This window comes from Tursiops truncatus, chromosome 15, assembly GCF_011762595.2.
Source record: "Tursiops truncatus isolate mTurTru1 chromosome 15, mTurTru1.mat.Y, whole genome shotgun sequence".
Lineage (NCBI taxonomy): Eukaryota > Metazoa > Chordata > Mammalia > Artiodactyla > Delphinidae > Tursiops > Tursiops truncatus.
Window position 1 is genome coordinate 22,288,436 of NC_047048.1, and position 70,584 is coordinate 22,359,019.

Here is a 70,584-nt window from a genome sequence, read left to right on the forward strand (position 1 = left end):
AGTACACATACCTAATTCCACTTATGTTTACATATGTACATTCAAATATACATTCATACGGGCATTTTCAACATCAGTAAAGATTCATTCCAAACTGTTAAGAGTCACTTTCTCAGGGGTGGTGTTATGGGAGAAATTTTTATTTTTTACTTAACATTTTTTTATTGTATTGCTTGGAATTTTTACAAGTGTGCATTATAGTGATTACTTTTTTTTTTTTGTGGTACGCGGGCCTCCCACCATTGTGGCCTCTCCCGTTGCGGAGCACAGGCTCCGGACGCGCAGGCTCAGCGGCCATGGCTCACGGGCCCAGCCGCTCCGCGGCATGTGGGATCTTCCCGGACCGGGGCACGAACCCGCATCCCTTGCCTTGGCAGGTGGACTCTCAACCACTGCGCCACCAGGGAAGCCCCTATGGTGATTACTTTTAAAAGAAATATTTACACTTGAGAAAATTTGCTCAAAAATCCAATGGGGTACACTGTCAAGTAGTGAGCTGCCCATCAAAAGAGGTATTCAAGCAGGAGCTGGAGGAGCATGAAGCAGAGGCTGTGATAGGGATTGGACCAGTCATCTCTGAGACCCAGAGGCTCACCCTGGGATTCTGGACTGGGTTTCATATCCGAAAAATTCTCACTTAGTGTCCGGGGAGCCAGTGGGCTTGAGTGGCTGGCATGTGATTTGGCTTTCTGCTGCTGCAAGTGGGACCGTGCTCCTCTGAACTAACCCTGCGCCGTTTCCGTGGGCCCTGAGGTTAACCTGACGCTTTGCCTCTCCTTTGCCAGCTTGCTTTGCTGAGCTGTGGGCACTGCTAGCAGGGGCAGTGGGACATGCTCAGGCTATGTTCTCCACATCAGGACTGACCTGGCAGGGAAGGAGATGGGGAGGGAGTGATGACATGGGGCCCCACCACCTGTGTTGATAAGGGTTCTTGTTCTTGTTCCTGTCGCTGCAGGACAGCAATGGAGCTGCTCTGGATGTCTCTGCTGCTGGTGGCCTCTTGTGTCGGCCCTGTCCAGGGCTCACCAGAGGTGGACGTCAAGGAAGCCAGCATCAACATGTCCCAGCCCTTGCACATCCTGGTGGAGAAAAACCTGATGGTGCTAACACCTGCCGGCCTGACCCAGATGCTGAATGAGACCCGCTTCTTGATGGTGCTCTTCCGTGAGTGTCCCTCACTCCTGGGCAGTGGGTGATGGGTGGGCTGAGACCTGCCCCCTTTCTCCTGGCAGCAAGAGGAGTTTTATTTATTTATTTATTTTTGGCTGCACTAGGTCTTCGTTGCTGTGCGCGGACTTTAGTTGCGGCAAGCAGGGGTTACTCTTCGTTGTGGTGCGCGGGCTTCTCGTTGTGGTGGCTTCTCGTTGCAGAGCACGGGCTCTAGGCGCGCGGGCTTCAGTCATCGTGGCATGTGGACTCAGTAGTAGTGGCTCGGGGGCTCTAGAGCACAGTCTCAGTAGTTGTGGCGTATGGGCTTAGTTGCTCCATGGCAGGTGGGATCTTCCCGGACCAGGGCTTGAACCCGTGTCCCCTGCACTGGCAGGCGGATTCTTAACCACTGTGCCACCAGGGAAGTCCCCAGAGGAGTTTTAAATATTGCTAAACACATGAGAACACGTTTTAATAATAATTTTAAAAATAATATATATAATGTCATCCTCAATTTACAGATGAGAATACTGAGGTCCAGGGAAATTAAGCAATTTGCAAGATACTATGTTGCCACTCTTGTCTTGATTTGTATCTGGCTCCTCTGTCCCACTGAAGGCAAGAAGCCAGGATTTACCCTCAGGTGTCTTTACTATTCCGAACCTCAGTTTTCTCCTCTGTAAAATGGGCGTGAACATAAGGGCCACACTGGATGATTGTGAAGACTAAATAAGATCGCGTGTTAAGTTGCTGGGACACAGTTATGGGCACGCTCTTGAGAAAGACTTTTAGATCATCACCTCTACTGTCTGAAGTTTGCATGCCCACGCTTATTCGTTAGGCTTTGCATCAGCCCGCATTTTGATAGAGAGAACAGACTTCTTTTTCCTGAGACGTTGGCACAGACCTGTCTGTGCCTTGGGACAGGGTAGAAGGGGTTTTCCTAACAGTCACATAGTGAGCACTTACTGTGGGCCAGGCACTGTCCTTATAGCCCAGTAAATGTCATATAATCCTCACAGTGACCCAGCGTGGCGCCACTATTTGTCTCCCTATTTTGGGACATTTCACAATTGAAATTGAATTTACATCTGCTCTTGAAAAAACAAAAGTTCTGGAAGCACTGGCTTACATTCCTGCAATGTGACAGTTGGCTGGAGCTGAATAACGATTTCCCATTTTGATCAGAAAACATACTTGTCAGTTTACCACATCTTGGCTGGATAAGCCAATCCCACACAGTCACACCCCTGCCTCACTCCTCTGGTATCTGAGTTTGTGTCCCCTGCCTGAAATTCAGGCCTCCCAGCTCCTTGCTCAATCTTTGTCTCTTCTCATTTGATACATTCTCTCCGAGTGACGCCCCTTCAGTGGGGGAGTCGGGTAAGTGACAGTATCAGCAGTTACCATGGATCCCAGTGCTTCCTCAGCTGGCTTGTGCAGCTACTTCATAGCAACATAGAACAAAAACATTCTTGTTGTGCCCTGAACCTTGGTAGTTCACAGAAGGGAAAATCTAATTGGGTCATTTTGCCTCCATCCAATGTGGAGCATGGCTGTCGTGTAAAGTTCCATCAAAATAGTTCCAAGCCTCTGACTTCCATCCAGCTCAGGCTGTTAATGGTTTGTTTCCTTCAAAGTGTCAGGATGCATGCCTAATTTTACTTCAAGCCCACGGAGCAAGACCTAGGGGAGATCCAGTTTGGGCCACTTTCTTTACACGAGCCTGTGAGCAGGACATGATTTCCACTTTGCTGAACTACTCCTCCAGCTGGTTCCCTGCATCCCTCATCCACACCAAGGCTTGGGCCACTACTTGAACGTTTGTTTTATGGTTGCTTTCTCAGAAGAACTGAGAACTCTGCAGCTGCTCTACCTGCTGTGGATTACGAGTTAATGGTTTGCACAGGTCAGACATCTAAGCCATCTTCTCCTTTTTGCTGCAGCCTTAAACCCTGAATGCTAGACCCTCAGACCCTCAGAAGGATTTAGAGCCACATACTTTGCACGACACAACACACATCGCGACACTCATTTACCTTCCAGAATGGCACAGCAGGTCGCCAAGCCTGGGTAACCTACCCTGTCCGTGTGAGAATGCAAGCTCTGCCCGTGACTACTCTGTTTATTTTTAATGAACTTATTTATTTGTTTTTATTTTTGGCTGTGTTGGGTTTTCATTGCTGAACGTGGGCTTTTTCTAGTTGCGGTGAGCGGGGGCTACTCTTCATTGCAGGGCGCGGGCTTCTCTTGTTGCGGAGCACGGGCTCTAGGTGAGGGGCTTCGGTAGTTGTGGCTCACAGGCTCTAGAGCGCAGCCTCAGTAGCCGTGGCACATGGGCTTAGCTGTTCCGTGGCATGTGGGATCTTCCCGGACCAGGGATCGAACCCATGTCTGCTGCATTGGCAGGCAGATTCTTAACCACTGTGCCACCAGGGAAGTCCTGACTACTGTGTTTTAATCAGGGCAGCAGGGCAAGTTCATGGCTCTTTGGGGTGTTAACTGTTGTCTTGTAACTTAGGGACTGGATTGACATCGAACCTGGGGCTACAAAGGAAGTTAATCCATTTTATATACTTTAATTGCACTTGATCACACCCAATTTGAATAGTTTAAATTTAAAGCCTTCCCACCAGCAGGTATTTCAAAGCGGTGACCACCAGCAGAGATGCTATCTAAAAGACACTCCAACTCATTTCATTTGAGTATTTGATGCCTTCAAATACACAGTTTAAATCAAAATGAATTCTCAAAAGCTGGCAGACCCTTTCAAGTCACCTCTGGAAAAATGAATGACTTGGGGCAAGCATTATAAAAGCTTTTTTTCCAGGAGTAAATGGCTTTTTACAAATAGGTCTTTCCAATATTGTCTCCAGGGAAATACTGCCCTGGTAACTCTCAAATCCTTAGCTGCTGCCCACTTTCTCATCTCTCCAAGGACCCCAGGCTCAAGAGCCAACACCCAGGGTGATCTTTGCTCTTGGATATCCCTCGCACATCTCAATGCCACGTGTGTCCAAAATAGACCTCAGCATCTTTGATTTGCTCCAACGACAAGCTTCTGCTCACGTCCTGTCTTGACTGACAGCACTGTTATCCACATGTCAAAGTCAGAAATCCAAGATCATTCTTAACTCCTTTCTACTCTCGTCTCTAATCGTCACCAAATCCTGTTGAAACCACTTCCTGAAGCCCTCTGCAATCACTATTTCTCCCCATCCCCCTGCCATGGCCTTAGTTCTGGCCTCACCATTCCCCGCCACGAACCACTGAAGCATCTTCTAGATGGTCTCCCTTCCCCCTCCAGTGCCGTCTCTACAGTGTACCCAGAGACATTTTGTTTTCTAAAATGCAAATCTGATTGGGTCACTCCCTGATTAAAAACCCCCAAAGATTCTCTAAGTCCCCAAACTCCTTAACATGGCTAAAATGTCCTCTGCTTGACCTAACCAGGCCTCCTTCTCCACTCCACTTGAACTCTGTGCTCTGCACTCTGAGTGTGGCCACCAGGTAGGTCACCCTGGCATTGGCCTCCTGGCCTTTACACTTGCAGTTTCCTCCACTTGTAGTGTTCTTCCTGAACTTCTTCACCTGGATTGTGAGGTTTAAGTTCATGGAATTGCTCTGTCAAGAGGCTGTGTCCACCTTACTCCCACCTAGGCCCTCCCACACTCACTCAGCCCTCTGCACACTCCTTTTCATAGCATTTGCCACACTGTATTGAAAATGCTTTTTTTTTTTTCTTTGCGGTATGCGGGCCTCTCACTGCCGTGGCCTCTCCCGTTGCAGAGCACAGTCTCCGGGTGCGCAGGCTCAGCGGCCATGGCTCACGGGCCCAGCCGCTCCGCAGCATGTGGGATCCTCCCAGACCGGGGCACGAACCCGTGTCCCCTGCATCGGCAGGCGGACTCTCAACCACTGCGCCACCAGGGAAGCCCTTATTCATCTCTTCACTGCTAACATCTGGGATTGTGCTTGGAGCGTGGCAGGCCTGAGGAGATGCTGAATGAATAAATGAGCTTTCCTTTGGCCCACGATGTTCCCCATGAATGAGACAGGAGAAAAGGGAAGGCTACGTTTAGCAGAGAGAGGTCAAAATGAGACTTAAAAAGAGCTGCTTCTGGGTTCATTAATTAGTAATTAGTAATCATCCCTAAAGCAGAGGTGGCAAGATTGTGCCCTGGGAGCAGGTTAGATGATGATGTAGATGGTGAATGAGAATGATAATGAGGACCACAGTGGTGATGATGGGGACGACCATTTACTGAGACCTGTATTCCAGGCACAGGGCTTGGTCTCATTGTCCCTGTCTTACATTTCAGAGCAGGTCTAACACTCAATCCATCTTAAACTGTGCTGATAATTGAGACATTCATTCATGCACTCAACATTTATTGAATACTTATTACATACCAGATATATTCTAGGCACTGAGCGGTGAACAAAGCAGACAGACATCCTTGCTTTATGGAACTTTTATCCCAGAGAGGGGAGACTCAAGATAAACTGGTAAAGAAGTAAAAGAGGTAGCATATCTTCAGGGTAAAAGTACTATGGAGAAAAAGCAGAACTCTTAGGGAGTGCAAGGAGTGGGTGGAGGTACGGCTGTTGTTGTGGCCAGGGTGGCCAGGGAAGGCTTTCCTGAGAAGGTGACAACTGAACAAAGACCTGAAGGCAGTAAAGCAGCAACCTCCAGGAGAGCATTTCAGGCAGAGGGAGTAGCAAGTGCAAAGGCCCTGAGGTGGGAATCTGCAGGGTGGCTAAGCTGAGTTGTTGAAAAGTAGTGGGAAATAAGATCAGAAGAGTGAGGAGCAGAGTCTTTAGGGGCTTGTAGGTCACTGCAATGGTCAGAGAAATTTGTTGGCTGGCCCTTGAGGAACTAGAAGGGGTTGGAGACCACCCTGAAGTCCTTATCACTTGTGAGCACATCTGTACACTATAAATCACCCTATGGAATGGAGAGAGGGTTATTCTCAGAATCCTTTTCCATGCTTGATCTTGAACTTGTTCTAAAGTGGGGTTTCTCGTCCTCAGCACTATTGATATTTTGGCTGGCTAATGCCCCCCCTTTTTTTAAACATCTTTATTGACGTATAATTGCTTTACAATGTTGTGTTAGTTTCTGCTGTATAACAAAGTGAATCAGCTATACGTATACATATGTCCTCATATCCCCTGCCTCTTGCGTCTCCCTCCCACCCTCCCTATCCCACCCCTCTAGGTGGTCACAAAACACCGAGCTGATCTCTCTATGCTATGCAGCTGCTTCCCACTAGCTATCTGTTTTACATTTGGTAGTGCATATATGTCAATGCTACTCTCTCACTTCGACCCAGCTTACCCTTCCCCCTCCCTGTGTCCTCGAGTCCATTCTCTACATCTGCGTCTTTATTCCTTTCCTGCCCCTACGTTCATCAGAACCATTTTTTTTTTTTATAGATTCCATATGTATGTGTTAGCATACAGTATTTGTTTTTCTCTTTCTGACTTACTTCACTCAGTTTGACAGACTCTAGGTCCATCCACCTCACTACAAATAGCTCAATTTCGTTTCTTTTTATGGCTGAGTAATATTCCATTGTATATATGTGCCACATCTCCTTTATCCATTCATCTGTTGATGGACACTTAGGTTGCTTCCAGGTCTACTGTAAATAGTGCTGCAATAAACACTGTGGTACATGTCTCTTTTTGACTTATGGTTTTCTCAGGGTATATGCCCAGTAGTGGATTGCTGGGTCGTATGGTAGTTCTCTTTTTAGCTTTTTTAAGGAACCTCCATACTGTTCTCCATAGTGGCTGTATCAATTTACATTCCCATCAACAGTGCAAGAGGGTTCCCTTTTCTCCACACCCTCTCTAGCATTTATTGTTTGTAGATTTTTTGAAGATGGCTATTCTGACCAGTGTGAGGTGATACCTCATTGTGGTTTTGATTTGCATTTCTCTAATGATTAATGATGTTGAGCATCCTTCCATGTGTTTGTTGGCAATCTGTATATCTTCTTTGGAGAAATGTCTATTTAGGTTGTCCGCCCATTTTTGGATTGGGTTTTTGTTTTTTTTTTATATTGAGCTGCATGAGCTGCTTGTATATTTTAGAGATTAATCCTTTGTCAGTTGCTTCATTTGCAAATATTTTCTCCCACTGTGAGGGTTGTCTTTTCGTCTTGTTTATGGTTTCCTTTGCTGTGCAAAAGCTTTTAAGTTTCATTAGGTCCCATTTGTTTATTTTGGTTTTTATTTCCATTTCTCTAGGAGGTGGGTCAAAAAGGATCTTGCTGTGATTTATGTCATAGAGTGTTCTGCCTATGTTTTCCTCTAAGAGTTTTATAGTGTCTGGCCTTACATTTAGGCCTTTAATCCATTTTGAGTTTATTTCTGTGTATGGTGTTAGGGAGTGTTCTAATTTCATTCTTTTATATGTAGCTGTCCTGTTTTCCCAGCACCACTTATTGAAGAGGCTGTCTTTTCTCCGTTGTATATTCTTGCCTCCTTTGTCAAAGATAAGGTGACCATATGTGCGTGGGTTTATCTGTATAGGAATGCAAGAGATTTCTGAGTATTAATTTTGTATCCTGCTACCTTACCTAATTCATTGATTACCTCTAGTGGTTTTCTGTAATCCTAAAGTAGCATCTTTAGGATTCTCTATGTATAGTATCATGTCATCTGCAAACAGTGACAGTTTTACTTCTTCTTTTCTGATTTGGATTCCTTTTACTTCTTTTTCTTCTCTGATTGCCGTGGCTAGAACTTCCAAAACTATGTTGAATAATAGTGGTGAGGGTGGGCAACCTTGTCTTGTTCCCCATCTTACAGGAAATGGTTTCAGTTTTTCACCACTGAGAACCGATGTTGGCTGTAGGTTTGTCGTATATGACCTTTATTATGTTGAGGTAGGTTCCCTCTGTGCCTACTTTCTGGAGAGTTTTTATCATAAATCGGTGTTGAATTTTGTTGAAAGCTTTTTTTGCATCTATTGAGATGATCATAGGTTTTTTTTAAAATTTTTTATTTATTTATTTTTATATTTATTTTAGGCTGTGTTGGGTCTTCGTTTCTGTGCGAGGGCTTTCTCTAGTTGCGGCAAGCGGGGGCCGCTCTTCATCGTGGTGCACGGGCCTCTCACTCTCGCGGCCTCTCTTGTTGTGGAGCACAGGCTCCAGACGCGCAGGCTCAGTAGTTGTGGCTCACGGGCCTAGTTGCTCTGTGGCATGTGGGATCTTCCCAGACCAGGGCTCGAACCCGTGTCCCCTGCATTGGCAGGCGGATTCTCAACCACTCTGCCACCAGGGAAGCCCCTGATCATAGGTTTTTATCCTTCAGTTTGTTAATATGGTGTATCTCATTGATTGATTTGCATATATTGAAGAATTCTTGCATTCATCACAGTTTCACTTTCAGTGCTTGTGACTGGTCTGTTCATATTTTCTATTTCTTCCTGGTTCAGTCTTGGAAGGTTGTACTTTTCTAAGAATTTGTCCATTTCTTCCAAGTTGTCCATTTTATTGGCATATAGTTGCTTGTTGTAATCTCTTATGATCCTTTGTATTTCTGCAGTGTCAGTTGTTACTTCTCCTTTTTCATTTCTAATTCTGTTGATCTGAGTCTTCTCCCTTTTTTTCTGGCTAATGGTTTATCAATTTTGTTTATCTTCTCAAAGAACCAGCTTTTAGTTTTATTGATCTTTACTATTATTTTCTTCATTTCTTTTTCATTTCTTTCTGATCTGATCTTTATGATTTCTTTCCTTCTGCTAACTTTGGGGATTTTTTGTTCTTCTTTCTGTAATTGCTTTAGGTGTAAGGTTAGGCTGTTTATTTGAGATTTTTCTTGTTTCTTGAGGTAGGATTGTATTGCTATAAACTTCCTCTTAGAACTGCTTTTGCTACATCCCATAGGTTTTGGGATGTTGTGTTTTCATTGTCATTTATTTATAGGTATTTTAAAATTTCTTCTTTGATTTCTTCAGTGATCTCTTGGTTATTTAGTAGCATATTGTTTAGCCTCTAAGTCTTTGTATCTTTTACAGTTTTTTCCCTGTAATTGATATCTAGTCTCACAGTGTTGTTGGAAAAGATACTTGATACGATTTCAATTTTCTTAAATTTACCGAGGCTTGATTTGTGACCCAAGATATGGTCTATCCTGGAGAATGTTCCATGAGCACTTGAGAAGAAAGTGTATTCTGTTGTTTTTGGATGGAATGTCCTATAAATATCAATGAAGTCCATCTTGTTTAATGTATCATTTAAAGCTTGTGTTTCCTTATTTATTTTCATTTTGGGTGATCTGTCCATTGGTGAAGGTGGGGTGTTAAAGACCCCTATGATTACTGTGTTACTGTCGATTTCCCCTTTTATGGCTCTTAGCATTTGCCTTATGTATTGAGGTGCTCCTATGTTGGGTGCATAAATATTTACAATTGTTATATCTTCTTCTTGGATCGATCCCTTGATCATTATGTAGTGTCCTTCTTTGTCTCTTGCAATAGTCTTTATTTTAAAGTCTATTTTGTCTGATATGAGTATCGCTACTCCAGCTTTCTTTTGATTTCCATTTGCATGGAATATCTTTTTCCATCCCCTCACTTTCAGTCTGTATGTGTCCCTAGGTCTGAAGTGGGTCTCTTCCAGACAGCATGTATATGGGTCTTGTTTTTGTATCCATTCAGCTAGTCTGTGTCTTTTGGTTGGAGCATTTAATCCATTTACATTTAAGGTAATTATTGATATGTATGTTCCTATCACCATTTTCTTAATTATTTTTTGGTTTTTTTTTTTTTTTGTAGATCTTTTCTTTCTCTTGTGTTTCCTGCCAAGAGAAATTTCTTTAGCATTTGTTGTAAAGCTGGTTTGGTGGTGCTGAATTCTCTTAACTTTTGATGTCTGTAAAGGTTTTAATTTCTGCGTCGAATCTGAATGAGATCCTTGCTGGGTAGAGTAATCTTGGTTGTAGGTCTTTCCCTTTCATCACTTTAAATATGTCCTGCCACTCCCTTTTGGCTTGAAGAGTTTCTGTTGAAAGATCAGCTGTTAACCTTATGGTGATTCCCTTGTATGTTATTTGTTACTTTTCCCTTGCTTCTTTTAATATTTTTTCTTTGTATTTAATTTTTGATAGTTTGATTAATATGTGTCTTTGTGTGTTTCTCTTTGGATTTATCCTGTATGGGACTCTCTGCTTCCTGGACTTGATTGACTATTTCCTTTCCCATGTTAGGGAATTTTTCAACTATAGTTTCTTCAAATATTTTCTCAGAGCCTTTCTTTTTCTCTTCTTCTTCTGGGACCCCTATTATATGAATGTTGGTGTGTTTAATGTTGTCCCAGATGTCCCTGAGACTGTCCTCAATTCTTTTCATTATTTTCTCTTTATTCTGCTCTGTGGTAGTTATTTCCACTATTTTATCTTCCAGATCACTTATCCATTCTTCTGCCTCAGTTTTTCTGCTATTGATTCCTTCTAGTGAATTTTAAATTTCATTTATTGTGTTGTTCATCATTGTTCGTTTGCTCTTTAGTTCTTCTAGGTCCTTGTTAAACGTTTCTTGTATTTTCTCCATTCTATTTCCAGGATTTTGGATCATCTTTACTATCATTATTCTGAATTCTTTTTCAGGTAGACTGTCTTTCCTCTTCATTTGTCTGGTCTGGTGGGGTTTTACCTTGCTCCTTCATCTGCTGCATGTTTCTCTGTCTTCTCATTTTGTTTAACTTACTGTGTTTAGGGTCTCCTTTTCACAGGCTGCAGCTTCGTAGTTCCCATTGTTTTTGGTGTCTGCCCCCAGTGGGTGAGGTTGGTTCAGTGGCTTGTGTAGGCTTCCTGGTAGAGGGGACTTGTGCCTGTGTTCTGGTGGCTGGGGCTAGATCTTGTCCTTCTGGTGGGCAGGGCGACACCTGGTGCTGTGTTTTGGGGTGTCTGTGAACTTAGTATGACTTTAGGCAGCTCTCTGCTAATGGGTGGGGTTGTGTTCCCATCTTGCTAGTTGTTTGTCATGGGGCGTCCAGCACCGGAGCTTGCTGGCTGTTGGGTGGAGCTGGGTCTTAGTGTTAAGACAGAGATCTCTGACAGAGCTCTCGCCGATTGATATTACATGAGGCTGTGAGGTCTCTGGTGGCCCAGTGTCCTGGACTCGGCTCTCCCACCTCAGAGGCTCAGGCTTGACACCCGGCCGGAGCACCAAGACCCTGCCTGGCTGGCTAATTCTTTGCTGTGTGTGTGTGTGTGTGTGTGTGTGTGTGTGTGTGTGTGATGTGAGGAGGGTGTCCCTGCACTGTAGGGTATTTAGTAGCATCCCTTGCCTTTACTCACTAGATGCCAGTAGAATTCCAGATGTGACAACAAGTAATGTCTCCAGATATGGCCAAAGATGCCCTGTTGAGAACCACAGTCTAAAGAAATGCAGACTCCAGCTCCCTGTGCTGGGAGCTAATCTCCAGTCCCTACACTCACAGCTCTCCCATCCATCAGTCCCTACCGTGACCCACATTGGCTGCTCAGAAAAGGGAGACTGGGGTCATCTACTAAAGACCCAGGCAAACATTGATCTAGGTCCGTTAGCCATTAACACATTTGCACACCAAGCAGACAGTCAGAGAGCCACTGACAACTCTAATGCGACCCTGGGTCCCATTTGTTTACCCCAAAACCCACGGGAGAGCCACACAATAGGCCTCAGCCTTGTGTTGGATGACTTGGTGCTGGTCACCATTGTCTTCCTTCCCCCAGAACCAGAAGATCTGCTGAAGATCCTGATATCTCCATAGGACTCTCCCTCCCCAGAGAGCATCTGGTCAGAGCAAGACCAAGGATTTCCCCCATGTCATCATAATAGTTAAAGTTTATTGGGCACTTCTGTGCCCGAGCTTTGCTTACCTTGTCTTACTATGTAGGCTCATTCTAAGGTATGGGAGCTATGACCACCCCCATTCTATAGATGAGGAAACTGAAGTGCAGAGGTGTTTAAAAAACACCTTGCCTGGACCACCGGTGCTGTAAGCCACCATAACTGTCTCTGTTTTATGAGACAACCTAAGGAATTCATGTTAATTGAGTACCCACTATATGCCAGAAGATGAACCTTAGGTGGAGTTAGAACCTGAGGAGGGCTATACCTATAGGAGCTCTCAGCCTCCCAGCGAAAGGCTCCCTGCCTGTCCACTGTCCACTGGGCACTGCTTTGCCCAGGTTCCAATGAATGTACAGCTGAGTTGTGTCTCCATGCCTCATGATACAGGCACCAAGACCTGAGGGGTGTATGCATCCATTTCACCTTTACACACTCAGGATTCAAGGCTCCAACGCCCTAAAGGCAAATTTTAAAAAGACAGAAACTAGTAGATAGGACTGTAAATTGTAAAGAGTGGATTTGGCTCTCCAGAGTCTATCTGCTTTGATGAGAACCACTCAGAGCAGGGGAGATGGGAAACCCACCCCTCCAGGAAAAAAGGAACATTTTTCAGACCAGCTTACCTATGAGGTCAGTTAGAGCGTGGATCTCGGAGTCAGTCAGCCATGGAGCTGCCCTCAGCCTAATGCTTACTAGCTGTGAAACCTCTGGGCTTCCGTTTCCTTGTCTAACATTCCTCACCTGTAACAGCAGATGACTCATAGGGTTGTTCTGAGGATTCACCAAGATAATGCGTGTAACACTTAGCAAAGCACTTGGCATAGTAAGTGTTCAATAAACATTGTTATCTTGTTATCATTACTACCATCATCATCACCATCATCATCCTTCTGGTTGCTCAGGTCAAAAGGTCAGAGTCGTCCTTGATTTCTTTCATTTACACTCCACCTCCAATCCATCAGTAAATCCTGTCAACTCTTCCAAGATCCCTCTAGGCTCTGACCATTTCTCACCGCTCGCCTGGTTCAAGCCATTATCTCTCACCTGGATTATTCCAGTGGCTCCAGCTAGTCTCCTTTTTTCTCTTTGGTCTAATCTCCATATAACGTTCAGAACAATCCAGTAAGTCATCACATCTAACTCAGCTCCAAACCCTCCAGTAATTTCCACAACCCTTGGAGGAAAGGCCAAAGTTTATTCTACACGGCCTGTGTCACCTGACCTCACCCCAGCTCACTCTGTTCCAGACCCAATGGATTTCTCGTCATCCCTCAAACATGTTGCACGTGCTCCCACCTCAGGGCCTTTGCACGTATGGCTCCTTTGTCTGGAACTCTGTCCCTCCTGTAAGCAAGCACACAGCTTGCTCCCTTAGCTTCTTCAGTCTTTATTAAACGTTCCTTCTCAGTGAGGCCTCCTTTCGCCTCTCTACTTAAACTCCATTCCCCTGACACTCCCAACTTCCACCTCTGCTTCTTTTTTCTCCATAGCACTTAGCATCTAACATAGAATATAGTCTGCTTCTTTATTTTGTTTATTTTCTGCCTTCTCCAATGAGAGCAGTCATTTTTATCAATCTGTTTGTTGTTAAGTCCCCGATACCTAAAACATTTCCTGGCACATGGAAGGTTCTAAAAAAGATTTGTCAGATGAATGAGTGAATGAATCCCATTACTGTTAGGTCCCATCCATCCAGCTCTCAGATCCCAGCTGTCACAACCTCTATCTCTCACTTCCATTTTGGACACTGAAGACCACTGGGCTGTGTGTGGAACCTCAAAAACTCCACTGTTTAGACAAGTGTTTCCCTTGCCCCAAGCTCGTACCCTTAGAAACTCTGACTTGGATGCTCTGTCAATTAGCAGCCCTGAGCCAGGCACTGCCGAGTCCACGAGGGAGGCAGAGGAGAAGCCTGCAGGCCGGAGTGGCTGGCAACAGGCCAGCACCTGCTGGTGGTGATTGATGGGGGTATCGAAGGCGATGATGGTGACAAAGCAGGCAGTGGAAAGGCATCGATCTACAAGAGAGGCAAAAATTCCCACTTCCTGTCCCTTGATTGGGAGTTTAATGAAAACGATCTTTCACTTTCGGGATCCATCACTGGAGCAGGTGTGCTGACTGGCAATAGGGCGTATGCCAGCTGTCCCAGGCCTAGCCTTCTGGGTTTTGCTTTACAAAAGCCCTCTCTGTTGGACTTGGAACTTGCCCATAGCATTGGAAGTGATTTGCACTTTTTCCAAATGCTCCAGATGGACAAGGGAGTTTGAAAAAGATAAACTGTTCTGGCTTGAAAGGGAATTAATGACCCCCTGCCCTGGCTCGGCCCACCTGCTGCAGACACCAGTCGGTGAGGGACCAGCGAGGGGCCTGCAGTTTCACAATCCTCTCAGGAGGAAGGGAGGCAAAACTGCCTGCCTTTTAGCCCCTACCCCACCGCCCCCATTTAGGCCAGGAAGACCTCTCCTGCTGCTGGGATCACATGTCAGGCCCCTGAGGCTCTTTCCAGAAAAGGGCTCCTCACTCCAAATGCCACCCCGCTGCCCAGCAATATGATAGTGTCAGGTCTCTTCAACACCCCAGACCAAGGGGATGGGCTGAGTGCGTAGGAGATCATCATAGCCTTCCTCCATCCTTACCCTTCCCACATCTGGCCTTCTTTCCACCAGAGAGTCCCCTGCTGTATTACATGCAGATACAGGGCAACTGGAGGGGCCCAAACTGGCCTGTTAGGTCCAGGAATTTCCACTAGATGGCTCTCTCTCTCTCTCTCTCTCTCTCCCCCCCTTCCTCCTTCCCTCCCTCCCTCTCCCTCCCTCCCTCTCTCTCCCTCTCCCCCTTCTCTCTCTCCCCTCTTCTCCCTCCCTCCCTCCCTCATTCCCTCCCTCTCTCTCTCTTTCTCTCCCCCTCACTATAATTTCTGATAGAAATTTTACAATAATAATGGTGCTAGTAAGAATGCATTATGTACTGACCAAGTTCTAGGCATTGTGCTAAGGGTTGGACATGTCCAGTGGAGGTTAGAGAGCAAGCACTCCGGAGCCAGAGCGGGTGGGTCCCATCCTGCTATACCTCCTGCTGCCATGGGGCCTTGGGCAAGTAGGTGTCATTTCAATTGTGCAACAGTTTCCTCATCTATAACACTGAGATAATAATAGCAGTACCTATCCCATATGGTACTAGGAGGATTAAATGGCTTAATCCATGTAAAACTCTTAGAAAGTAATAAGCACAATACAACTGATTGTAAAATAAATCTTTTGACAACTTCACAAGGTAGCCACTATTTCCCCACTTTATCTATGAGGAAATTGGAGCTTCAATAGATTAAGTTGCCCAAGGTTGTATTGTTTCCAGTGTTACCCAACCCAAAGAAACCTGATGTGTGTCTCCCAAACTGACCAATTTCCTGAACCGTGTGTCTCACATCTTGTCACATTTCTGAATCTACCCATTAGCAGTGGGGCACCAGAAAAGCCCCGGAGCTAAGCAGGCCAGACAAAACCTCCTCCTTGGGAGACAGGGATGCAGGAAAAGCTCTAGTGAGTTCTGTCTTCATACTGCCTCTTTCAGACAACCCATCCTCAGAGCAATCCAGGGACTTAGCTGAGGAGCTGGGCAAAGCCGTGGAGATCATGGGCAAAGGCAAGAACGGGATTGGCTTTGGCAAAGTGGACATCACGGTTGAGAAGGAACTTCAGAAGGAGTTTGATGTCAAGAAGGCCCCAGAGTTGAAGCTGTTTTTTGAGGGCAATAGATCGGAGCCCATCAGCTGCAAAGGTAATGGTACTTCTGTGTCAATCAAGGTAACGCTAACTATGGAAACACAAACATCTGCATTTCAGTGGCTTAGCAGAATTACAAGTTTATTTCTTGCTTGCACGGAGCCCAGTTAGCAGCCAGAGGGTGGAGATGAGGGGACTCTGTTCCCCACAGTCTTTCAAGGACCCAGCTCCCTTCCAGCCTGTGACGTTGTCCTCCCCTAGGACCCCCGAGCTTCCTGCCCTTCCCTCTGTATCTGGCCAGCTATTGGTGCCGAGAGGCAAAGGGGCGCCACCAGTGGTGTCCGTGGCCCAGGCCTGGAGATGGCGAATATCGCTCCACCCAACAGAAAGGCTGGGAAATACGGCCCTGCTCTATGTCTAAAGGAAGTAAAAGATTTCGGTGCACGTGTAGCTGCCTCCACCACAGCTTGCATCTCAGCTGGTGGGCTCTGGAGGCACCATGAGGTGGGATAGGGATGCACATGGCTTATAAACTATAGAGACCAGAGAGTGAGGTCCCCACTCACCTATCTCCCCACTCCCACTGCACTCTTCCACTTTAGAATGATTTTGACAGGGTCCCAGGCCGAGGAAGCACTGGTTGCTCGAAACGGAGACTGGGAGTTGCTAGAACAAGACGGGCTTGAGACAGGGTGACTACCAAACCCTCCCGCCTCTATCGCCCTCCGTTCAGTTAACTCACTCATCTACTTGTTCTACATTCTTTTATTTAGAACCTACCGTGTGTCATATCCTGATGTTGTGGAAATTTGAAGAGTTTTGTGCTTCCGTGTGACACATAGCAGGTCCTAAGTTTAAAGAGTGTCAAATATATGGTTGCATGAACGTATGCACAGTGGATGGATAGATGGATGGAGGGAATAAAACTAATGAACACAGAAGTGCCCAGCACAGCCCTTACTATGTTAGTAGAATGTTCCCATCGTGTATGTTGCATGATTGAATCTCAGAACACTGAGTTTGTATTTTTCAGGGCCTGGCGTTTAGCAGGTTTGCAATAAGCCTGTTGGAGAGTTGTTACAAGAGCCAAAGGGACGGGGGGAGAGGGCCACCGTGTGCAGGGGCTGCAGGATGCCTTGCAGTTCTCAGAATGGACACAAAGGGGGTGTGAGACACACAGGCCAGACTCGCTGAAGAGCCAGCCTCAGGGCAGGTTGCATAAAAGACTTGGAGCCTTGAGGCTCCCAGCTGGTTTCTATGAGGCTGGTGTGTGCAAGGGGAAGAGAAAGAGATGGGGAGAGAGGGCAGGGGTGAGAGAAGGGACAAAAACTGCTGCTTCCTATGCACTGAGTGACAACCCTCAATGGCCACCCACTGACCCTAAGCGAGGAGCCCTTTGTGATGTGTTGGTTTGGGGGAGGGCTGTGAAGAAACCAGAAGCCCCAAGTTACTTTGTCAAAGTCCATATCTCCTCATGGAGTGGCTCAGGCTCTGGGATGCCTTCGCCTCCTGAAGGACAGGTGAGGTCCAACTCCACTTAGAGGTAAGAAGGTGACAGCATAGCGACTTCCAGACTGTCTGAGCTCCCTTTGTGCTGGGAGCCAGGCCTGGAACCTCCTCTGCCATTCAGGAAGCTTCACTATCACCTCCTCCAGGAAGTCTCCCCTGACTGCCTGGGTCGGGGTGCCTGCACCGTTTCTGTGGTCCCACGGCGCCTGTGCTTCCCCCTCAAAGATCTCATCTCACAGAATTGTATCTCTTCCTCACTGTCTACTCAACTGACAGCACAGGGCAGAGGCCAATCTCACCTCATTTCCTGGGGTCTCCTAAAAGGCTGCCAGAGCTGGTGGACACCTCAGCTTCAAATCCTCACTACATACCTGAGGAACAATCACTTCCTCCTGTTGAATTCTGATTTTCTCATCTGTAAAGTAGGGATGGTAAAGGCATCTACCTCCAAGGGTTCCTAGGAAGAAAGAATAAGTCTGCACATGTCTGAAGCATTTACTGTGTTCCAGGCACTGTTCTAGTCCCTTCTCAGATGTCATAACACAGTACAGGAGGTGCTTTTACAGATGGGGAAACTGAGGTGCAGAGAGTGGAATAACTCTCAAGGCTCCCCAGCTAAGTAGCAGTGGGATCCACAAATATTTTCTCTAAAGGACCAGAAAGTAAATATTTTAGGCCTGACAAACCAATCTCTGTTGAAACTATTTAACTCTGCTGATGCCGTGAGAAAGGAGCCATACACAAACAAATGGGCGAGGCTGTGTCCCTATAAAACTTTATTTATAAAATCAGTTGGCAGATCAGGTTTGGTCCACGGGCTACAGTTGACTGATCCCTGCTGTACACTGTACTGTCCTCTAAGTAAACGGCAGATGTGGTTATTATTATCCTCAAACTATTAGTTTCCTGACCCTAGTCTAGTGCCTGGAACACTTAGGTTTTTAATGCATATGTTGAGTTTGAATGGGGTGGAATTGCAAGGGCCCCACAATTAAGGAGCCAGCCCATATTTGTACTGGGCTTGACCATCCCCTTCTTCCTCAGTATTACCCCCAGCCATGGAAAGAGGCAGTGGGATGCCGGGACGGAGCCAGAGCCCAGAGTTTAGGACGAGCGCTAGCTGTGAGAGCTTGAAGCAGCCTCTATTTCTCACTTCCTAAAAAGAATGACTAATGCCAGTTCTGCCACTTGACAGGACTTCCTGAGCTAAGGGAGCGGCAGTACTTCACTGGCCTCTTGCACTGTGACTTTTATGAAAACTTCCCTCAGGGGCAGGTGGGGTTTAGTCGTTGTTGTTTCAAGTCCAGGTTCTCCTCTGGTCTCCAAGGACTGATGGTGGGAGACTTGACCTTGGCCATCTCCCTGGAGGGAGGGGGACTCAGGCTGCCTCCAGGCCTTCAATTAATGCTGCATTCACAGCTTGTGCCTGGAAATATGCAGCGGAGCTCTGGCCCCAGTCAATCATTGACACGGCATTCATACCTCGGTTGTCGCTGTGTCCTCAGGCTCAGAGCCGAGCACCAGGAGAGGGACCTGCCTAGTGGGGACAGTGCCCGATTGGCAGGAACTCAGAAACAAGCTGTTTGCCAAGTTCAGAGCTATCTCGGTCCTATGGGGTCCAGAAGGGCAAATGGAGCTCATCCATCCCAGAGAAGAGGGTCCAAGATCAAGTCCCCTCAAACCGAGTTATCTAATGATTCATTCCCCTCATCCATTCATCCCATAACTATTTCCTGAGCACCTACTGTGAGCCAGACACTACAGGATGTAGGGGAGGAAAATGTTTCCTTTCTTCCCTTCTAGGTTCTTTGGCTGGTCTAATAATTAAATTGACATAAGAAAGAGTAAAAGAAGAAAAACAAATTTAATTTGATAACGTACAGGAGTCCCAAAGATACGAGGCTCAAAAAAGTGACCAAAACAGGCAACTTTTAGACAAAGAAACAATAAAGTTGTGAAGAATTGACAAGGCAAAGGTGTTTGGGCTTGGGGTAGCAAATTAGTGAGGAAGTAACAAGGTTTTTTTATACAACCTTCTTGACCTTAAATCCCTATGTCTGGTGATAAGGATGTAGTCTACCGTCCTGGTATAGGGAGGGTACCTCTACATGGGAGATTTATTTCCTGCTTTCGAAGGGACAATGGAGGGTCAGACATCCTTCTTGCACAGGCTATTTCTCAAGTAACTTTAATTCAAAATAATATGCCAAAGTAGTAGAATTTGAGGTGGCATATTCTGTTCCCCCTCAGGAGCTACTGAGAAAGTTAGGAAAAAAATCATAGCTTCAGAAACAGACTCAGTGAAGAAAATACAACAGGTCATAAAATAGAGAATGATTGAGGGGAGAGTAAGAAAAGACCAAACTGAGAATTAAATAAGCAGGGTGAGATGCCCTTGAGAGCTGAGAGGAAAGGACAGCCCGGGCAGAGGGACTGGTGGATACCAAGCCCAGTGTGCTGGATGAAAAGGATATGGCTGGAGTGCGGACAGAGGGAGAGAGTAGCACAAAGGGAAATCAGAGCAGTGGTTCTGAGGACCTGTAATTCAAACCCATTTGGAAGGGTTTTATTCACCTTTTTTTGGTATTTTCAGAATTTCTAAACCAATTCCTTTCAGGTCATTTAAGACATAACTTTTTCAGGCAAAGCCTTTAAGAGAAAGTTTGTTTTCATGATATGTGTCTCTTTCTTCCTAAAAGATGGCTTGGACGACTGTGAAAATAGAAACTCAGCCTTGGGGCTGGTGTCCAGGAGGAGGGAGTGACTGCAGTGGGTGGAGAGCCATGGTCTGAGGGTGGCATGAAGCCTCCCCCGCCCCCTCTGTCCCTTGAGACCACCACATCATCCTCTTACCAACTTTTAGAGGCCTGATTCACTGTGGCTTTTTAAATGGTCTAGTCTGTATCTACTAAAGCTGGACACAGCGTCCCCATGACTAGAAATTCTTCTCCTGGGCATGTACCCAACAGAAGTGCATACAATGTGCCCCTAGAGACATGCACAAGAATTAATTCTTAATAGCCCCGAACTATAAACAAACCAAATGCCCATTAACAGGGAATGGATAAATAAGTTGTGGAATATTCACACAATGGAATGCTACACAGCAGGGGGAACGAATCTACAGGTGCAACATGGAGGAATCTCACACGTATAGTGAAGCCCGATCCTAAACACGTACTGTATGACTCAATAGAAAGTTCAAGAGCAGGTTAGAAGTTAGGATAATGGTTTCCTCTAGGTGAGGGTTGGGTAGTGGCTGGGAGGGGGCACCATGGAGATTTCCGAGGGGCTGATAACGTTCAATTTCTTTATCTGGGTGATATTTATACATGTGTGTTCATTTTATGAAAATTCATCAAACTATACATTATAATTTGTATACCTTTATGCATGTAAACATACTGCATTATAAATTTTTAAAAGGCCTAATGTTCTTAGGAAAAGTAAGCAAACATACTGAAAATAGTGTCCTTTCCAGTCGATTTAGCAACTCAGTGTGCATTCCTCAAGCCCCAGGCAGCAATTTGTCTGGGCCCCAGCAAGGGCCTTTGCACAGGCTGTTTTCTCCGCCTTTCCTTTTCCAGTTGCTTCCTGTTAACTCCTATGTATCCTTCAGTTTTCAGCTCATAAGTGATTTCCTCCAGGAAGCTCTCCTTGACTTCACAGTCTAGGTCGTGTATCTTTTATATAGGTTCATACAACTTTGCTTTTGAATACTTACTTTGGGTGTGATTTTACCCTTGTTTGTGCAGTTATTGGATAGTTGTCCTCCTCAACAGAATGAGAGCTGCATAGTCTCGTTTCTGCTCACCATTTTATCCCCAGGACCAAGCACAGCATTCAGTAACGTAATAGGCACCCAATGCATATTTATCAAATGAATGAACGAGTGAAGGAGTGAAGAATAAAGGCCTTTGTATTGGCTTTTTTGGCCAACCCAATATGTTGTCCAAAGCTACTCACAACAAACATTGCTTTAGCTCATAAACTCATTTTAAATGATCCATTATATTCTATAGCAGGCCTTGACAGAAAATAATATTTTACATTACCTGCCACCATATGAAACTGATGATCCTAGCAAACACAAGTCCATTTGTAGCCTTGAGTACATTCTGGCACACCATTATGTCTTCCCAGATATGGTACATGTGTCCCGATTTTAGATGCCTTTTGTGTGCTTGGCACTTCCCATATGATAGCTGAGAAATGGAAGTCAGGGTGTATGACCTCATGGACATCTAGGTCTCAGCTAAGGAACTGGAGACACAGGGAGATAATGGAATTCTCCCAAGGGTGCAGAGCTAGCTGGCCTTTTTAATTACATTTTAAAACTATATGTTTTAAAAAAATAAATCCATCCTCCTGTCACTTTGAAGGGTGAATAAGAAAACACAGCTGGGCATGCTTCCTCCCGGGTTTGATTCCCAGCTTCACTAGCGGAGTGGCCAATGGCAAAGTTGAACCTCAATTTCCTCATCTGCAAGATTGGGAGAATATGTATCCCATAGGGTTATTGTGGGGATGTAAGACATGCAAAATGCTCAGCCCGGTGCCCGGTCCTTGGTAGGTGCTCAGTCAAGTTTAGCTGCTGTTGTTAATGTTCACGTTTTGGGGCTCAGGTGGGGAGGAGAGGAGAAACTGACCTTGGACTTCAAGGGGTGGGAATCCAAGACAAGAGGTTTCTACTCATTTAACTTGGGGAAGACAGGACTTGCTCCAGTTCAAGAGGAAACTTCTGTGGGATCCATTTAATTGTATGTCTCTCTCCAGGAGTGGTTGAATCTACTGCCTTGGTTGTTTGGTTGAGAAGACAAATTAGCCAGAAAGCATTTTTGTTCTCTGACACCAGTGAGATAGCAGAGTTTGTGAATTCCAGGCCCTTGGTCATCATCGGCTTCTTCCAGGTACTGCATTCAAGAGGTGGGAGGTGGCTTCTCAACTGATGGGGAGTCCTGTGTCTGAGAGGGTGGGTAGGGTGAGGAGAGGGTGGGTAGGGTGAGGAGAGGTCTCTCATTTAGGTTAATTCCATGCCCATTCTTCCTTTTTCAATGAACTGGTTTTCTGGGGGAACTGCAGGATAAAAAATAAAGAAGAAACGGAAGCTGAAATGGTAAGAGAAGCTAACTACAAAGGTGGACAGTAATGGGAAGAGAGGAGAGGAGATTGACATATATTGAAGTGGTTTTGATAGTAAAACTGATCTTTTTTGGGGTTCATTTAGAATATCACTGAATGATAAATGATTTGCAAATTGCTCTTGCTTTTGGAGAATGAGTTTCTTATACATCTTAACTCATTTCCTATAACTTTGATGACTCCTCCCCTTCTCTGAGTAGAAGTCAGAACTTTGGGATTATATTTATACAAGGGGAGAGTTTGTACCTTTTTCTCTCCCATCCTACATTTTGACATCGTTTTTGGCCCCAATTTTCTTTCAAGCTAAAGAAGAAGGCTGAAACTACAACCGTATTGTGATATCAAGTTCATATTTGGTACCACATGTGGTCAAATCAATAGCCTCTTCTGAAAGCAATTAAGGAATAAATGTTAAAAAGTCTTAACACCTGTGTTAGAACAGCCTTCACTCTAATACTTGGGAAAGGTCAAGTTTATCGATTCTCTCCATTCATCTCTGTGGATTTGCCTATTTTGGGCTTAGTCATAGCCATAGAAGTATTCTGGGTATGAAACATCCATGAAAGTGGATTTAGGTGGCCCAGCAAAACCACAGAACTTGGAAAGGTGAAGAGATGAATTAGTCACTATTTTCACCCTGTCCTTAAAAAATCCAGGCATTTTGCTTCCGACCAAAGCCTCATCAGACATCTCTCCCCAAACAGGATTTAGAGGAAGAAGTAGCAGAGTTGTTCTATGATGTGATCAAAGACTTCCCAGAACTAACGTTTGGAGTGATTTTGATTAGAAATGCCATTGGGCGTTTCCACGTCACCCTTGACAGTGTTCTGGTGTTCAGAAAGGTAGGACTTTGGTCTTATTGCTAGTGAGGGGGCTCTAGTTCAAAATAATGAACTATGTGTGTATGTATGGGTTTTGGGTATAAATTCTGGTTCTGCACTTGTGAACTAAGGGGCATTGGACTAGTCAGTTTCTGGGAAGTCAGAGTCTCCTGTTGTCTCTCTGGCCTTTCTAGCCATTTTCCATTGGGAGTTCCTCCTTTCCTTAACCAGTAAATGACATTAATTAAGGCTCAATCTTCTGCCTCGAGTTTTCCTCTGGTCCATCTCCCTTTCCCCATCACCCATGACGTCTCCAGCCAGACTTCTCTGATCTCCAGACCTTTATATCCATCACTAGATGTCTCAACATGGCCATGCCTAAGTCATAATCTCCCCTCCAGATCCTCTTCTAGTGTTTTTTCTCTATTAATGAATGGTGTCACCATCTCTCCCAGCTCCTCTGTAAGCAAAGCCACAACACCTAGGCATCATTCTAACACCTCCCTCAAAACCAATCCATCAGCCCAATCCCATTGATTTCTAAATCCAAAATATCCTGTGAATCTATCCATTTCTTTCTACTGCTACCATCCTAGATCAAGTGACCATTCATATTCCATAGCCTAATACAACGTACATCCAACTGGTCTACCACATTTTATCTTGTCCTCTAAAGAAAAATCTTTCCGAAATTAAAATCTGATGGTCGCTTTCCTCCTTCCAACTGAAAGCCCTTTAACTGATTCCTATAATTTTTAGGATAAAGATAAGTCCCTGATGAGGCCCACGAAGCCTTCCACAGTCTAACCTCTATTACAAACCTTCCTCCTCTTTCCCTCTGGGATCTAGATCTGAGCTGTCCAATATGGCAGCCACTACTCACATGTGACTGTTTACATTAAAATTAAATTAAAATTTTAGTTCTTCAATCAAGCTAGCTATTACCGGGTGGATTGTGGCTACTGTATTCAATAGCATTTCCAGATTTACAGAGCATTTCCATCATCACAGAAAATTCTATTGAACGGTGTTACTCTAGACACTGTGGTCTGGTTCCTGGAACATGCATTACTCCCTCGCCACGCAAAGCTAAATCCTTACAATAACCACATTGCTTATAGACATGGCTCAGAGAGGTTAGGTTACTTGCCTAAGGCCACACAGGAAGTAGGTGGAGTGATATCCAGATGCTGGTTGACTCTCAGAGAGGTCTTCTCATAGAGAAGACTGTGAGCCATTGTGTTTTACTTAGGCCCATGGAAGTCATTGAAAGATTCTAAGTTGGAGAATAAAATAAGGTGATTTGTGCTTTGAATGAACATAGAGTCCAGAAATAGATCCAAATGCATATGGAAATTTAGTATATGATAAAGATGATATTTTAGACCAGTAAGGAAAATAGTATACAATATGCTAGTCATGTTATTCAATGACTAGCATTGGGTAGCCATTTGAAAGAAGAAAACTAAAGCTAAATCTATATATCACTCCTTCCACCAAATTAAATTCCAGATTGATCCCTGATTTAAAAATATAACAATAAAACTGTGGAAAGACCAGAAGATGCCATGGGAGAGACTGCTTTCTAACCTTGGAGGGAGGGGGAAAGCCCCTTTATAAAGCATGACAGAAACCCCAGAAAGTACGAAAAGAAATACTGATAACTTTGGATCATACAAAAATTTTAAAATTCTGCAGAATAAACCCAATCACAAAATCAAAAACCAAATAGCAAACTTGGAAATGCATTTAGGAGAGATTTGGTCTCTGTTAATGGTCAAGAACATGGGCACTAGATTCAGATTGCCTGGCTTGGAATCTTGGCTTCACCTCTTACTACCTTAGCAACCCTGGGCAAGTCACTTCACTTCTCTGTGCCTCAATTTCCTCAACTGTAAAATGGGCAAAATAATAGTATATAGCACAATGAGATGTTATGAAGATTAAATGAGTTAATACGTATAACATATTTAGAACCGTGGCTGGTATAACATGAGCTCTCCATAAGTCTAATTAGGATTATTAAACTCTTGTTACGGCCAGGAAAGAGTATAGGCTTTATCCAGGGGACAATAGGGCCTATGAAGTGTTTAAGCAAGAGTTGCATTTTAACAACATCACTCTGGCTGAAGTGTAGGAGATAGATGGAAGGGAAGCAGGGGGAGAAATTGGAAGACCATTAGGAGACGTTTGCAGGAGTCTGAGGATTAGGTTTGGACTAGAGGGTGGGATTGGCATAGATGAAGAGAAGGAGATGGAGGAGAGAGAAATAAGGAGATAGCTGCTGCTTTCTCCTTCCCCCACAGACTTTGATCCTGGGCTACAGAGAATTATGTCATTTCCTGTGCTAATCCAGGTCCTTCTGAGAAGCAGTCATCAGGCAGGATTAATCATGCAAAAGACTAGGGGAAAGGCCTTTGAAGGAAAATAGAGAGGGAGCTGGGGGAAACTTATCAGACCATGAGGTACCAATAGATCTGACCCTTTGGAAGGAAGGAAGGTGGGATGGAAGAGTCCTTGACTGCAGCGTACTTCTAAGAAAGTTCATCAAAGTCCCCTATAAGAGAAGCCCTGTATCTCCCAGAAATGGGCTTGCCTTAGTATCCCTGACAAATTCATTGGTTAGGAGCAGCGTGTGAGAAACTGCTCAGCAACGGCACAAATACGTTGATGGATTTCAGAGCAAGACCGCTGGTGCCGTCCGTCAAGTATCCTCCCTGTGTCTGTAGGCTGGAGGATTTCATGGCTTCCACATACCCGTATTCCACCCTCAGGCTAATCTCCCAGCCATCCATATTTATTAAGCATCTAGATTATGTATTACACCTGTTACCATGGTGTTTTCCTTTTATCCAAGGGGAAGATTGTGCTATTACATTTGTTAAGTGCCTACATCATGGATGCTACTGCCCTCTAATGGTTTTCTTCGTTTGTCCAAGGGAAAAATCGTGAACCGCCAGGAGCTTATCGATGACAATGCCAACAAACATATCCTCAATCAACTTATAAAACAGCACCTCACAGATTTTGTTATTGAATACAACACTGAGGTCAGTGAGCAAAGGGTCCCGGGAGAAGGGTAGCAGGGGCAGCTGTGTGCAAGGAATGACCTGTTTTCCTTTTAATTTCAGAATAAGGATCTGATTTATGAATTGCACATCCTGAATCACATGTTGCTCTTCGTCTCCAAAAGCTCCAAGTCATTTCGTATGACAATGCAGCATTATAAATTGGCATCGAAGGAATTCCAAAACAAGGTTTGCGGAAGTTGCCACTGCTCCTTGGGGCTCTTTATTTAGGAATCCAAGACCTGTAGACCCTAATGCGATCCATCTGCCTTACCGATTATAAATTAATCCAGGGAGGATTGGTGTATTCATTTGCATACCAATCCCCTGATTTGCATTCTTCTTCCTGCCCAGTGTCTCTTTCTTTCTCACCAAACCTTTGCTCCTTCTTCCCTCATCATTTTGAGAAGTCTACTATGGGAACATGACTGGTCTGGCTGCTTTTTCAATGGACCATGCTCCACTAAGAGTGGGTGACTGCAGTGTGGCTAGCATTTGGCTTGGAGGTGAGGGGAAGGAAAGACCACTCCTGCCTGAGGTCAAGGAGTGTGAAAAGCCTGAAGGTGAGAAGCAGCACAGACAAGCAGTTGCTGAAGTTCAGGCTTCAGCATCAACAGACCTGGGTTCAAATTCTCTTCCTCTTATAAGTGATTTTGTCTTAGATGAGTTTAACCTCTCAGTCTCAGTCACCTCCCGTGTAAAATGGGGAGTTATAGCAAGAATTAGAAGTGCTATATGTAAAGCAATGAGCAAATGTACAATAAACAGTGCTTATTTTTTTGGTTATTATTATCATTAGAAACACTTCAGGGGTCTTCCCTGGGGGTCCAGTGGTTAAGACTTCGCCTTCCAGTGCAGGAGGTGCGGGTTTGATCCCTGGTCGGGGAGCTAAGATCCCACATGCCTCTGGGCCAAAAAACCAAAACATAAAACAGAAGCAATATTGTAACAAATTCAATAAAGACTTTAAAAATGGTCCACATCAAAAAAAATCTTCAAAAAAAAGAAACACATCAGTTTTTCCTAAGTATTATACCTATATTTATAGAGTTAGCACCATCTGGACTCTGGGGGCTATTTACTTCACTTTTCTCTTTATTTTTATAAGAAGTAAGGTAATGGTAGGTTCTCTTTCTCTTGAAGAAAATTCTTCTGAAATTTAAGCAAAACAATTAAAAACTGTGAAACCCCAAATAAATACAGAATAAAGCCACTAGGCACGAGCATATTTAACGTCTGCTACATCCCACCTCATTTTTCTCCAGGAAAGTTATTCTAATTACAGAAACACCTCTTGTAAATACGTTTCCTGGTTTATTCAATTTTAAACTTTAAGAATTTTGATGTAATTAAATTGATTACAATCTGATTGCTTCCACGCTATTTCTATTATAATAGTCAATGCTTAGCCATAATTCTTCTAGATTATTTTTTTAAATTTAACTCTTTAATCTAGATGGAACTTATTTTGGCATATATCATGGGTTTAGGTTGTAGATTGCCTTTACCCCAGTTAGCAAACTTCTAGAATGCCATTTATTGATCGTGCTCCATTTTCGTGCCAAAGATAAACAGTTGGATGAATATTATTCCAACAGGTCATACCCCCATATCTTATCTTGTTCACCTCTAACAAATGTTTATTGAAAGTATACGTGGTTGGTTTTAATATGTCTGCTTTGTTTTTCACAATCTCCCTAGCACCTGGAAGAGTGTCTGGCACATAGTAGGGCTCTTAATATTTTGACAGATGAATGACCTGAGAGTATCCAAATCCAGGGTCTGCAGGAGACTCTGACTGGTCTCCTTCTTCCATGCTTGTTTCTTCTCTACAACCAGAGTGGTCTTTTAAAAATTATCACCATGTCACACTCTGGCTTTTATCCTCAGTGACCTCCCGTCTCATTCAGATTAATGCCTGGCTCCTTACTGGAGCTCTGAGCTCATCTCTCACCATCTTCCATGACTCTCTCTGGCACTGCAGCCACACTGGCCTTGTCTCTCTATTCTATAACGTTCTATGTGTCTCCCCTCCCCACACCCAGGCCTTTTCAGTGGCAGTTTCCACTGCCTAAATAAATGTTCCCCTGACTTGTTACTCATCACCCAGGTCCCAGCTCAAATGTCACCTCCTCAGATACTCCTCCTGGCCTTCCTACCTAATACTGAGCCTGTATCTCACCCCATCTGTACAGCCACTCTCTCACAGTGCCCTGTTCCATCATCTGGTTGGCACTCACTCATTGCTATCTGATTCACTAATTTCTTTACTCATTTCTTGCCTGTCTTCTCCACTAGAACATGAGTTCCATGAGGGCATGGATTTTGTCTGCCTTATATCCCCAGTGCTTAGCAAAATGCCTAGTAGCCACTCCACAAATAGGTGTTGAATGCATGATTGAATGAGGTCGTGGGTTTCCTAGATAGAAGAATAATTTAGAATAATAATGAGGTGAAACGTTCCGAGCATTTTATACCGCCCAGTCACTGAACTAAGCCTTTTATACACAGCGTCCTGTTTCATTCTCACAGCAACCCTATAATGTGGGTACTATTACAATCACCACTTTACAGAAAACGTAACTGAGGCACAGAGAGGGGAAGTTACTGTTTTGCCCAAGGAACTGGGATGAAAGCTCAGGACCTCCTGACTTCCTGCGGTTGTGTGAATGGTGTCCTGCACAAGGATGGTGAAACCAGGACGACAGCTGATGCCTGTCTGTGCAGCGAGACACAGGGCTGCACCTGCCTGATGAAAAGGAGCTTTTGTCCTGGCTTTCAGAAGTGCTCCATAGACTGTGCTATTTGCTTTCCATTAGTGCCCCCCCCCCCCCAACAAACAGATTCCCAACAGTTTCTCTCCCTCGGTAAGGGGGTCGTTACCTTTTTCATGCCTCCGATCCAGAGAGACACAGGTTTCGTTTGGTTTGGCAGATCCTTTTCATCCTTGTGGATGCAGACGAGCCCAGAAATGGACGTGTCTTGGAATACTTCCGGATCGCAGAGGCTGATATCCCATGTGTCCAAATCCTAAACTTAAGCTCTGATGCAAGGTACAAAATGCCTTTCGAGGAAATAACCTATGAAAACCTCAAGAAATTCGGCCAGAGCTTCCTGAATAGGAAGGCCAAGGTAAGCTCACCCTCGGACAAGGTTTATCCAGAGCCTCAAAATAATTCTTCTTCTGTAGTTCTGATGGCTTTAGTCATCTGAATGGGGAGGCAGAAGAAAGGTCAACCTCATGGTTCTTGTGAGGAAATACCCCCATCTCCCCACCTCGAATCAATTTAACCTTTGATCTGTCCTGACCTTATAATTCCACCATTAATTCTTTATTCTTAAAGTAAAGGCATTTTCTTTGTAGGAATCTCCAAATGAAATGCAGGCACTCCCAGGGCTGGCATCCTCTGAAAGTAGGTTCTTCTCCTTCTTTCAGACTCTAATGTGAAAGATTTACTTGGCCCCAGGGTAGATGCTTGCTTGGGGGAGAAGATGGGGTGGAAGACTGCTTCATGTATGAAGCAGTCAGGGTTTAACCTCAAAGGCTTTAGGGACCAGGGAGGAGCGGCTGCAAAAGGATGGCTACATAACACTATGTAGCCCCATGACATAACCACCTGCTGTTTATTTAGCTCTTGCTATATCCTCAACCACCCTGCTGAGTTATGTCCTTCTGAGTTAGGTGACCATATTATTTATTTTCCAAATGGGGACACTTTTGAGAGTAATGGAAGCAATTTTAAAAAGTGTTCTGAAATGGCAGGAATAAATTGGGACTCTCCAGGCAAACCAGAATGTATGGTCACCTTACCTTGGAGGGCTCCCACTACCTTCTGTCCATCCCCCCACAGACACTGCTTCCCCTCAGCCTTCTCTGATGAAAGCTGGTTTTTGTCTAACGGACAACATTATCACAGGCCAGTTGGTAAGGTTGGTGTCCTCCATGCCACTTCCAAACCATTTCTCCTCCTCTGCCTTCAGAAAGTCCAGATTCTTTGGATTCCACGCCTTTGGACTTTAGGCCACCTGCTCCTGATTCCCGTTGCTGTTCTGATCGCTTCCCTTTCGCTCTCTGAGGACTTAAGCTCCTCGTCCCAGACCTGCCCTCGACCCCTACTCTGCCCTCATTTACAGAGATGTCAGTATCCAAAGCCCTGGTCTTCTCTCCGGTAATGGTGTGTCCATGCCCTCTCAGCCACCTGCTCTTATGGCCATACTCTAGAGGTGGCAGCCCCTCTGCAAGCCTGATTTCACACTTCCCGTCCTCTTAGTTCCTTTCTCTAGTAGCCACATTGCTACAATCCCTAACCCTTTTCATGGCCTCCAGTCTCCTGATCCTGTTTCACCATCCCTTTATTGCCCTCCTTCATGAACTTGGATTCCACGGTTCACCGCTCTGATGATGATTCCCTTAACTCTTCAATCCCTTCCACCTTCCACCTCCTCTACACCCTGTAGTATTTACCAGGCAAAATCACCACTCCTGTTGAACCCAAACTTAACTTCCCTACTGCTTCCAGACCAATCCTGGAGAAAAAGGACCTCACCACGAGGCAGCCTGGCTTCCTGGAATCACAAACCAAATATCCTGTTGGCTCTTAGAAATGCCCTGACATTTCTATATAAATTTCTCTTTGTTCATTCTCTTAATCTCGGAGTCTGTTTCTCCTCCAACCCCATTCCTACTTGCAGTCTGAACTGAGTACTGTAATCATATATCATTAAGAAAACAGAAGGCTTCAGACAGGAGCCCCTCATTTTCTATCACCACATCTACAAACCTCCCTGGAGCTCTGCCTATCCTCTTTCTCTCCCTCTGGTTATATCTCAGGAGGCGTCTATCTTCCTCTCAAGGGCCAGCACATCCTCTTGTGTTCTTGGAATGAGGACGGGCATCCTTCGCATGACCTATAATATGTCACGTGCCTGATCTGGCCCATTTCTAATTCTCCATTCCCCGTCTCTCATATCCAGTCCCCACACTTTTTACGCTCCCTCACAAAGAATTTTCAGGTCCTTTCCAGAGATTGGGGTGGGGATGAGGGAAGCTATAGTGGGAGACGAGGCTGGTGAGCTGGGCAAAGGCCAGACAGCAAGGACTTGTAAGCATATTAAGGATTTGGTAGCCTAAGAGCAGTGGGAAGCCAGATTTGTCTGGTGAAGGTAGAATCCACTTGTAGGAGAATAAAGGTGTGGTGAGGGTTAGGAGGAAATGCAGAGAGAACAGCAGGAGGCTATCACAGTGACCTAGACGAGAGATGCAAGCTACCTGGCCAAGGGTAGCAGCAGTGCAGGCAGAGATGAGGGTGTGAATTCAAGAGATATTCAGAAAATAATGGTTGCAGAGAAAAATATATGTTCTGAGATTTTCACCACTTTCTTCAAAGAGAAGCAAGAGCTGGGTTCATTCTTTCATTCATTCACAGAACATTGACTGAGGTCTCATGGTGTGCTGGTACTCAATTGTACTTAATGATGGGGGAAGAAAAAGTCCCTTGTGACTTTCCATTCATTGAGATAGTGATACATTAATCAAATAACCAGAAAAATAAATGTAAATGATAAATAAGTGATGCAGGAAAAGTACCAAGTATTATGAGAATTTATGAAAGCAGGGCCTGACCTTGTCTGGGGTAGAGTCAGGGAAGTCCTCCTCTGAGATCATTCTGCAAGATAAATCTGAGTTAGAGATAAATCTGATAGAGAAGGGAGTGTGGGTATGAGGAAGTGGGTGGAAGGCTAGCCCTTTGGGTGAACAAACCAGCATGGCTGAAGAAAGCAAGCAAGGGAAGAATGGCAATGAGCTTGGAGAAGGTGTCAAGAAACGAAGTGTGACAAATATTTTATAGGTCACATAAAATGATCTTAGTGTGATTCTTGGGGTAGCTGGGGGTGGCTATATTTTTGGGAGAAGGGACACAAACTAGTTTAGTTGTTAATGATGTGAAACGCACCCTCATCTAAGAATTCTAACAATCATGTATTTGAAATGCTAGAATCCACCCCGGTTTGGAGCCCTGCCGCCTCATCAGCCCTCTGATTCCAGTGCCCCGGACAATCTAGGCTGCACATCTAGCTCATGATCTATCTCAGCATTTCCAACTCTTTCCCAAGGCAGTTGTAAGAACAGGAGAAAGTCTACCATTGTTTCCAGTCAGGGTGGGGAGCCCCAAATGCCAATCCCTTTCTGGAGACCGTTAAAATCTCTCAAATTTGCTTTCTAGAAACATCAAGCCAGTGAAGAAATTCCAAAATATTGGGACCAGGGGCCGGTTAAGCAGCTTGTTGGGAAGAACTTCAATGTCATTGTCTTTGACAAGGAAAGGGACGTATTTGTGATGTTCTGTAAGTATCTCTGCAGAGGCCATTGGAGGCAGTGGCTTCAACATTACTTTTCAGTATAGCTCCTGAATTCTTGGGTACCAGAATCTCCAAAACCTATCAAAGCACCATGCCAAGAATGATCTTCAGACATCCAAAGAGTTTGGATCAAGATGCTATCAGTGTCTTTATTCCTGTCCTGCCCCTAGGTTCTTCAGAACCATTTTTTTTTTTTTTTTTAAATTCCATGGGAAGCAGCTACGTAAGCACAGGGAGATCAGCTCGGTGCTTTGGGTCCCCCTAGAGTGCTGGGATAGGGAGGGTGGGAGGGAGACCCAAGAGGGAGGAGATATGGGGATATATGTGTATGTATAGCTGATTCACTGTGTTATAAAGCAGAAACTAACACACCATTGTAAAGCAATTATACTCCAATAAAGATGTTAAAAAAAAAAAGATGCTATCAGCTACAAAGCAACTCTCCCCCCAAATCAAATTCTTGGAATGTGTGGAATACCTTCTCATAATCAGGCCTGCTCCTGTTTGTAACAACAGTAATGCTGATGGCTGATTGAATGCTAGATAAACCAGGCCTGTGTATCTCATTTAACCCTCACACCTTACTTTTGAAAGTGGCTACTTTATTGCTCCCACCTTACAGATGAGTAAACAGAGTCCCAGGGAAGTAAAGAAACTTTACTAGAGTCAGGCAGCTAGTATGTGAACTTCAAAGTAAGGGATTGGAACCTAGTCAGCCTGAATCCAGTGCCTACTCTAGTAACTGCTGTACCAGTGACCAGTGTAAGTTAAGTAACTTCTCAGATGGCCCACACTTAACATACCTGAGTTGGTGCAGCCAAACTGAAAACCCACATCATGCATGTAAAAGACTTGCAACAGTGTCTGGCATCTTGTATGCATTTGATAAAGGACAGGTATTATTGCTATTATTTTCCCTGTTGTTATAATTATTTCCAGTGCTCAGCCAGGAACTACTGCCCTTCCCTCACTGTTTCTGATTTGCATGTGAGAGCCAAAGCCAGGGACCTTCTCTTCCACCCTGAGACACAGAGAAGGGTGGTAATGCAGTGACTTCAGACATCTCTTTTACTTAACAGGAGGAGCTACCATCTATTGTGCACTTATGAGTTTGCAGTTTATACACCTGCTCTCATTTCCTCCTCTAAACAAGCCTCTTAGGAAGGTCCAGTGGATTTCCCCATGATACAGATCAGGGAACCAAGCCTCAGGGAAGTTAATTACCTTACCCCAGGTCACATAGCAAGTAAATGGCAAGGCAAAAAGTTCAAATCCGGCTCCGATGCCATCATTGCCTGGAGGGTGAAACAAGGGCTGGATTACATCACGCAGGCCTTTCAAAATCTCATTAAAATGGACGTTCATCCACAGAGCCAGGTGTTTAAAGTCTGCATGGCTGAATTACCATGACCTGCTGCCTTTAAGTGAGAGGCTAGGGAGGACTCTCTGTACTCACGGACACTGGGAGTCGTGAGAATGCCCACTTAGTTCTGGTAAAAAGCAAAAGCAGCTTCATTTTCTTGGAAGCAGGGCTGTCAGATTGGCTCCCTGGGACCGCCGCCATTAGGCCCCCTCGTGTTCCAACCTAGGGCCCATTGGGCTCCCAGGGAGATTCGGGGATTCAGCTGGGAGAGCAGATGGTCACAGAAGCCCTTGGTGTGTAAATGGGCTGAGCATCCAAATGTAATAACCGGGGCCTTTGACGCCACGCCTCCCACAGAGCCAGCAATTTTAATGGAACAGGCAGGCAAGGTTGTTTCCCTTCCACGTTGGAGCTGGTCCCAGATTTTTCTCCATAGGTCCCCGTGACTGGGCCACACACAAGAGCTCAAGGGGGAAGTCCAGTGTCCCCTTCCCGGGGGTAGTTGTACCTGTCACAACCTCATGTTCACTTCCTGGGTGCGTTCTCCTCCACCGGACTGAAAGGCAGTGTGATACCATGGTCACAGCTCAAAACAACCTGTCTGCAAACCCCACTTCCTCTGCTTAATTAGCTAAGTGACCTTGAGCTGTGAGCTTAACCTCTGTTGGAAAACTCTCATGCTATCTCAGACACACACACACACACACACACACACACACACACACACACACACACACACACACACACACACACACACACACACACACACACCCCTTCTGGCAGAACATGAGGAATCATCTATCATAAATGTTTTTCTTGGTTTTCCTCTTCAGCTGGAGTGGAAAGGAAAATTTTCAGAGAACAGTAGAAAATGTCCCAACATGTGAAAAGTTTTAGTGTCTGAATGGAAGGGGGCTAGGTTATTATGTTTTTCTAATTTAGTTCATGATGATAAGGTACTATGGTTGAAATGTAAAGTAACCTAACATACTATTAGAAGAGAGGGGGCTGCAATTTGCATGGCAACAGACCATTAGTGGAACGCAGTGACCGTGTCTACGTGGGAGTGTGGCTTTCAGGGTCTTTATTAGTGTGAGCCTGAGTGACGGCCCTTCTCTTCCAGATGCACCCTGGTCCCCAAAGTGCAGAGCGCTGTTCCCAGTGTTAGAAGAGCTGGGTAGAAAGTATCAAAACCACTCCACAGTCACCATCGCCAAGATCGACATCACAGCAAATGACGTTCAGCTGACGCACCTGGACCGGTACCCCATCTTCAGGCTCTTCCCCGCTGACTCTCAACAAGTGAGGGGCTCTTGGGAGTCACATAACTGGAAATGTTACATTATTGTCGTGGACTCAGTCTCCGCCTGTCTCCAGCTCTGCCTTGTACCAAATCAGCTTCATTCTCAGCTCCAGCCCTTACTATCTTCTCATATTCAAGTTAGAGAGTGTTTTCCATTAGCTTTCACAAAAGTCCCAAGACTCAGTCTGATTGGGTCCCCCCTGACCCAGTCATTGTGGTCAAGGCGATGTGGGTGTTTTGATGGTCAGGCCTAGGTCAAGTGGTTCCCTATGGTATTAGGGCTGAGCCTGATTCAGACTATATGGAATAGGTCGGGGGAGTCACCGTGTGAGTATTGGGGGTGGAGTGCTATCCGAAGAAGAAAGAATGCATAATAGAGACAATTAAGTATTTTACACTTTGGTATTAGAGTCATCGAACATCACCAGTGTTCATGCGACACATTCTTCATGCTGCTTTGGCATGTGGGGAAGACTGTCAATCAAAGAATCACAAGCCAAAGTCCCTGCTCCTAAGAAGAGTATAACTGAGTGTGGAGGAAAAGTCAGGATATGGGCTCATCTCCAAATGCAACTGGAATTGGATAGGGCACATACTGGAGGACAGATGTGGCTGGAAGTCTTCATGCAGCCATGAGACTTTGAAGAACGGTGGGGGTTTAAATCAGAAGGGTGTGAAGTATAGGTAGGAAGTATAACATGAACAAGGGCATAGGCAGAAGGCCGGCCGCAGAAAGGTGAAAGAGATGTCATCCTCCTGCTGCAAAAGATGTACGTGCCTAGATTGAAAGGGTGGACCTGGCACAGATCTTCAGTTATCTGAAAAGGAGTTTGGACAGCCAGAGGGCAGTAAGCAGTTTCCTAATCTTCTTAAAGACTGCAAGAGGAAAGGAAGCTAGTGATGGCTAAGCAAGAACAGAGGCCAGACACTTCGTAAAATAACTCTCCTCATTCTTTAGTAATAATAATAATAGCAAATATATATAGTGCAGGCTATAAGTCGGGCATTGTTTTAAGGGCTTTTCGTATAGTAACTCATTAAATCCTTATAACAGCACCATGAGGTAGGGACTGTTATTATCTTCATATTACAGTTAAGGAAACTGAGTCATAGAGAGGTGAAGCCACCAGACTACACTGCTAAGTGATGAAGCCAGGGGTTGAGCCCCAATAGCGTGGCTCCAAAATTCTTGCTCTGAACCACTGCATCGCAGCCCTGTGATGGAGGACGTTTCATTATGCTTATGTTAGAACCACGGTCATGGAGGCTCAGAGCAGTTAAGGAACTTGCTTACTGCACTTAGGTTGTTAGGAATTTGACTCTGGATTTCCCTGTGCAGCAATCCCTGAGTATTTTGCAAGAAGGGGCTACCATTTCGACCCTGCTCCATTTTCTTCCTAGGCTGTACTATATAAGGGCGAACATACCCTGAAGGGCTTTTCTGACTTCCTGGAAAGTCAAATCGAGATCCAGACAGAGGACGAAGATGAGGTAAGGCGAAACAGCAGTACCCTAGATTATTGTGTCCCACACAGAACCATCAGGAACTCAATGGACTAGGAAAGAGGGTACCAAGATTTCCATAATCTTGTGCACTTTGGAGAGAATGGAGGATGACTTTATTTCAAGGACACCTACTACCAGAAAGGTGGAGTTGAGAAACACTGAGAAGGGCAAACTCTCTGAAGTCTCACACAGCTCCTAAGGCTGCTTCCCTGGGTCCACTGTTCCTGACTGGGTAACCTCATGTCTTGGCGGGCTCTTGCCCTCCGCCATCATTCTACAATCTCCATTCTCTCCTAATTCTGTTCATGCCTCAGTGAGGCCATCTGCTGGAAGGTGTCATCTGTATTAGTTAGGACCCTTTCAGTTGCAGATGTCAGAAACCACAGTACTCTTTGGCGTAAGCAGCAATGGGAATTTATCCCCTGTAACTGGGAGAACGTCAGATGTGGGTGGACCCTGAAGCTCAGAGTTGTTTTCTGTCTCCCCATCTCTGTTTTCCTCTGTGTTGGCTTCATTCCCAAGTAGGCATTTCCCCACAGAGGGGCAATGACTGCTCCACAGTTCTCAGCTAACACCCTCTCAGCTTGGAAAGAAAGTACCTACTCTTTAGTCCTAGCAAATGTCCGGGAATGGATCTCAGTAGCCAGGCCTGGGACAGCCGCCACTGTGGGCACAGAGCAGAGAAAGGCAGCTTGGCAATTACAATAATTATCACATAATTCTTGCCTCTTGTTTCTTTTTCCACCTTCTTCCCTCTGTCCCTCCCACTCTTCTTTTCTTGAATAGCTACTGTCTGTTGAGCAAAGTGAAGTGACAGAAAAGGAGGTATTAGTTGAGGAAAAGGAGGTACCTTTTACGAAGAAAGAGCTACCAGAACAGAAGTTGCCTGAGCTGGAGAACTTGACCAAGCGGGAAGGGCCAGCTGGGCAGAAAGAAATGGCTGAGGAGGAGGAAAAGGTAGCTGAGCCAGAGGGACCTCCAGGACAGGAGAAGAAGCCAAGAGTGAAGGAAGAACTGTAGCCTCTCCAAAACCAGGAGAGAGCGTGCCCATTTCCCAGGTCCTGGCATCATTTTGTGAGTGGATCTACTCCAAATAAAATTATATATAATTGTGGTAGGTGGGTGGAGGCTGGATAATAAAAGCCCCTCAATGTCTTTGGCCCTGTTTTATTCATTACCTCTTTTTCCTGGCTGGTGCTGCCTTAGAAGAGTTGTTTGGCCTGGAGTTCACATAGGGCTGCAAGGGAAGCCATAAGAGCAACATTTAATGAGTGTTTACAACATGGTGGGCATTTGCTTCGTTCTCACAACCTCACTGGGAGCTAGGTTTCATCATCCCCATTTTACGGATGAGGAAACCGAGGCAAAGACACGTTAAGCAACCAGGCAGGATCACACAGCTAGTAAGCCCTTGAAATACGACCCTAGGCAATTTCACTCCACAGACCGTGCATTTAACCACTATGCGCACACCACCACCATCAGTTGGGGTCCCCAGAGGGTGGCTGATGCTTTCAAAGAGGTGGACTGATGTTTTTACGTTTCATTTTAGCACAGTAAGAAAGAGATTCAACTCCAGATCTGTCCCCAGTCTTTCACATCTCAAAAATGACCCACTCACTTAAACAGTCATATCCTGGGCCAACCCTCAAGGTCCCTCTTTCCTTTTATTACCATAAAGGTAACTCTACCTAAACACATGACTCCTCCCACTGCCCTCCATCTCCACCCACCAGTCTCAGCCACAGAAGTCTTCTAATTGGTCCCTCTACTGCCACTCTGCACCTCCATGCCCCACACACGTTAGACAAAATCCATATTCCCTAAAGATGCTAAAGTGATCTTTTAAAAAGCCATAGCCGTGAGGCTCACAGTACTGCCTTGTTTTTCTAGCTTCTAGTGGCTGCCTGCATTCATGGTTCCTTCTTCAAAGAACTCTGACCTTTTGCTTCCATCTTCACGTCTCCTACTTCCTCCAATTCTTCTTGCATCTCTCTCATAAGTGCCACTGAGATAGCACTGGGCTTGCCCAGGTAACCTCATCTCAAGATACTGAACTTAATCATGCCCACAAAGTCCTTTTTGCCACGTAAGGTAACATTCACAGGTTCTGGGGATTAGGACGTAGACATGTTAGGAGGTCATTCAGACTCATGCCGCTGGTGTGTAACATTCATTTCAGTCAGGTGATAATAAACCTTCTCTTGGGAAAAGGAGGGCATAATATTTTAGGGACCAAGGTCTGCACACGCCATCTGGGCCTCTCCACGCTCTACCCCGTCATGTAACACAAAGGCTGATTGTGCCTCCGGAGCCGGTGTCCCTGTCTCTCTTCCCCCAAACCCAGCGTGTCCACAACCAGACCAAGCAGGGAACAGCCTGGGGCCCTGGAACTCACCTGAACCAGTTGCCCCGACAGGGGCAGGTATTAGTATTCAGGACACGATGCGAGGCTCACCTGCTTCAGTCTTAAAGCCACGTGGCTGCCAGTGGCTTTAAGCAGGAGGGGTCCACGGGGGCTGCTCGAACTAAATTACATGGAACAGAGCCCCTGACTGGCCACAAGCCAGAAAACGGGTGTGCTACCTGCAGGCTCCCCAGATGCAACTGGGACCTTAGGAAGTAGGGGCTCAGATTGGGGTAAACAGTATGGGTAGGTGGTGCAGGTGATGACCCTCTGTTGGGAGGTCATCAGAGCATACAGGGAGAGAAAGGCCTTTTGCAGAAAGATATTGTCTCCATCATGACAGGAGAGGGGATGTGGGAGATGAGTCCAGAGGCAGGTAGATGGAGAAGATGTAGGAGGCATGGCTTAGTTACTCCAATGAAGTATGCCATGATGTCATTAAGTGTGTGGGACTGGGGAGAGGGTAGGAAGAAGAAAGAGTGGAAAAATAGCCAATTAGATAAAACTCACAAGATGATCCAGCTGTGTTGAGTGAGGATGATGCTTATTGTTTTAAAATGTAGGTTTGATTATCATTCAGGTGTGGCAAGGCCAACAGATGAGATAACTGTCATCGAAAAGACAGTTTATTATACTCACAGATCCCAAGAGTAGGGTACACACCACGCCATGGGTGGGGCACACAGGGAAGTACCGGCTTGGTCAGGAGGCAGAGAAAGCAAGGGGAAATTTTAGCTATAATTTGAAACTGTAGCCTTCATTGTGGTTTCCATAGGAAGGAACAGAAGAGGCAAGGTAAGCAGGTTTAGGATTGGCTAGTTTGAATAGTTTCAGCAGCCTCTGGGACTTGGGAGTTGTCCCTAGTTGTCTGGCACCTGGCCCTGGGATGATTAGGGCAGGGAAAATGTGGCCCTGAGTGTGAGCCTGATAGAGGAGGGGTTGGGGGATGGGCTCTGGACTGGCAGTTGTGCACAGGAAAGTCATGCTCTCAGGGATATGATATTCCTAGAGATGGCAAGGGTACACATCGTGAGATATTCCTTGCTATCTCTAGCCGTTAGTTTGCCTGCTGTGGGGTAGTCCCTCCAAAGTCAGCAAAGTCTCAAGGTGTAAAAGCATCAAATACAGAAACTAGAATTATGTGGTTATTAGACTTATGAATAGTCTCCAGCCCAAACTCCCCATGTTCCTGTCCAGGATCTCTGCTCAAACAACTCCAAGAGCCACCTGGAGCGCCATCTTTAATCCTTGAGAGACACCCAAACTCGGATTTTGACAGAGCCTCATGTGCACCAACCAGAAATGCTATTCACCATCCAGGATGGAGAAAAAGAATATTAAGAACTTTTATTTTCTTCTTAAGCTATAGAAAAGAGAGGGAAAAAAAGACATATTCTTATGGGGGAAAAAAAGGAAAAGGATACAAACAGCCAGTTCAGAAAAGAATAATAGTAAACAAATGAAAAGATAATAACGTCCCTTTTCATCGAAGAACTGCCAAAGTAAATAACAATGAGATATTTCTCACTTTTCGACAAAGATGAAAGTTAGTGCTCAGGGTGGGTGAGTACTGTGGTGGGATTGTAAACTCATTTTTAAAGATCTCTCTGGGGTGTTTTTGGGGAAGAGGTATCAAAATTCTTAAAACTGTGCCACCTCTTTGACCCAGTAATGTCACACCTATGAAATTCCCCTGAGGAGGTGAGTGTGACGCTGCCGATGGTCGCCCAACCACTAAACCAGGCGGAAGAAGAAAGCCCTGAAAAAGTAAGTGCTGTGGGCCATTGTCATATTTCCTGCGCAGCCTGAGTTCACACACATCTGATTTTTCTCAGTATGGGATTTCGGTCGGCATGGAATTAGGTCAGGAGACACAGGGTTGGACCCAGCCAGGCTCTGTCATTTTCTAGCCCGTGTCTGTACGTCAGCAAAGCAGCATCGGCAGTGACTTCCACAGATGGCATCATTGCTACGTGCCTTTACTTGCATCATCTCCTTTAATCACCATAACAACTCTAGGAGAGGGGTATTGTCATTTTATAGATGACGAAAATGACCTCAGGAAGGAAAGAAATGAGCCTACTGGCACACAGCAATGGCTGATGAGGATTCAGATGGACTGACTCCAAAGTTAGTTTGTTCAATCACAAAGTTATCCACCTCCCAAGGAACCTTCCTTTGTGGGAATTCAGATTTCTTCATTCATAAAGTGAGTCTGGTCCAACGATGTCTGAGTTATCTTCTGGCTCTGACCTTCAGCCATTCTCAGCTCCTTTCCTGCCCCCATCTGGACCCCCGGGGAGCTGGCTTAGCCCACGAGGATGCAGTGTGCTTTGGAACCCGAGTGACCACAGGTACGTGTCCCAGTATGGGCAATGAACACCCTTTTCTCCTGGCGCAGCCTGGCTTCAGATTCTGACCTCTGCCTGGCTCCACCTCGTCCTTTTGAGTGACCAAGAACAAGCCCAGTAACCTGGCACTGTTTTCCCAGTTAATTTCTAACTAAGGAATCTCTTGATTCCAAAAGGTGCAAAACAGAGGGCTTGTAACTGTGGGCACAAGTGTGACCCCCAATGTCAATCATTTGGGGTCTCTACCAATTAGGAAAAAGAATAACAACCACCTCACAGCCTAGGAAAGGAAAACACTGTGCCAAAGGGAGAAAGTATTCCACCCCCCAGGAAAACAATCAAGAAATAGAACCAGAGAATAACTGGTGGAGAGAGTGCCAGTCGGGGGCAAATGTGTGTGTATATATATATATATATATATATATATATATATATATATAGGAGGCACACACTTGTAAACGGATTAATTCTACCTTTCTGGCTTCAGGTAAGGCTATCTGCAGCTCTCACTTCTCCTAGCCACCTCTCCCCATCTGGTCTTCTGCTGATTTCCATTCTGTTTGAGGGAGGGGGGAGCAGAAATGAGGAGATTGGACACTTGGGTCAGACCTAGGTTGAGTCCTCACTCTGCTGACCATTGGCTTCGTGAGCTTTGGTAAGTCAATCCCCCTCTCTTTCAGCCTGTGCTTCCCTAATAACAATTTTTTCATTCATTCAATTCCTATTAGTGAAGTGGCTACTATGTGCCAGGCAGTGGGGTATACAGCAGTGAACAAGAGTATCTGCTCTGAGCCTGCTTTGCACATCTCATCTCAGTTAATCCCTGGACCACAATAGGCAGGCGGTTATTAGCCAAACTATAGGTCACAACCTATTAGTGGATCATGAAACCATTTGTGGATTACATTCAGAATTTTATTTTAATTAAATACAATAGAATATGTCATCAAGGAATGCACACCGTAATGGTAAGAATTGTTTTATAAAACATTCGTTTCACATGTGCATGTGCGTGTGTGTGTGTGTGTGTGTGTGTGTGTGTGTGTGTGTGTGTACAAGGAGCTGTACTGGGTCATGGCATAAACTAATTTCCTTATAGCAGATCATTGTCTCAAAGGCTTGCAAAACACTTTTCTAGGTCACAGGTTCTTTGACGACAGGGGACTTCTTCACAGTGAGCCCGATGCAGTGTCGTCACTCAATTTGTGCAAGCACTGATCTCTATTTCATAGATGAGGAAACTAAGTCTTAGCGAATTGAAATACATCGCCCAGTGTTACACTATGAGTTTACCAATCATAGTGATTGGTAAAATAGGGATTTGAATCCTGGTTGCAGGCTCCAGATCCCACATATTTAACCACCATGCTACGCTATTTTGCGGCTGTAAAAATTGGGGTAATAGTAGATTATTTTGCCAGGTGGGTGAAATAATAAGTGAGCACTCTGGAAACATTAAAATACATTACGAAGGTTAATCACCTCTCAAGTTGCTTATCTCAAGCCACTTCTTTACAATATGTGAGCTGCATGAAGTCAGGGACTTTGTCTGTCACCTTGGTGCATAGTTCCCTGTTTGGCACATAGTAACTACTCAATAAATGTTTGTTGAATGAATAAACGTATCTGGGCAAGTTCAAAGTTTCCCATCAGGGGATTAGGAATTGGCTGTTAAGACCCAAAGCTGCCTCCAGTAAGATGGTGAGTCCAGAACACTCCCCCGTCTTGCTGGTTCCTGCTCCAGATGAGAGATTTGGTTCTTCCAAATGCGCTGAAACTGGGGAAGCTGATGCTGGGATGTGAGTGGGAGTTAAGAGTAGAGCCACAGAGAGGAAAACCCCACCAAAGCAAGGGCCACAGCAATACACACTTTTTGTGGTTCACATAAATGGCATCTCCTGGACTTACGCAGTGCACAACCAAAGTACTCCTCCCAACTGTGGGGCTGGAAGTTAAATCATGTGTTTATCCCATCCGTCTCTGTTCACAGGACTTCAGGTGTCAAGGACAAGTTGGAAACCCCAAGAGGCCAAACTTTCCTTGCCTTTGGGAAAGTCTCCCCAGACCAGAAGTAGCTGAGAAGAGCAGAAAAGATGAAGTGGCTCTTCTCTTCGACCTTAATGTGGATGGTAGTGGTGGTGACCTCTTGGGTCGTCATAGCTGCAGTCTCTGACACCTCGGCAGCGAGTAAGTGCTGTGTGCGTACAGTGAGCAGTGCCCATGTTAGCAGAGGCGGTTTCGATCCCTCTCCTATTATGCTTGGGATCTGTACAGTCTTTATTCTAAATTCATTTCTTACTCTATAATGTACATAGGACTCACCCAGGAATTTTACTAAAATGCAGATTCTGATTCAGTAAGTCCAGAGTGGGGCCTGAGACTCTGCATTCTAACAAGCTCCCAGATAATGCTGCTGCTGTGGTCCTTGGATCACATATTGAGAGACTAAAGTCTAGAACATCACTAAGGCCCCCGGCACTTCACTGGAAGGTCAAGAACATATTCAACCACACAGGAGATGTGAACACACCCAGGTGGCTCCCAAATACCTCCCGTTTAACACTTAAGTGACCATTCCATTGGGTTGCACATTGCTCCAGCTTTTCCTTGGAGAAGGGAGCTGGCCACCACCCCACAATCCCCAGCTGGGGTACTTTGGGACAGAGAGGAAATACCATCGTGTTGTCGTGGTTAAGAGCCCACACTCTATGGTCCTGCCACCTCGGTTTGTGTCCTAACTCTGCTGCTCACCAGTGGAGCAAGTGGCTTAAAACTTCTGAATCTTGTTTGCTCACCTTTAAAATAAGGGCAAATACAAAAGTCATTCCCCAGGGCCATTGGAGAGGATTCAATGAGCTAATGAATAGAAAGTGCCTATCCCGGCGTCTGGCATATACTAGGTGCTTAATAAACAACGGCTCACTATCTTTACTGTTACCGCGTTGGCCAGAAGGTTCGTTTGGATTTCTCCATATGATCTTATTATTATTGTCACAGAGGAACAAAGTGTGACTGCCACTGCCAGATAGAGAGAGGAAGCAGGGAAGGAGATCTGAGCAAAAGGCATAGAATGTACCAAGTCGGGGAAGGGGTGACAGGGTCACCTAAGTGCTACCAAAGGTCAAGAACTCTGCATTATTCCTCTGGAGGTGGAAAGGTGGACATTTGAAAAGAAGACACAGCTTGAAGGCAATGCTTAGACACCATCAGGGGAGTTTGGTTTGTTTCTTTCGAAGGTGGTCGGCTATGAGCTAAGTCTTAAAGAACGTGGGTACCCTAAGGGCCACGGGAAGGGTCTCTGGGTGACCAGTGGCCTAGCGGCCTCCACTCTGAGTCTGGTCTCTTCTGTCCGCAGGAAGCTGCTCTGAATGTCACAGCAATGCCACCTGCTCGGAGGGTGGGGCTGCCACTACGTGCTCCTGCCAGGCGGGCTTCACTGGCGACGGCCTCGAGTGCGAGGACCTGGACGAATGCGCCACTCCTGGGACACACAACTGCTCCGCCCCCAGCAGCTGCGTGAACGCCCCAGGTTCCTACACGTGCGTCTGCCCCGAAGGCTTCCGCCTGAGCTCCGAGCTCGGCTGCACGGACGTGGATGAGTGTGCAGAGCCAGGGCTCAGCCACTGCCACACCCTGGCCTCCTGCGTCAACAGCGAGGGCAACTACTCGTGCGTGTGCCCCGCGGGCTACTGGGGGGACGGGAGGCACTGTGAGTGCTCCCCGGGCTCCTGCGGGCCTGGCCTGGACTGCGTGAACGAGGGCGACACGCTCGTGTGCGCCGACCCGTGCCAGGCCCACCGTATCCTGGACGAGTACTGGCGCAGCGCCCAGTACGGCGCGGGCTACGCCTGTGACTCCGACGTGGCCGGCTGGTACCGCTTCGTGGGCCAGGGCGGCGTGCGCCTGGCCGAGACCTGCGTGCCCGTCCTGCGCTGCAACACGGCCGCCCCCATGTGGCTCAATGGCACGCACCCGTCGAGCAGCGAGGGCATCGTGAGCCGCAGGGCCTGCGCGCACTGGAGCGGCCACTGCTGCCTGTGGGACACGCTCGTCCAGGTGAAGGCCTGTGCCGGCGGCTACTATGTCTACAACCTGACGGCGCCCCCCGAGTGCCATCTGGCTTACTGCACAGGTGAGTGGGTGACTCCCTGCCACCGCCACCGGGCCGCGTGGGCGCCCCGAGGGACTGGAGCGCATCTTTGTTGATTGTCTGTCTATAACCCTGCAGACCCCGGCTCCGTGGAGGGGACGTGTGAGGAGTGCAGTGTAGACGAGGACTGCAAATCGGATAATGGCAGATGGCACTGCCAGTGCAAACAGGACCTCAGCATCACTGGTGAGGCCAGCGGGGAGGAGGGGAGGTGCTGAGAAATGTCAGCGACCAGGGGAGGGACACATTCCTGTGTGGGAATTGGGGGCCTGTGGGGATGATCCAGGGAATGCTTATTATCCAATCTGAGTGGAAAGCCGGTCCGGTAACATCCATTTAATCCAGCAAGAAGTTCTCTGGGCTCCCAGAGCTTGGGGAACAACCTCACCCCCAGCCTTCTTTCTGAGGCCCCCTGCACCACAGTGGATACGCAGGTGGCTGCCACCTGTTCGCCCGAGGCTACCTGAACCATATTCCTGCAGCACAAGAATGCAGGCATGGCCCGCAGTCTGCAGTTTCTTGGGCCCAGCCCTCCACTGACCAGCTGAGGACCCTGAGCTGGGCCCTGGCCATCTCTAAACCTGTTTCCCCATATGTATAATGCCTGAAGCAGGCTAGTATTTCCCAAATTCCAGTCCTGATTTTAGTCACATCCTTCTTTTAAGTAAACTTGGGACATTGAAGTTCACTGCTGTGTCTGTCTGTGGGAAGTAACACTTACCCCTACGTAGACGGTAACAGTAAAAATGAATACGATGAAAGGAAGTTATTCAATTTCAGCAGCTGTGTAAATGCTTCAATTTAAAAAGTCCAACCGTATTTTGTTATGTGCTGCAAATACTTAGCCAGAGGTCTGCGCTCTGTTGTTTCAAAGGAAAATTACCAAGTGTAGGGCACTGAAAACATTAGCAGCTATTGAGGACTGTCTCCTTGATGTAGAAAGGATGGAAAGAAATTGCAGTTAACTTATTAGCTTTTTTTGTTTGCTTGTTGTGTTGTTTTGTTTTCTTTTCCTGGGATTCAATGTTATTTAATGCCTGGGCAGTGAACGACCCAAAGATAATACTGTTCTTTGTATACAACCTACTCTTAGGGTAACATGGTCTGGTCGTTGGTCGCGTGGCTCCATCCAGTGAGCTGGGAATCCAGTCTCATGTCTCCATCTCTCTCAGAAGGGAGACCACAGCGGCAGACCGAAGCGAGTCTGAGTACCCCCAGCTGGTGGCCAACCTGGCTAGCTGGGCCTGGGCCCTGGGGATGTACCGTACCCTGAATTGTGGTCCCAGACCTCCCTCCAATCCTGCCTTCTCTAATCATTTCAGATCTCTCCCTCCTGGAGCGCAGGCTGGAATGTGGGGTCAATGACATTAAGCTGTCCCTGGGCAAGTGCCAGGTCCAGAGCCTGGGCTTTGAGAAGGTCTTCATGTACCTGCGGGACAGCCAGTGCTCGGGCTTCACTGAGAGGGGCGACCGGGACTGGATGTCCGTGGTGACCCCAGCCAGGGATGGGCCCTGTGGGACGGTGATGACGGTACGTTCTGGCCAACGTGGGACAGGGTCAGAGCACTGCCTGGTTCAAGCCTAGCCCTACCACTTGCTAGCTGTGTGAGTTTGGGTGACTTAGTTAACCTAGCTGTGCCTCAGCTTCCTCAGCTGTAACATGGAGTAATAATAGTACCTTCTGCATAGGGTTAAGAGGGTTAAAGGAGTTAATGTGTGTGAAATGATTAGGACGGTGACTGGCACATAATAAGTGCTCGGTAAATGTTAGCTGCAAATAAGAGGATGATCCATAGTGATAGGTCCCCATTTTGCAGATGGGAAAGGTAAGGCCCAGACAGTGCAATGACTATTCTAAGCCAGTAGGTATCAGCGCTGAGTTCAGAAGCAGATCTGTTTGTCTCTGGCCATCCTGGGAGGCAGGGTCTGCATCACTGATGTTTGTAGACCCAGGACCTCAGCTATAGAAGCATCCTCCAAAGGGACCCAGAGGTAAACACTTGTGTGAGTGGGCTCTGCTTCCTCCCCTCTCCCTCTTCCCCCAAAAGAAAAAGAAAGAGGACAAAAGAAACAAGGAAAAAATTGTCATTTGCCAGATATGGTTTTTTGAAGTTCCACCATTAATGATGACTCGGTACGTGGTTTTCAGTCTTTGTAGTGTTTGCGAGAGGAAGCATGGGGTGATGGGAAGAGTCCAGGCTTGTTAGAGCCCCTGGACCAGGGGCAAGTCATGCAGTTCCCATGAACTTCTGTCTCCTTTCAAGAGGCAGGGAGGTGCTTGCCTTGCCTCTTAGGGTCATTGCATGGTCAGTGCAATGATGCAATATGAGCGTTTAGCTGGGGCGAGGGAGGGGGCTAGCACATGAGTCGTGCTCACGGAAACTGGGAGGGCAGTTTCAACACCTTTGGCTCTGAATCTTACTCAGATTCTATGCCCCTTTTCCACCCTCCCTCCCCCCACCTCCCCACCCTAACACAGAGGAATGAAACTCATGCCACATACAGCAACACTCTCTACCTGGCAGATGAGCTCATCATCCGTGACCGCAACATCAAAATCAACTTCGCGTGCTCCTATCCCCTGGACATGAAAGTCAGCCTGAAGACCTCCCTGCAGCCAATGGTCAGGTGCGGCCAGAGAGGGTCCCCAACGTCCCTGGCCGGCTCCACCCCACAACCCCTTAGGCACCAGGCCCTTAGCTTCCCTGTCAACTGCCGCCCATAAGAAGCTGGGTGGAGGGAGGTGGCTGGGAGGTAGTGTTGGACTCCATAAGGAGCCCCTAAGGAGCCCAGCTAGGAAGTCTGGGGGCTGCTTTCAAATCCTGGCTCCATCCCACAGATGGCTTTGGGAAGTTGATGGCCCACTCCGAGTGTCAGTCTTCTCATATGTGAAATGGGTTTGGCAATGCTCGACTTTCTTAGAAGCACAAAAGTGCTCTGCAGAGGTGAAACCGATGTTAGGGTCCCTGGCTTATCAGAGGGGTAGGGTGGTTGGACCAGAGGAAAGGAGGGAGAGGTCTCAGTTCAGACCTGCTATGGGACTGGGCAAATTGTACCCCATATCTGGACCTCAGTTTCTTTCTCTGTAAATGGAAGGAGTTTGAATAAAGAGGGGTTTACAATTTATGCTTCTTGGAGTGTGAGGGTCTTTAACGAGGTGATTTAGGGGTGGGAACCAGAAAACTTCCACCCACGTTGAGGGCCACATGAGGTTTTATTTTTTTCCTATTTTTTAAATTGAAGTATAGTTGATTTACAATGTTGTGTCCATTATGTTTATCATAGGATATTGAATACAGTTCCCTGTGCTCTACCGTAGGACCTTGTTGTTTATCCATTCTGTATATAAAGCTTACATCTGCTAACCCCAGCCTCCCACTCCATCCCTCCCCAACCCCCTCACAAGTCTGTTCTCTATGTCCGTGAGTCTTGGCAACCACAAGTCTGTACTCTATGTCCGTGAGTCTGTTTCTGTTTCATAGATAGGTTCATTTGTGTCATATTTTAGATTCCACATATAAGTGATATCATATGGTATTTGTCTTTCTCCTTCTGACTTACTTCACTTAGTATGATAATCTGTAGTTGCATCCATATTGCTGCAAATGGCATTATTTCCTCCTTTTTTATAGCTGAGTAGTATTCCTTTGTATATATATGTACCACATCTTTATCAGTTTTATTATTTAAAAAAATAAAAGGATCCTGTTGCTGAATAAACTTGAAAATCTCTGAATAGGATGAATCACAAGCCAATGAAGCTGATACTGGAAAAAAATAATAGTTGTAATAATAACAAGTGTTTACTGAGAGCTGACCATATGTCAGGCATTGTGCTAAGTGCTCCACATGGAACATCTCATTGAAAGCTTAGCGCACCCCAGGAGGTGTAAGTATTATTATTATTCCCATTATACAGATATGGAAATTGAAGGTCAAAGAAGGTTTAGTAAATTGTCCAAAGTTGTAGAGGCTAGTAAATGACAGAGCTGGGATTCAAACCCAGGCCGTCAGGCATAGAGTCCCCACTCTACCATGACCTTTTCTTTGAAGCTTGCCCACGGTCACATGTTCCCTGGGCCAACCAGACTTGGGGAAGGACACTGGGCACTGATGAGGGTGCTTGGCTGACTTGAAGGAAGACAGTTACTCATTGTCTGCCTTTGTGTGGAGCATCACCTGGCCAAGCAGTGCCCTGGAGCAACGTGGCCATGTCCCAGGCCTGGTAGGTTGCAGGGAACAACACATCTGTATGCAGATCTCTCTCTGGCTTGAGCTAGAAATCTCATTCCAGTCTAACCAAGTCCAAACCAATAACCCCATTCTCACCTCTGAAATGGACTTCCACATGACTATTCCTCATGTACCCCATTTCCTCGGGCATCAGTCTTTCAGTGTCCTTTGTAGGATAATCCCATGGAGTCTACGTCAGTGTGGCTGTTTTTAATGTGATTTAAAATAACCCATTTTACAACCCCCAATCTTCTGCTGTAGGTGGAGCCAGAACTCTGACTAAGGCCTGTAGGACTCATAGCCCATCTTTTTAAACTGTTCTGGATTAAGACCAAAAACGGAATCTCGGTGATTCCCTAGAGAAAGTGCTCGCGGCCCTTCTTGAACGCAGGGGCCACACCTGAGGGGGTGGACATGTTACAGAAAATACGGTCTATGGATCAGAAGCGGCAGCATCACCCGGGAGCTCATTAGAAAAGCAGAACCCTGAGCCCCACCCCAAACCTACAGAACCAGAACCGGCATTTCACCAAGATCCCTAAGTGACCTGTGTGTAGTTTACAGAGCAATGGTTGGTGGGTTCCAGTCCTATTGCTGGATAAAAATGCAAGTAACTGGCAGGACCTGCTTAGGAATGCAGACCAGAAGGGATGACCTGTCTGTTGTTGTTCTCAGCTCTGGTTCTCTCACCAGCCCCTCTCCTCCCGCAGCGCCCTAAACATCAGCATGGGTGGGACCGGAACGTTCACCGTGTGGATGGCGCTCTTCCAGAGCCCTGCCTACGTGCAGCCCTACCAAGGCTCCTCCGTGACCCTGTCCACCGAGGCGTTTCTCTATGTGGGCACCATGCTGGATGGGGGCGACTTGTCCCGGTTTGCACTGCTGATGACCAACTGCTATGCCACACCCAGCAGCAATGCCACAGACCCCTTGAAGTACTTCATCATCCAGGACAGGTAAGGCCCATGGATGGAATTTGGGAGCAGGGAGGGTCTTTGGACTTGGATGGGTACAAAGTACATTTTTATATTCATTCACCTCTAGCTGAAGTTTAGCATTGCCATTCCTTATGATATAGGCAAGAAACCACAGAAATATTAGCAGGACATATGAAAACATTTGCACACATCATGCTTTTTAGTTACTATAGTATTAGAACTTCTACTAGATATTATTTGATGTAATATCAAATCCATGCACTTGTAAATATATATACATTTATATAATAGATATGTAAATATATAATGCATGTATCAAAAGTTTTAATATTTTAAGAGCTATGTTTAATTGGTTTTCTTTATAATCTTATGTAATTTAGTTTATGCATTTAAGGCATTATTTTTGAGGAGGGAAGCATGGGCTTCACCAGATGGTGGAGGGGGTCCAGGACTCAGAAAAGGATGAGAAACCTGATGGAGAGGCAGGCCCCAGGCAGGAGCAGGCTGGCACTTGGCTGGGAGGAGTGCAGTGAAGGTACGGTTAGCCAAGGGCCAACTGAAACAGGCAGGACACAGATGGGCTGCTTTTGGCTCAAGTGCATTAGAGAACCATGAACCACACTGTGAGAAAGTAGCTCACAGTTTCATTCATAAATTGAACAGATATTTTTGGAAGTTTACGTGTGCCAGGCTGTGTGAATAACAGTGAATACAAGGGACAAAAATCTCTGCCCCCATATAGCTGATATTCTAAGCAGGGAGACCAACAATTAAACAAAAGTGACATCCATGGCATGCAAATTAATGATGAAAGGGCTATGGAAAAAAAAACCTAAGCAGGAAAAGGGGAGGGCATTTGCCATTTTAATAGAACAATCAGAGAGAGCACTCCCAGGAGACCCTGACCTATTTCTGTTTCAGTTCTCTTAGAATCTGCATGGTCAAATCAAGGGGGAAGTCTCAGCCGGGTGCTCATCTGAGGCTCACACTTCTGTTATTTGCTAATCTCCCTTTGCAACGAAAAGAAAGGAGAGTAGAAGTCTGTTTGGGGCCTTTTCCAGTCAACAGTGTCTAAGTAAAATGTAATAGCACTGTTTTACTTTATATTTATTAGTATGGTCACGTTTTATATATGGCAACTAATACCGGTTTGCTATTTGTGGTTGTGATCTTCTAAAAAATAGATGTATTTCAGTAAAACGGTGTGTAGATTTAAAGAAAAATAGTAATAATACTATAATAATGTAAAATAATAATACAGATATTGGGAAACAGGAAAGCATTCATGGAGACGGTTTCTGGATAAGGCAAAAAAAGAACTGAAATTTGGAAAATGCTGGCATGACCTCGATTGGGGCATCATGGACACTTGGGGTTCATATCTTGATTTTGCTATTTCTTAGTTTGAGACACAAGTCAGCTCAGCTCTCTGGATATTCATGTTCTCATATGTGAAATAGGCATAAATAAAACCTACCATGCAGGGAGTTTTTAAGCTTTTTTTTTTTTGTCTGAGTATAAAGGTAGAGCATGTACATTGTGGGAAGCTTGGAAAGTTTTGAAAAAGAAGCATGAAGAAATGCTGGCTGTGGCCCTGGGTTTCTGCCACGGCATGGGTGGGAGCTGGGCTGAGGACCGCCAGTCTGTGAGAGGCTCAGAATATCACGGGGTGTGTAAAGAGGAGACAAGTTGGGGAGACCATGGGCAGCTAGAGGAGACACGTAGGTGCCTTGCTTGGGTTGGGTGCCTGGGGCTGCCGAGGGCAGTGCTGGGTGCCACTCTCTCTGCCTTTCATGAGGTGGGTCCCCTTAACCTCCGGGCTTTCATTTTGCCAAGCGAAGTCGGATCTGAATTGTAGGGGACACAGAGCAGAGTGAACACCACCCCCAGAAGTTCCTTTCTCGCTTCTCCTATGCAATCAGCCTTCAGCCCCTTTTCTAAATCCATTTTGAGCAGATCGTGTGAAAGGGCAGACAGGGTACCTGATCTGCCTGCCGAGAGTACTGCTCCAGCCCAGCACCCGTGGGAGTCTCCGAACGTGCGGTTTTGAGTTTCTATCCATGTGTTCGGGTGCGTTGTGTATGTGTGTAGATGAGCACACACACTCCCATTTGGTCAGTGGCTCTCAGTGCTCAGACGTTTCCACTGTTAAAATTAACACCAGGCACCAGTGAACAGCCAATAAATGGTAGGTAATGATTCCTGCATGCCATTTCCTGGGAAATCAGGAAGTGCTGACTTTAGGATGGTGGCAGCTCTGTACCGATGACATTTTTACTTTAGAATCATATATATGTATCACCTATTGTACGTCACATGCTGTAATAAGTACTTTGTAATTTTAACTCATTTAATCCTTGCAACTATCTTATGGTGTGGGCTACAATGATTATTCCTCCTACGTAGATAGGGAAACAAGCTCAGAAAGGTTAAGTAAATGGCCCACGGTCACACAGCTAATAAGTGGTGGAGTGAGATTTAAATCCAGGAAGTCTGGCCCCAGAGTGTTTGCTTAACCAACCATGTTATATGACGTAAACTTCCCAGATGTCCACTCACGGAGGACTCAACCATCCAAGTGGAGGAGAATGGGGAGTCCCCTCAGGGGCGCTTTTCCGTCCAGATGTTCCGTTTTGCTGGAAACTATGACCTGGTCTACCTGCACTGTGAAGTGTACCTCTGTGACACCGTGAATGAAAAGTGCAAACCTGTGAGTCACCTCCCCTCCCTCAGCCTGCTCACCACGTCCTCCGCCACGCCCAGCTCCCATAACCGAAGACATTTGGCCACAGGTTCAAAGAAAACATATAGACATGTTTCTGTTTTAGTACAGGGGTAGACAGAGCAATAAGATGAGGCTGCTGTAGCCGGGCAGGAGACCTAGGCTGTGGGGAAGTCAGGTGGGGTCAGGGCAGTGCAACAGGACCTCTGGCTTACCTGCAAGCTTGTGTTCTAATAACAGAAACTGACATTTTTAAGCACTGAGTGCGACTTATGTGTGTAAACTTTTTAATACTTCACAGCGGCTCTGGGAAGGAGGTATTTTACCAGTCCCTTTTTCTATATGGGGAGAGAGGCGCAGAGGCTCAGTGACTTTCCTAAGATCATACATCTAACATATGGGAGAGCTGGGACATGAGCCCACGTATACCGATCTCCTAACAACCCCTGCCTCTACCATCCTCAAGTCCCGGCCTGAGGCAGGAGGTTGCTCCTGTGAAGGGTGTAGCCCACTCCCCCTGGCAGGGCCACATTCAGTCTCCCTTGTGGAAAGGTTTCTTTGTCACCCTCTCCCTGCAGACCTGCTCCGAGACCAGATTCCGCAGGGGGGGCTTCATAGACCAAACCCGTGTCCTCAACTTGGGTCCCATCACACGGAAAGGTAAGAGGGCCCCTCCCTTCCCCACATTCCTGGCAAGAAATGTTCTCTGGAGGTGAGGAGGGGTGACAGAACCTGGCACTTGGGGTCTTACTGGGGTCTGAAGAACTGGAGCAAGTAAATCCTGCGAGGCGAGGTAGACTATAAGCTGCCTTCCTCTTGCCGGTTCTCATTCATTCATTCATTGCACAGCTGGCTTCTCATGCCTGCCTTGTGCCAGGCCTTGTGCTAGTGGCTAGGGTCTCAGGATGAGCAGCAACAGGTACGAGGCTGGCTCATGTGGCACTTACGGACCAGGAGGGGAGACATCATTCAAATAATCATGTATCTCTGCAGTTGCGATAAGTGCAGTCACGAAAATGGATCAGGAACTCTGAGCTCTTACGGCAGGGGGAGAAGACCTAGTGAGGAGGGTTGGGGAAGAATGGAGCTGAGGTTTGGAAATTGAGAAGGGATTAACTAAGAGGGGTCAGGAGAAGCAGAGGAGAGGGAGGAATCCTAGGGAGAGAGTAGAGCATGGGCAAAGGGCCTGTGGCAGGAGGGAGCCTACCGTGCTAGAGTAACTGGGATAAAGCCAGGCAGGCTGGAAGGAGGAGGGTGAGCTGATGCAGGTTGGGGACCAAACCATGTGAGTCCTTAAAGTACTTCTTCTCTTTCTTCTCCTCCTCCTCCCCCTCCCCTTCCCCTTCCCCCTCCTCCTCCCCTCCCCCTCCTCCTCCTCCCCCTCCCCCTTCCTCCCCCTTCCCCTCCTTTTAATTGAAATATAATTGACATGTGGTTCTTGCTAAGGTTTTGGGCCTTTCTCTTGAAAGTAGCTGGCAGCCCCTGAGGGGTCCAAAGCAGGGGAGTGACATGATCAGATTGGGATTTCAAAAAGACCACTCTAGCTGCAAGGAAGAGCAGATGGAAGGGGCTTCACCCAGGCTTCCCCTGCACTGATCCTTCTGTTTCCTCCCACAGGGAGCCAGGCCACAGTCTCAAGGGCTGCTCCCAGTAGCTCGGGTAAGTTCAGGTCCTCTTTGCACAGGGACTTGCACCAGAACCTTCCTCTGGGGCTTTTATCTGTGGGCCCAGGGTATGCTGGAGTACCTGGCCTGCTCGAGCTGAGCTCTGAAGAGGTGAGGGCACTTACGGAAAGTCTTGGACCTGGGGCTGCGCACATAGCCATGCTGTCCCACAACAGTGTGCATGGACGCAGGCACGCACAGACAGGTGCACAAGAACAGACGTCACCCAGACGTTCACACACACACGAGGTCACGTGCACTTATTCACATTCACACACAGAGGTGCATGACAGCTGTAGCTGCATGTGTGCATATCTGTATATACAGATACATACTCGCTTGTTACACACCTGTACACAGTGAACAAGCACCCACTCTAGATCTGAACCGTGGGCACTTCCTGAAGCCTCAAGGCTCATCTCTGCCACCTTTTTCAGGATGCCTAGTGCCGGGATGAACACAGCAGAAAAACAAGAAACGCTGTTTTTCTGCTTCTCTGCTCCTCTGACCACAAAGGCCGGGGACCGGTAGCATTTTCACGGCCCTTGATTTTTATGGCCACTGAATTGACTGAAAATCTGGACGAAAAGTGAATCCGTGTAACTCGTGTCCTGCTTGGCTCCTGGCACCTAGATCCGAGCAGGTTGTTACACCAACCTAGTATTTGACCTGAGCTAGTTCATCCCAGTATCAGTGAGCTCAGAGCTGGAGAGTCAAGGTATCCCCAAGAGGCTTACCCTTTGCGAATATCCCTCAAGGGCACCAAGGTTGAGTAAGTGCCCTTTTGAGGGGATACCAAGGCTAGTGCCTGCGGAAAGCCTGCCCTTTTCAGATTGGCCCACCTGGGAGGGCACCTTTTTCTAATTGGTTTTCAGGACAGATAAAGAGAAAGCTTCCTTTTTCTAACTGATCAGCCCAGAGAGGGTGTCCTTTCCTATTGGTCAGTTTAGAGGAAGCAGTTCATGTTAGTTTTGCACATAAAATGTGCACATCAGTGCTAGCAGCAGCCCTGTAATTACTTTCCTTTCAGGGCTCCTGAAGGTCTGGTTGCCTCTGCTTCTGTCGGCCACCTTGACCCAGATGTCTCAGTGATCCGTGGCTGGAAACCCTGTGCTCTGTGGCTACCAACTCGCTTCCTACTGACTGGTGAGGCGATGCAGGCTAGCACTCTACTCACAGAGAAAGGAGGCCACATTTCAGTCACTCTGCTCCTGTTTTCTCCCCTTTAATCCTTGCTACCAAAAAACAGCTTGTGTCTTTAAATGCTGCCTTCTCTCAAAATGGGACTTGTGATATGTCTGTACATGAGGCCCCTATCTCCTTAAATAGTGTTACAAAATAATAATTTTGAAAAGTTCAGTCTGTGAGTCATTTATTCACTCAATAAGTATTTATTGGGCACCCGCTCTATGTAGGCACTGTCCGTGGTGCTACGGATCCTATGATGAGAAAAACCAGACTCCATCCCTGCCGTCATGGACTTCATGGTCTGGTCACTGAGACTGGGTCCAACTCTAGTTCTGTGAGCTTAAATAAAATACACAATGTCTCTGAGCTTCATCCATCTATCTATCCATTCAGTCAGTCAGTCAAGAAATATTTGCTGATCACTTACTATGCGCCAGGCACTGTGCTAGCTGCTGGGGATACAGCAGAGAACAAGCCCTGCCCTCCTGGAGCTTAAGGTTTGGCAGGGGAAAAAGAACTTGAACAAGTAATGATAAGTGTGTCAGGCACTGCAGAAATGGAGGGTATAACAGGGGGCTGCTGCTTCTGCATAATGGGGATAATAGTGATACCCTCACAGGGTTCATTCAGTTTTCCAGAAAAATTTCTTTGAGCACCTAATATATGCCAGGCACTGTGCTAGGTGCTGGGGAAAGACAGACGTGAATAAGATAGACACAGCCCCTGCCTTCTGGAGTCTCACAATCCTTATAGGTGACGTACCTGGCACGTCCTCGGGACCCCTCCATCCTTTGCACTTCTCCCTCCCAATGTAGAAGATGTAGACCTGTTTACAGGGACTAGGCAGCAGAAGCAGAAGGCGGACCACTAACCCCACTGAGGGGGGATGCTTTGCAAGGGGGGCCTTCAGGAGGCTCCTTGCACACACAGCCAGAGGCTGCCCAGGAGACCTGGATATCCCAAGGGGCTCTGGACTTCTTTGACCAGTGGACCAAAGGAAGCTGATGCCGATGGGAAATGTCCACCTTGATGCCAGCTGCTTCCCTGGATGGACCCCAGCCATGGCATTCAGGAGAGACCAAGGCCCTGACCCATTATTAGAACCTCTGATCCCAGGGAAAACCACACGTGTGTATCAGCAAACTGGGGACTGTGGGGACAGCATATCTCAAGTTAAGGAACCTCTTATCACACGCAGACACGCACTGAATCCCCATGCCTGCTGCCTTTATGTAAGAGCTTTACGTGGGAGGACGTCCATGGTCAGATGGGCCTGGCTAGACATGTGCAGAATCATCTATACTTTGATTCAGGTACAAGAGAACATAAAGAAAAACAAAAACAAGGGCCAAAGGCAAGAGCCAGGAGGAAAAAGCACATCAGAATCTATCCTTTTGTCCCTCTGTTCCTTTCCTTTTCCTTTCCTTTATTTTTCTTTCTCTTTTTTTGCGGTACGCGAGCCTCTCACTGTTGTGGCCTCTCCCGTTGCGGAGCACAGGCTCCGGACGCGCAGGCTCAGCGGCCACGGCTGATGGGCCCAGCCGCTCCACGGCATCTGAGATCTTCCCGGACCGGGGCACGAACCCGTGTCCCCTGCATCGGCAGGCGGACTCTCAACCACTGCGCCGCCAGGGAAGCCCTTTCTTTCCTTTTTTGCTTGCTATCAGATAGTTATTCAACTCAATATTCAACAGAGATTTTGAGCATAAATTCAAGGCCGGACGCTTTTATAGGCAGCAGGGAAACTGACAGTGATCAAAACAGAGCCCTTGCTGGTAAGGAGCTTATGTTTAAAGGGGGAAACATGTAAACAATAGCTCTGTGATATGTCAGGTGGTAACAAGCACTCAGAAGGGAGGGGGTGGGAAATGAGGGTAATAAGGCAATGAGGGTGTTATTTTACATAGGATGCTTGAGGAAGGTCTCTCTGATAAGCCGAAACTGAGAGAAGTAAGAAAATGAACCAGGGAGATATCTGAGGAAGAACATTACAGGCAGTGGGCCAGCAAGTGCAGAGGCCCTGAGGCGGGAACTTGTGTCTTTCCACCAAGCTCTCAGTGAGACTTGGGCACCATAAGTGTGAGGCATTACACACAGGAAAGGGTCTTGAGCATACATACCGTGATTTCTGTCCATTTGTTTACCCAGCAAGTACTTACTAGGTGCTAATTAGAACTGCCAAGACAGGATCCAAGTCCACAAAGATCTTAGGGCCTTCAGAGGGAGACAGATACGTTAGTGGGTAATTGAGTGTGACCGTAATCAGCCCAGAGAGGCCTAGTAGCACAGAAGAGTAGCACAAGCAAGTCTGGGGAATTTAGGGAGGACTTCCTGGAAGAGGCAAACCTGAATGCTAAGCAGTAGGAGGCTGGGCACAGAGTAATCCAGGCAGAGGGAATAGCGCATGGAAAGGTGTGGAGGGGGAAGAGTTCAGAGAACCACAAATAGGCTGGCGCATAGAGCATGTGGGGAAAATCTGTACATGAGATGGGAGCTGTGAACAGGGGTCAGATCCCAGGAAGCCTAGTGTGTGTGGGGTAGGACATATTGCTGAGAGGTGACACTGTGGCCTCTGGCTGCAGGGAGATAACAGAATCAAAGGGGACAAGAACGAAAGCAGGGAGACCCATTAGGCAGCTGTTAAAATCACCCTCCTAAGAGATGATGGTGGCCTGAATTAAGACTGATGACGTGGGGATGAGGAGGAAGGACAGGTTCAGGAATATCTGAAAGATTGATGATTATTGGAAACGTGAGGCTGAGGGAGAAAGGAAGGAGCCAGATTTCCAGCTCGGGTGACCAGGTGAGCAGTGGTACCATTGGTTAAGATAGGTTATAACGAGTAGGGTGAGATCTCTGGGAATTGATGAGTTAGGATTTGGACCTGCTAAGGTTCACGGTGCCTCGAGCATCTCAGTCCAAGTGGAGAAGTCCAGCAAGCATTTGGGTAGGCGGATCTGAAGTTCAAGGGAGTGGTCAGGGAGGGAGATAGAGATTTGGAACTCACCAGCCTGTGGATGGTACTTGAAACCATGAGATAACTTGACACCTCCCAGGGAAAGTCTGTGGAGTGACAAGAAAAATGGGACCTACCAGCATTTTCAAGGACAGCTGGAGGAAGAGAATAATTATGATGACAATGATAATGATAATGATAGAGCACGAGTATCCAGAGAGGTAGAGGAGAATCAAGAAAACAATTGGCACAGGGGAGTCAAGGAAATACAGAGCGCCTGAAGAAAGCAGCGAAAAATCCATTGACAAGGGGCCAGAAAAAATGCCCAGTGGACTTGCTTAAGAGGTGACCTGAGCAGGGCAACCTTAGCCATATGCCTCAGATTGAAATGGAGAAGTTAGAGACGGATGGAGGAACTGACTTTGAAAAGAAGAAAGATCACCTTATCAGAAGTTGGGGAGGGACTGGAAAATGGGGGTAGATATTTATATGTTTCTAGGGGAAGGAAACACAAAGTTGAGTGAGGTCAAGTGTGATGACTTAAATTTTCTTGAGGTAGAATGCAAGACACCTGCTGAGAATGGAGGAAGTGGGGAGAGTAGGTGAGTAGTGATGGCTGCAAAGACTGTTTAAAAGGATGGAGGAGGTTGAGAGTGGCCATAGGGGAGACTAGGGGGGGTACCTGGCCAACATGAATGGATCAGTGGGCTATTTTGTGGGCTCAGATGAATTTCTGAATCCGGCATTTGTAGTTGTTATAAATTTCACATTTAGGGGATTCTTCTCCAAATGCACTAGGAGTAGAGAAGGTGGCTTGTACCATCTCTTCCTTGTCCATGTTGAGGTTTTCCTGAAAGGTGTTACCAACGCCAAGACCCCCCATGCTCCCCGACCCTGTAGCCTTGCCTCCTTAAAGAGTCCCAGAGTAAAAGAAAAGGCAATGGCTATTTATTCTGCTAAAGCTGTGACCCTTTTGTTAATTCTGTAATATCTACCTTGCCACAAAAGCCAGGTCCAAGCCTGGAATTTAAAAGTCCAAGGTCTTCAGCTTCCTCTCAGTTTTCTACCTTCCAATCTCTAGGGTAACCCACATGCCAAAAGGTTCTTCTGATGCTTATTTTGTCCGAGGGCAGGGGCTATCCTTTGCTAGCCCGCGATTCACACATCTCCACATTGGCCCTTCCCAGACTCCTCAGCACTGAGCATCTGAAGTTGGGTAGATTCTATGGGCCAAAAATCAGAAACACCCATCCCCCCCTTCCTTCCTTACTCCCTTGCTCTAACTGACTTCAAGCTGAGTGGCATCCAGACAAAAGCAGAAGTGTTTTAAGGTGATTAGCTAGGAACACAAGGTACAATTGAAAATCCCTTGAGCAAACAAGCGTGTGTTTGATTTCTCTCCACTTCCCTTTGGATGTTAATCCTTTAATATCCAAATCCTTCCTTTTGATTAGCATTTGGTTTCTGGTGATAAATATGGTACCAGCTTCATTGGTTTATCGTGAGGATTAAATGTGAGAAGTAATGGGTGCAAAGCACTCGGAGGGGCCCAGTGTGTTCAGCCTTCAGTACGTGCTGCTCCTGTTTATAGAGAAGCATTTGCATGAAGGAGGGACTGCTGGGGGGATGGGGGGAGAACAAAGGGGCCTTCCTTCACCATCCTTTGTGGTAAATTGTTTATCTTACCTGCACCCAACCAGCCCAGTGTATGCCTGGTAGGCTAACTCCAGTCACACCTCTGTACCAATCGTGGAGAGCCACATGGGTGGGAAACTGCAATAAAAGGAAGGTCCACAGCAGGCTTGCGTTCCCATGGCCAGAGAAGGAGGAGGAACGCTCTGTGTTCTCACTTCCCGGTAAGTCCTGCTTCAAGCCCCAGCAGTCTTTCTCCTGATCCTGGGGGCCTCCCCCAACCCTTGACTCACTGGAATTGCTAGGGCTGCTTGTTTCTGGAAGCTTTCAGAACCCAGCAAGGAGTTTGCACCCTGGCCCTTGTCGAGGGCTCCAGATATGACTCTATGTCCAGTTCAGCCATGACTCCAGGCACCTGCTGGCTGCTCCAGGGCTAAAGGTGCCCCTCACCCTTGTCCCTGGACACCCCACCGAGAAGACAGGCCTCTACTTGGGATTTTTTTTTTTTAATATTTATTTATTTGGTTGCACTGGGTCTTAGTTGCAGCAGGTGGGCTCCTTAGTTGCGTCTCATGGGCTCCTTTGTTGTGGCATGCGAACTCTTAGTTGCAGCATGCATGTGGGATCTAGTTCCCTGACCAGGGATCGAACCCAGGCCCTCTGCATTGGGGGCGTGGAGTCTCATCCACTGTACCACCTGGGAAGTCCCTCTACTTGGGATTTTATCTCTAAGAATTACCAGTCCCGGGCTCTCTCTCATAACAGATTCACGCTATCCCTTCCAGAAACAGACCTCTATCTTCAACTGAAGTCTTACAGAGGCTGTACGAAGTTATCCAAAGATTTTTCCATTTGAGGAGAGTTTCCCAGAAGAGGAAGTGTTATTTATTTGAGTGCTGACAGGCTCTTCACAGCTCTTTGTTTCTATCCACTCCCTCCCCATTTATTATTCATTCATCCCTCAAACCCCTATCGAGCAACTCTTGTGCGTCAGACACTGTGCCAGGAGCGAGACTGGGCTCAGTCTGACATGGTCTCACAGACATCTACACACACAGAGGACACTTTGGGCTCCTTAGCACAGTGCCTGATGCACAGAACTGAGAAAGGGAAGCCGTTACTTTTGTCGGTAGGTATTCATAGCACCGTCACCCACCCCCCTCCATCCAGTCTCCAAGAGCCACTACCTTGACCTGAGTAGGAACTACCCTGAGACCTTCTAGGACATTCTGCAGTCCTGGCTGGCTCTAAGCTTGCCTTTTGTTCTCTTGCTGTCAATCTCACCCACTTGGCAAGTCTCCTGTTCCTGTTATACTACCTCCTTTCTTCAAGTCATACCTGCTTTAAAGCAATACAGCCCTTCATGAAGGAAGCCATCGGTCCATTTCTAAGAATATGGGCCTGAGCAAGCTATTTCACTTCCAGCACGGTGCTTACACATAGGAGGGGCTCAATAAGTATTTCTGGGATTAACTTACTCTGAGTCTCAGCTTCTTCATCTGTAAAATGGGAGGAATAATAATACTCTCCCTGGAGGGTGGTTCGGTGCCTTAAATGAGCTAAGGTATGCAAGGGGCTTAGTACACGTGCTAACTGATGTGAGTTCCCTTCTTACCCTTGCATGCACCCAAGGGAACAACCTCTGTCTCCTTGATCGTATCTGGGTCTCTCCCTCCCGCAACGCCCCCCGCTGCATGGATAATCTGCGGGCCACTGAGTGACCGCATGTCTCAGTTCATGGGAAGGATGGCTCCTGTCCTGTGGCTGGCCCTGGCCTCCTGCATTCTGACCCTGGCATCTACAGAACAGCAAGGTGAGTGCTCTGCTCACCTGGCATCTCAGACGCCCTGCAATACCTGGAGAGTGAGCAGGGAAGTGCAGAGAAGGTGCTTCGGGGTCACTGAGGAGACAGGGGCATGACTAAAGCAAAGGTTCAGAAGCCGAAAGTCGAGGGAAACAAGATGAGAGAAGCTGGAATCAGTCACAGTCTCTCAGAGAGCCAAATCAGAAACTCTCCCTCAAGGACAGTGGAAGCCAGTTAACATAACTTCCCGTGCCCGGATATGGGGGCGATCAGAGAGCCCGGGGTTCACGAGGACACGAATCACCCAGGCACTCTGTGCCTTGTTTTGGCAAGTGCCTCTCCTTCGTCTGAGTCAGTTTGCTCATCTGTAAAATGAAAGGACTAGGCTTAGTGATCTCTCTGTGGTCCTTCCAAAGAGCCATGGATTGGGCATCTTAGATGCTTGTAGGAAGGGTTCTCAGGCTCAACACAAGGGTGAACATTTCTGCCCGTGTCACCTGTGGAGGGGGCTAGAGGGACTCAGCTCATGGCCTCCCTTGGGAAAATACAGTGTGTGCAGGAAAGAATCCAAGAATAACAAGTGCAGTGACTCCTTTCCTTAAAACAAGCATGTGCATAAGCAAGGCTTGAAAATGTCTTTTCTAAAAATTCCCTCTAATGTGACCTCAGCTTTGTGGGGATGGACAGAGCCTTAGCAATCAGCGCATCGGTGCTGGGCACACAGTCACCCATTAAGTAGCTTGTGCATCAGGGAAAAAAAAAAAGGGATGTGATGTGACCCTGGTAGGATATACTTAATTCACCATTAAGGCACTCACACTGTTCAACATATCAGAACTAGAGGAGAGAATTAGCTTAAACTACCAGGCCCCAGGTGCTGTGCGTGGCATTTTGCACCTACTATCTCATTTAACCAGCCAACAATCCTTTAAAGCTTTATTTTCCCAAATGGGGCATGCCTATCCCGAAATGACTGTGAGGGTGCAGAAATTCTTAAAGAATTTTTGGGGACTTCCCTGGTGATCCAGTAATTAAAATTCTGAGCTTCCACTGCAGGGGCCACGGGTTGGATCCCCGGTCAGGGAACTAAGATCCTGCATGTTGAGGGGCACAGCCAAAAAAAAATTTTTTTGATAGCTATATATACTTTTCTTCATGGGTATTAAACAAAATAACTAGTACATCATACCTATGGTATCACAGCTATTATTCCTTAGGATGAAACGAATTTATAAAGAGAGTCATTGAAAGAAACACATGAAATAAGTAATAGGACAGGTGGACACACGTGTGGCAAACGTCATGACCTGAGGCATGGGAATGGATGAAGTTTGGGCATCATTAGCTCACAGGTGTTGTTTTGCAGAAGGGTCTCAGGGGAGTTAAACCATCTGCCAAGGTCACCCAGTCAGCAGGCACAGAGCTGGGTTTAAACCCAGACTGAGCAGCCTGTTGGCTTCCTCCGCCCCCCACCCCACCCCTGCTTTACTTGTCTGCCTCTTCACGCATCACAGTCCCTGAATCTGTTAAAAGCCATGAGATCAGCAATCAGAAATGGTCCTGTTAGCCCAGTGGGGGGTAATTTTGCTTCTCAGGGGACAATTGACAATGCCTGGAGACAGCTTCGGGGAGGAGTACTCCTGGCATCTAGTAAGAAAAGCTCAGGGACGCTGCTAAACATCCTACAGTGCCCAGGACAGCCCCCAGCACAGAATTATCCAGCCCAAGCATCCACAGTGCTGAGGTTAAGAAACCGTGTGTTAGATCTTCCTCTACTGATAATGGACAAATGTCTATGATATATTAAGGAAAAAATGCAAGTGGAAATGGACATATATACACTACCAAATGTAAAATAGATAGCTAGTGGGAGGCAGCTGCATAGCACAGGGAGATCAGCTCAGTGCTTTGTGACCACCTAGAGGGGTGGGATAGGGAGGGGGGGAGGGAGACGCAAGAGGGAAGAGATATGGGAACATATGTACATGTATAGCTGATTCACTTTGTTATACAGCAGAAACTAACACACCATTGTAAAGCAATTATACTCCAATAAAAATGTTGAAAGAAGGAAAAAAGAAAGAAAGAAAGAAAGAAAGAAAGAAAGAAAGAAAGAAAGAAAGAGATGCAAGTGGAAAAAAATAAGCTCTACAACATTAAACCCATTTTTATTTAAAAAGAACTGTATTTTAAACATATGCATAGAAAGGGTCTAAAGACTGTACAACAAATTTATGGTTACTTCTGGGAATGCAATGGACTCTGACAAGTTTCATTTCTACTTTATTCATTTTAATGACCCCGATGTTCTTAATGCCTGTAATGTACCACACAAAGGCCTCAGGATTATTCTGACCCCAAGGTGATGAGGGCTGGTGGTCAATGAATGGATCATGTTCTGCTTGTCCTCATTGGGGCCCCCAGCATTTCCAAAACAAAGTGTGTCGGGGATAAAAACGCTGTAGGCTCTGGGGTTTCTCTGTAAACCTAAGCATACTGTTACTCTCCAGGTTACAGAAACCCCACCAGTGCCAGTTCCTACGAGCAGGGCTTGGAGTGTGGAGCCCCTGGCACCCCAGAGGCGCAGCTCTGTTTTGACCCCTGCCAGAATTACACCCTACTGGATGAGCCCTCCCGAAGCACAGAGAACACGGGAGAAGACGAGAAATGTGACAGTGACAAGCACGGCTGGTACCGATTTGTGGGAGACGGAGGAGTGAGGATGCCGGAGGACTGCGTCCCCGTGCACCACTGCCAGACGGCTGCTCCCGTGTGGCTGAATGGTACCCACCCCACCGTCGGGGAGGGCATCGTCAACCGTATCGCCTGTGCCCATTGGAGTGGCAACTGCTGCCTCTGGAAGACGGAGGTGCTGGTGAAGGCTTGCCCGGGCCAGTACCACGTGTACCGGTTGGAGGGCATCCCGAAGTGTGATCTGAGATATTGCACAGGTGAGGGGAGCAGGGCTACCCGGTGAAGTGCCCAGGGTCAGTAGAGAGAGTGGAGCAGGTCAGGAGGAGACTCAGCAGCACAGCCTCGACTCAGTGCCTGTCAGTTATTGCCCAATGGGAATGTTGCCCAAGGGCTGCCAGACCTTCCAGCATTTCAAGTAAAGCCAGAAATTCGGATCTGAAGGGGAAATCTCCTGGTGCGTCTGTCCACGTGTGTGGCATGATATTAAGAACTCAGACTCATTGAGGCTTAGGTTTCACTTGGGCAGTTTAATTTAACGCTCTGAGTTTGGGTTTTCTGAGCTGAAAAAAACGGACAATGGCAAAAATGACAGCAACACAGCATGCATTACAGTGCCTCTGCTCCTGTTCCAAACACTTGAAACCATTCATTCCTTTAGTCCTCTCCTCAACTTCATGAGACATGCACTATATAGTTAGTTCAGATGAGGGGTCTGGGGCACAGAGAGGTTCGGCAGTTCTCCCAACATCACAGAGCTGGAATTGTGGCAGAGCCAGGTTTGAGCCTAGCACCCCAGCTGCACGATCCAAATGCTTAACTGCTGTGCTACCCCCACCCCCATGTGGTCACCGCGTGAAATGAACGAGCTAATGCATGGAAAGTACTGGGAACAGCGTCTGCCTTGTAGTAAGAGCACTAGGATGCACCTCCGAGGTTCTCACCTCACTGGATTAGGAGTCGGGAAATTCGAGTTTGAGGCTTGACCCTTCCACCAAGCGTGGCACAAGTCTTCCGTGCCCTGTAGAATGACAAGGTTGGCCTTGGTGGCCTCAGGTCCACCCTGCTCTGCATCTTATCCTCTTCCTCTGCACCTTACCCCAGACCCCGCCACCACGCAGCACAACTGTGAGAGGACCTGCCGCTCCAAGGAGGAGTGTCGCTTCGTCAGCGGCACCTGGGACTGCTTCTGCAGACAGGACCTCAATATCTCCGGTGAGCGCTGGGATTGGGCTGGCCTAGTGGGCAGGGCAGGAGGGAGGGAACTTCAGAGGGTCTGGACAAGGTGTGGACCAGAGTCAGTAGGGATGGAACTGAGGTCAGGGGATGAGAGTGCATGAAGCCAGTGAGTTTGCAAGGATTGGGGGCAGGGATGGAGCACGTTTCCAGGTCAGCCACTGGACCGTGGCCTCAGGAATGAGTGGGCTTGACCCATGAGGGACAAAGGAAGAGAACTCTGCAGGTGTGGAAGTTGTGTCCAAATATCTGCAGAGTCTATACATGAGGAACAGGGGCAGAATCCTGTGCCAGTCCTGGATTGGCCAGGTGGGGCCTGGGGCCTGGGACAAGCCACCTACACTCTCTGAGCCTTAATGTCCTCATCTGTAAAATGGGGATGAGATAATAATAAAAAATACCCACAATGCAGGGATTTTATGAGACTTCAATCAGAGCAGTCCAAATGGGCAGGCTCTGGAGGTGATGTTTTGTTCATCCCAGTAAGTAAGCAAACACAGTCAGGTGACCCACGGGTAGACATGCCACAGATGAGCCCTAAGCCCTGGGTGGGGATTGGATGAGCTTCCCGCTGAGATGATCTCCTTCCCTCTGAGACTCTAACAAGGGCCTCCGACGCTTGCTTTGGGCACAGGCCTGCTTTCCTGTGAGCACACTCCCAGTCGCTGCAGACGAGAGAGTGTTCTAAGCAGAGGGGCAAGAAGGAGCCCGAGTTCCTCATCTCTGGCGACAGGGGTGTCCTTCTACTCCAGATGCAGGGAGGGCACCTTTCACAGGGGAGACTTAGTTCCTGCCTTCAGGGAGACAGAGAGGAGGGTCACAGTGTCCCTCTTGCATCAGCTGTACCTTAAGTAACTTTAATTCAAAATAATCAATGTACCATTAAGCATATTTTGGGGCGACCTGCTCTGGGGCTCAACAGGAACCAGACACGAGAACCTTCATCAAGCCTGCACACAAAATGCTTGGAAAGCTTGGACCAGGGGCATCTCTGCCAACTTCGCCTACCACAAGCCTGGGTGTGAATCCCACGTGGGTCCCAGGCCCCCTCCAGTCTCCCCAGCCTCCCGTGGGCAAGGTGGCTTTGCCAAAGGGCAGAAAGTGTGAGCTCTGCCCGCTACTTCCAGGCTTCTGTCCACTCTACCTCCCTCCCTCTCCCAACTTTCCAGATGTGCACAGTTTGCAGCCCCAGCTGGACTGTCAGGCCAAGGAGATCAAAGTGTCCCTGGACAAGTGTCTGCTGGAAGGCCTGGGTTTCGGGGACGAGGTCCATGCCTACCTTCAGGACCAGAACTGGAACTGCAGCAGCATGATGCGAAGAGAGGAGAACAACTGGATATCGGTGACCAGCCCCGCCAAGGCTGGTGCCTGCGGAAACATTCTGGAGGTGAGTGGTGTTTATCCCACTGCTGCCAGAGTGTCTCAGTAACTGTGAGCCCTTGGACAAGTCGCTTAGCCTCCATGGGCCTCTAGAGGTATGTGAGCTTACACGTTTGTCCAGGAGAGAGCTGAGAATAGGTTTGATGCTTAAGTTCAGCAAATGTAAGTTATGATTATGATTATTTCACTTAGGGATGAGGTGGGAAAGGTTCACAGAGGACCAGGCATGGTGGTTCCTGACTGTTCCCAAGGGTCAGCAATTTATTGTTCTAGTTTTTGATCTGGGGTCTTCAGTCCCCTTCCCGTAAAGTGTCAGTGCCACAGCGGGAGGAGGCCCATTGCCTCCTTGAGGTCAGAGGGCAGGGTGTCAGCTTGACTGACAGCATCAACTCTGGAGTCACACAGACCTGAATCCCAGATACACTTGTACCCTCATCCACATAAACATACGTGTGGTCTTGTTTTTATGCCAAAGAGAAACCAAACCCATGCCATCTACAAAAACACCCTCTTCTTGGTCAACGATTTCATCATCAGAGACACCATCCTCAGCATCAACTTCCAGTGTGCCTACCCGCTGGACATGAAAGTCAGCCTCCAAACTGCCCTGAAGCCCATCGTAAGGTATGGCACTGACCCTTACTTACCCTTTGACCCGTAACCCTGACTGACTTCACGACATCTTAGGACGTCCACAGGATCCGCCCGCCTCCTCCAGGAGCTTCCGTTCATTCGCTCGTCCACTCCACAAGTATTTGTTGATTATGTATGGGGATGTTCGGCATGAACAAGGCAGGCATCGAATATTTTGTGGATATTAAAGATTATTACTATGAAACAATACAACAACATGAAACAGTGTTAATTAAATACGCTAAGGAAGGGCTTCCCTGATGGCGCAGTGGTTGAGAGTCCGCTTGCCGATGCAGGGCACACGGGTTCGTGCCCCGGTCCGGGAAGATCCCACATGCCGCGGAGCGGCTGGGCCCGTGAGCCATGGCCGCTGAGCCTGCGCGTCCGGAGCCTGTGCTCCGCAACGGGAGACGCCACAACAGTAAGAGGCCCGCGTACCGCAAAAAAAAACAAAAAAAACAAAACAAAAAAAACGCTAAGGAACAAAAATGCACAGCAATTTCATTTATCTTGAGGAAGAAAGGCATTAACAACTAACTATATCAAAAATTATTTACAAGTGAGATGCACGCAGTGTGGGGTAGACTCGGAGTGCTGTGGGATCAGGGAAGCAAGGGTCCCTGACCTAATCTTGGTTGGGGAGCACAGTTGGGGGCAGGAAGGCTTCCCTGCAAATGTGGGATTTAAGCCAGATCAGCTTTGATTGGATGAACAGCGCCTGTAACTCACCAGAAATAGAACCAAGTAGCAATTTGGATGGAATTCAATTTGGGCAGGGGCTTTTGTCTTTTGTTCACTGCTGTATGGCTGTGCCTGGAATGGGCCCTGTTGAAGGAATTCCTCAGCATTCCTAGACTTGCTGGGGGTCCTTCTGGGGGTATCAGAAACCCAAGGTGCCCTTCCCATTCCCTTATTGCCTCCTGGGCTCACAGAATGGCAGGGTTAGGATTAGAAATCTTCTGGTTCAATTTCTAGATTTCAGTCTGTAATGTGTTGGGGCCCAAGGTTCATAAAAAATAAACATTAAAGCCATTTTATTTATCTTGTTAAAATTGGTGTTTCATTGAAGATTATGGGGTGCAGGGAAGAGGTCTGCTGCTAGAAACTGTTAGCCCACAGAACTGGTTCCAAGCCCTATTCTACAGGTTAGAAGACGGAGGTGTTCTTTGAGTGAAGGAGGTATGTCTGCTCTCTCTTGCAGGGAGAATTTGTAGGAATCCTGGAGCCAGACTCATGTGTTTGTCAAGTTTAGAAGGTAGTAAATGCTTGATTTAAATAACTGATTGAATAGTTCATTTAGGAATCAAAGATATGCCTCTGCCTTCATAACCCAACACAAGTGTGGGACTTGATTGATTTTGTTCTCACTGGTCAAAACCTGAAGTTTCCATTCTTGTGGTTTCTCTGTTTTCAGTTCCCTGAACATCAGTGTGGACGGGGAGGGAGAGTTCACTGTCAGGATGGCCCTCTTCCAAGACCAGAACTACACATCTCCTTATGAAGGGTCTGCAGTCGTGCTGTCTGTTGAATCCATGCTCTATGTGGGCGCCATCTTGGAGAGAGGGGACACGTCCCGATTTAACCTGGTGTTGAGGAACTGCTATGCCACGCCCACTGGAGACATGAATGACCCTGTGAGATATTTCATCATCAGAAACAGGTACCGGACAATCTGGGGTTATCTTTTGGCCTAAATGAGGTTTGGGGTGGAGAAGAATGATCACCTCATCGCTGTCTGGCAGTTGGGTAACTTGGCTTGCCTCTTTTGGAAAATAATTTGGTATTACATATGATGACCATA

The 70,584-nt window shown here is 46.8% G+C and overlaps 3 protein-coding genes across 5 annotated transcripts in view; all 3 read left to right on the top strand.

Moving 5' to 3' along the window:
- Window positions 1-962: 962 nt before the first annotated feature.
- Window positions 963-37,849, top strand: PDILT (protein disulfide isomerase like, testis expressed). Its single transcript, XM_033841033.1, has 11 exons — window positions 963-1,164; window positions 15,575-15,781; window positions 22,012-22,145; window positions 23,082-23,219; window positions 26,138-26,248; window positions 26,330-26,455; window positions 29,201-29,398; window positions 32,491-32,611; window positions 35,113-35,291; window positions 36,694-36,783; window positions 37,585-37,849. The coding sequence occupies exons 1-11, from the start codon at window positions 963-965 to the stop codon at window positions 37,816-37,818; spliced, it is 1,740 nt and encodes a 579-aa protein (XP_033696924.1). The 3' UTR covers window positions 37,819-37,849.
- Window positions 37,850-43,649: 5,800 nt separating this feature from the next.
- On the top strand, window positions 43,650-56,355 carry UMOD (uromodulin). Its single transcript, XM_033840237.2, has 10 exons — window positions 43,650-43,743; window positions 44,912-45,688; window positions 45,785-45,892; window positions 47,029-47,237; window positions 48,186-48,334; window positions 50,650-50,895; window positions 53,425-53,587; window positions 54,178-54,259; window positions 55,217-55,258; window positions 56,294-56,355. The coding sequence occupies exons 1-10, from the start codon at window positions 43,650-43,652 to the stop codon at window positions 56,353-56,355; spliced, it is 1,932 nt and encodes a 643-aa protein (XP_033696128.1).
- Window positions 56,356-62,756: 6,401 nt separating this feature from the next.
- GP2 (glycoprotein 2) overlaps window positions 62,757-70,584 on the top strand; it is a 14,535-nt gene continuing 6,707 nt past the window's right edge. The window contains exons 1-7 of one of the 3 annotated variants that reach the window (XM_019921778.3): window positions 62,757-62,852; window positions 65,354-65,794; window positions 65,889-65,897; window positions 66,639-66,749; window positions 67,940-68,157; window positions 68,626-68,774; window positions 70,198-70,443. In XM_019921778.3, the coding sequence (XP_019777337.2) occupies window positions 62,765-62,852; window positions 65,354-65,794; window positions 65,889-65,897; window positions 66,639-66,749; window positions 67,940-68,157; window positions 68,626-68,774; window positions 70,198-70,443 (1,262 nt within the window). In that variant the 5' untranslated portion in view covers window positions 62,757-62,764. The remainder of the gene's footprint in view (window positions 62,853-65,353; window positions 65,795-65,888; window positions 65,898-66,638; window positions 66,750-67,939; window positions 68,158-68,625; window positions 68,775-70,197; window positions 70,444-70,584) is intronic. The other 2 variants (XM_004322031.3, XM_004322032.4) reach the window with 2 other exon arrangements.

Excerpts from the sequence above, each read along its gene's own strand:
- UMOD (XM_033840237.2), top strand. The coding sequence starts at position 43,650 with ATGAAGTGGCTCTTCTCTTCGACCTTAATGTGGATGGTAGTGGTGGTG. Across the intron at positions 50,896-53,424 it reads TACTTCATCATCCAGGACAG|ATGTCCACTCACGGAGGACT; the intron begins GTAAGGCCCATG and ends TAAACTTCCCAG. Across the intron at positions 55,259-56,293 it reads GGCTGCTCCCAGTAGCTCGG|GGCTCCTGAAGGTCTGGTTG; the intron begins GTAAGTTCAGGT and ends CTTTCCTTTCAG.
- PDILT (XM_033841033.1), top strand. The coding sequence starts at position 963 with ATGGAGCTGCTCTGGATGTCTCTGCTGCTGGTGGCCTCTTGTGTCGGC. Across the intron at positions 15,782-22,011 it reads GGAGCCCATCAGCTGCAAAG|GAGTGGTTGAATCTACTGCC; the intron begins GTAATGGTACTT and ends GTCTCTCTCCAG. Across the intron at positions 23,220-26,137 it reads GTGTTCTGGTGTTCAGAAAG|GGAAAAATCGTGAACCGCCA; the intron begins GTAGGACTTTGG and ends CGTTTGTCCAAG.